Source organism: Bos indicus x Bos taurus, chromosome 7, assembly GCF_003369695.1.
Source record: "Bos indicus x Bos taurus breed Angus x Brahman F1 hybrid chromosome 7, Bos_hybrid_MaternalHap_v2.0, whole genome shotgun sequence".
NCBI classification, from domain to species: Eukaryota; Metazoa; Chordata; class Mammalia; order Artiodactyla; family Bovidae; genus Bos; species Bos indicus x Bos taurus.
This window is the reverse complement of record NC_040082.1, coordinates 101,249,032-101,321,120: the sequence shown is the minus strand read 5'-3', so window position 1 is coordinate 101,321,120 and position 72,089 is coordinate 101,249,032. Positions and strand designations below refer to the sequence as shown.

The 72,089-nt window shown below is 38.3% G+C and overlaps 1 protein-coding gene and 3 pseudogenes across 1 annotated transcript; all 4 read right to left on the bottom strand.

Annotated features, from left to right (window-relative positions):
* LOC113896440 overlaps positions 1 to 11,637 on the bottom strand; it is a 16,365-nt pseudogene extending 4,728 nt beyond the window's left edge.
* A 5,369-nt stretch (positions 11,638 to 17,006) lies between these two features.
* Positions 17,007 to 38,409, bottom strand: LOC113896439 (annotated as a pseudogene).
* Positions 38,410 to 59,036: 20,627 nt separating this feature from the next.
* Positions 59,037 to 59,665, bottom strand: LOC113896438 (annotated as a pseudogene).
* Positions 59,666 to 68,882: 9,217 nt separating this feature from the next.
* Positions 68,883 to 69,839, bottom strand: LOC113896437 (olfactory receptor 7A17-like). The gene has a single exon (XM_027548625.1). It carries the CDS (start codon positions 69,837 to 69,839, stop codon positions 68,883 to 68,885), a length of 957 nt encoding a protein of 318 aa, XP_027404426.1.
* Between the last annotated feature and the right edge of the window lie 2,250 nt (positions 69,840 to 72,089).

Below are 72,089 nucleotides of genomic sequence, written 5' to 3'. Positions count from 1 at the left end.
CAATGAACATTGAGGTACACATGTCTCTTTCACTAGTACAGCCACTATGGAGAACAGTGTGGAGATTCCTTACCATTAGAAATTGAAAACAGATATTTTTTTCCCAGTAAAATTTTGTTCAGGAAATGGAGATTATACTTCTCAGTTCATTTATTGAGCCTCCCCTGGGGAAAGATATTTTGTGTTATAATCCCGTCTTAATTGGGAAGAGGAAATTTAAATTCAATTTGGGGATATTCAATCTCTTTATCTGATAGAGATTTTCTCATGGCATACATGTAAACTTGCTTCAGATTGTGATGTCCATGAGGCATTAAGATAGGAAAAGTAATTATTTAATTTGTTGTCTACCATTTATACTATATTCAGTCAAGCATTCATTATTTTTACATGTATCCTCTCCATCTTTCTCACACATTTCCTTGTAATATAAAACATGAGGCTGTGTACAAATCAATGTGCATATGTTTATTTGAAATAAAAATTTGTATAAATGAATACATATACACATGGCTGTCTTCTTTGAAGGTTTTATTTGGACCCATCAAAATATATCCACACATCTCATTTCTTACAACATTTGTCTGAAGTTATGTTTACTATCTCACATTTTCTTCAGAAACAAGGACAGTAAGACCCAGGAGATTAAATTTTTGACAGTTTCCTAAAAATGATATTAGAGTTATTGTGAACTTTCTTGAACTATACATAAACAGAACTGTGCAGTGTATCCTGTTATTTCTGTAAGACTTCTATATTTTGTTAAAAAGTGCATTTTAACTATGTGCAGATTATAGGATGTGAATAATGCCAGTGAGTCTATCATTGTTGTTCAGTCACTAAGTCTTGTCCCACTCTCTGTGACCTCGTGGACTATAGCACGCCAGGCTCATCTGTCCTTCACTATCTCATGGGGTTTCTCAAACTCATGTCCATTGAGTCAATGATGCCATCCAACCATTTTATCCTCTGTTGCCCCTTCACCTCCTGCCCTTAATCTTTCTCATCAAGTGTCTTTTCCACTTTTCCAATGAGTCAGCTCTTTGCATCAGGTGGCCAAAGTATTGGAGCTTCAGCATCAGTCCTTCCAATGAATTATTCAGGGTTGATTTCCTTTAGGATTTGGTTTGATCTCCTTGCAGTTCAAGGAACTCTCAAGAGTTTTCTCCAGCACCACAGTTCAAAAGTGTCAATTCTTTGGCACTCAGCCTTTTTTATGGACCAACTCTCACATCCATACATGACTAAATAAGTCTGCTGCTGCTGCCAAGTCACTTCAGTCGTGTCTGACTCTGTGCAACCCCACAGACGGCAGCCCACCAGGATCCACAGTCCCTGGGATTCTCCAGGCAAGAACACTGGAGTGGGTTGCCATTTCCTTCTCCAATGCATGAAAGTGAAAAGTGAAAGTGAAGTCGCTCAGTCATGTCTGACTCTTAGCGACCCCAAGGACTGCAGCCCACCAGGCTCCTCCGTCCATGGGATTTTCCAGGCAAGAGTACTGGAGTGGGGTGCCATTGCCTTCAGGAAATAAAATACAGTGGGGCATGGATCAAAGAGGAACCTGAACCCCGGGTACCTGATTCACACTGAGCAGTGGTAGTGGATGTCTGCTCTGCCTGTGAAAAAGGAAAATGTAGATATAGGAACTCTAGTACTAAATTAAGGCAATTCATACTTGTTGCACTTTTTTTTCCAATAAAATAAAAGGTAAAATAGGTGAATACCAGAAACTGATAATATATTTGTTCAAGAGAGAAGAGCATCATGACCACATCCTACATCATTAATGAGATGTACAAGCACAGGGTAGAGACCCAAATAGACTCAAGAGGAGAACAGCAGAGGTCATGACAACATTTCACCATAGAATCTGATCAATGGATTTTTGGATATCTGGCACAACTTTAGCTAACTTATATCTAATCAAAGTGAACAGAAGTGAGGGCAGTGATAATAATCTGCTGCTGCTTACTTTTGCCTTGCTATTATATATGAAGAAAACATTCATGGCTTCTTTTCAGACAGCTGTATTAAAAAGATTATCTTATTGGGATTCCTTTCCAGGTAACCAAGAACGATTGAAAGGATATGCATTTTTTTAATTTAAATTTATTTATTTTAATTAGAGGCTAGTTACTTTACAATACTGTATTGGGTTTGCCATACATCAACATGAATCTGCCACAGGTGTACACGTGTTCCCAATCCTGAACCCCCTTCCCACCTCCCTCCCCATACCATCCCTCTGGGTCATCCCAGATATGCATTTTTTTGTGTAGGAAAACTGGTGAACCTGATTTATATGCTTTGACAGGAATTCAAGCTCTTGCTTGAGGTATTCTTTGACCAGAAAGATGAAGAAATTTCTGATCGTAAAGGGGATATATAATGAAAGATACTGATAATGATTAATCATGATACCTTTAGTGGTTATGGCAACACTTTAAATCAGGGAGTTATTTCATTTAAAGCAATGCAAGGAAGAGCCATATTATCAGCAATATCAATAGAAGGAACATGACAGGCTTCAGTCCTTGGGTCAAAAAAAAAGAGTCAAAGCAAAAGAGACACAGATGTATAGAACAGTAATTTGGACTCTGTGGGAGAGGGAGAGGGTGGAATGATTTGGGAGAATGGCATTGAAACATGTATAATATCATATATGAAATGAATCCCCAGCCCAGGTTCGATGCATGATACAGGATGCTTGGGGCTGGTGCACTGGGATGACCCAGAGGGATGGTATGGGGAGGGAGGTCAGAGGGGGGTTCAGGTTGGGGAACACGTGTACACCCATGGCGGATTCATGTTGATGTATGGCAAAACCAATACAATATTGTAAAGTAAAAAAATAGAAGAAGAAGAAGAAGAATCTATACAATGTGATGATGGTTAAAATGTAAAGAATGGATACAAAAGACATGAAGAATTAAAAGACTTTGGGTTAAAGGTGGCAAAAAAAATAGTCAAAAACAACTTAGTGACTAAACAACAACAACAGTTCAAGGTAGTATCAATTCACCTTTTTATTCTAATTTCTGTTTCTGTGCAGAAATCACTAACAGACATGTATTTGATAATCGATTTTAATCAAGAGCTAGTGTTGGAGCTGTGTATACAGATGTGAGTTAGAGAAGAGGAGTACCCTAGTCAGGAGAATAAAAACAAATAGCCTGCTATAAGACACTTTATGTTAATTTATATTATTATGAAGTACAACTAAGTTAGTAATATACTATGATTAGTGGAAATACAGTGAAAAACTGTGGTCTCAGATTTTCCTGTCATATAAACTTATCAACTGATTCTTTGGTAAGGATCCTGATACTGGGAAAGATTGAAGGCAGGAGGAGAGGGGAACAACAAAGGACGAGATGGTTGTATGGCATCACCAACTCGATGGACATGAGTTTGAGCAAGCTCTGGGAGTTGGTGATAGACAAGGAAGCCTGGCATGCTGCAGTCCATGGGGTCACAAAGAGTCAGACACGAGGGAGAAACTGAACTGAACTTTTAAACTCATCAACGCTCGGTTGCCAAGTGTGTTTTTTCATAGAGTTTGTACAACCTAGTACTCTTAGGAAACCTAAGGAAATATTGCATAGGATTACATTTTCATTTGAGAAAAAGTATTAAGAATTGCATATAGTCCAATGAGATAAATGGGAATGTCCAAATATTTCTTTTCCAAGATGGAAAATAAATTAGAATTAATAGGAAGACAACAAAGGGGAAAACTCTCAATATCACAGAGAGAAGAAAGCTTAATAAAGTGAGTTAACTTGTATAGATAAACAGAAACCAAATACATAAAAATTCCATAAATAAATAGAAAGAGCAAGTTCTACCTTCAAAATGAAATTTAAAAAATTCACCATTTATGCTCTGAGTTTTAAGCCCTGCAATCAGTGGCAGTTCTTCAGCCCCAGGACACTTAACTCTTTATTAGTTTCCTTCCCAAATATTTTCAGAGCTTTTTTAATATCTTTATTCCTGAGACTGTACATGAAGGGATTCAGCATGGGTGTGACCACACTGTACATCACCGAGGCGATCACACTTGAGTGTGAGCTGTGAGTATCAGCAGAGGTAAGGTACACTCCCAGGACTGAACAAGAAAATAAGGAGACAACTGAGAGATGAGATGCACAGGTGGAAAATGCTTTATACTTCCCCTGAGCTGATGAGATTCCATTTATGCAGGCAATTATCTTAGAGTAAGAGTAAAGAATAGCACCAAGGGAACCACCACCCAGCACCACTGATACAAAATATACCACCATGTCACAGATGAAGGTGTCAGAACAGGCAAGTTTGATCATCAAGTTGGCTTCACAGAAAATGTGGGGGATTACCCGCTTTGTACAGAAGGACAACTGCACCACCATTAAGCTTTGCATCAGGGAATATAGGAAACTCATAATAAAAGATGACAGAACCAGGATACCACAGAGCTGGGGTTTCATGATGACCATGTAGTGCAGAGGGTGACAGATGGCCACATACCGATCATAGGCCATCATGGTCAGGAGGAAGACATCAAATGCCCCAAAGAGTAACAAAAAATACATCTGGATGATGCAGCCTTCATAGGTTATGACTTTGCTGTGAGTCTGGATGTTCCACAGCATCTTTGGGATGATGGTGGAGGTGAAACAGATATCTGCAAAGGACAGGTTGGAGAGGAAGAAGTACATGGGGGTGTGGAGGTGGGAGTCTGAGCTGACAGCCAGGATGATGAGCAGGTTTCCAAAAACAGTGATCAGGTACATGAAGAGGAAAAGTCCAAATATGAGGGGTTGCAGTTCTGGTTCATTTGATAATCCCAGAAGTAGAAATTCTGAAATCTGTGTATTATTACTAGGTCCATAAGGTTGATGTGAAAACTAGGAAAGAAAAAAAAATATATATATATATATATATGACTAATTTTCATACAAATGGGCATTACTAAAATAGGTGGAATTTTGCAATTAATATTTTGAAGGTAAGCTATATATATGTGTGTGTGTGTGCATGTGGCTCAGCTGTGTTCCACTCTTGCGACTCCCATGAACTGGAGCCCACAAGGCTCCTCTGTCCAGGGAGCTTTTCAGGCAAGAACACTGGAGTGGGTTGCCAATATATATATTTGCCAGGAATTCACCCTATTAAATGGGTCTCTATGACTTCTTTGTCTATGAATTTTTGTCTTGGACTTTGCCTTTCAAAAATTTCCCCTAAAGTCAGGAACAAGACAAGGGTGCCCACTTTCACCATTACTATTCAACATAGTTTTGGAAGTTTTGGCCACAGCAATCAGAGCAGAATAAGAAATAAAGGAAATCCAAACTGGAAAAGAAGAAGTAAAACTCTCACTGTTTGCAGATGACATGATCCTCTACATAGAAAACCCTAAAGACTCCACCAGAAAATTACTAGAACTAATCAATGAATACGGTAAAGTTGCAGGATATAAAATCAACACACAGAAATCCCTTGCATTCCTATACACTAATAATGAGAAAATAGAAAGAGAAATTAAGGAAACAATTCCATTTACCCTTGCAACGAAAAGAATAAAATACTTAGGTATATATCTACCTAAAGAAACTAAAGACCTATATATAGAAAACTATAAAACACTGGTGATAGAAATCAAAGAGGACACTAATAGATGGAGATATATACCATGCTCATGGATTGGAAGAATCAATATAGTGAAAATGAGTATACTACCCAAAGCAATCTATAGATTCAATGCAATCCCTATCAAGCTACCAATGGTATTCTTCACAGAGCTAGAACAAATAATTTCACAATTTGTATGGAAATACAAAAACCTCAAATAGCCAAAGCAATCTTGAGAAAGAAGAATAGAACTGGAGGAATCAACCTGCCTGACTTCAGGCTCTACTACAAAGCCACAGTCATCAAGACAGTATGGTACTGGCACAAAGACAGAAATATTGATCAATGTAACAAAATAGAAAGCCCAGAGATAAGTCCACGCACGTATGGACACCTTATTTTTGACAAAGGAGGCAAGAATATACAATGGATTAAATACAATCTCTTTAACAAGTGGTGCTGGGAAAACTGGTCAACCATTTGTAAAAGAATGAAACTAGAACACTTTCTAACACCATACACAAAAATAAACTCAAAATGGATTAAAGATCTCAATGTAAGACCAGAAACTACAAAACTCCTAGAGGAGAACATAGGCAAAACACTCTCCAACATACATCACAGCAGGATCCTCTATGACCCACCTCCCAGAATATTGGAAATTAAAGCAAAAATAAACAAATAGGACTTAATTAAAATTAAAAGCTTCTGCACAACAAAGGAAACTCTAAGCAAGGAGAAAAGACAGCCTTCAGAATGGGAGAAAAATAATAACAAAGGAAGCAACTGACAAACAACTAATCTCAAAAATATACAAGTAACTCCTACAGCTCAATTCCAGAAAAATAAATGACCTAATCAAAAAATGGGCTGAAGAATTAAATAGACATATCTCCAAAGAGGACATACAGATGGCTAACAAACACATGAAAAGATGCTCAACATCACTCATTATCAGAGAAATGCAAATCAAAACCACTATGAGGTACCATTTCATGCCAGTCAGAATGGCTGTGATCCAAAAGTCTACAAGCAATAAATGCTGGAGAGGGTCTGGAGAAAAAGAACCCTCTTACACTGTTGGTGGGAATGCAAACTAGTACAGCCACTATGGAGAACAGTGTGGAGATTCCTTTAAAAACTGGAAATAGAACTGCCTTATGACCCAGCAATGCCACTGCTGGGCATACACACTGAGGAAACCAGAAAGGAAAGAGACACGTGTACCCCAATGTTCCTCACAGAACTGTTTATAATAGCCAGGACATGGAAGCAACCTAGATGTCCATCAGCATATGAATGGATAAGAAAGCAGTGGTACATATACACAATGGAGTATTACTCAGCCATTAAAAAGAATACATTTGAATCAGTTTTAATGAGGTGGATGAAACTGGAGCCTATTATACAGAGTGAAGTAAGCCAGAAAGAAAAACACCAATACAGTATACTAATGCATATATATGGAATTTAGAAAGATGGTAACAATAACCCTGTATATGAGACAGCAAAAGAGACACAGATGTATAGAACAGTCTTTTGGACTCTGTGGGAGAGGGAGAGGGTGGGGTGATTTGAGAGAATGGCATTGATACATGTATAATATCGTATATGAAATGAGTCACCAGTCCAGGTTCAATGCATGATACCGGATGCTTGGGGCTGGTGCACTGTGACGACCCAGAGGGATAGTACGGGGAGGGAGGAGGGAAGAGGGTTCACGATGGGGAACACGTGTATACCTGTGGCAGATTCATATTGATATATGGCAAAACCAATACAATATTGTAAAGTTAAAAATTAAAAAAATAATAATAAAATAAATTAAAAAAAAACATATTTTGAAAAGAAAAAATAAATAAAATCCCTATAGTCCAATCACAGAGAAAGACTATAAGCAAATATGTACCACACTGGGTGGTTTTAGATGCTACGAATAAAGAAAATATGCAGGTATAAAAGTGAGTGGCTGGCACTTATTTTTCATTGAGAGCTATATTTATTAATCAGTTAATCTGCTAACTAGATGATGTTTGAAAACAGAATTTAAGGAAGACGCAAGAGGTGACAATAGTTTATCAGGTCATGTACATGTCTTGTTGGTAAAAGAATCTGCAATGATACTGAAGATCTTTTTTTAGATATTTAAGCTCAAAAGTAAGCCAGTGTTCAGGGAAATGTAAGAGGGAGGGTGATGAAGGGTTGTGTCAGAGGATGCTGAAAAATAAAGTGACTTCTGTGCTATTGCTAAAACTTCAAGACACGGGGAATCCATCATCCAGTGTATTGTTCCTTGCGCTCTGTAAATCTGCTTTATGCTCAGAATAACTAATAAAGCAAATATGTGTGTATAGTATATATACACATATATTCATATATACTTACACATTACATTTACACTTACACTTACACAGTCTCTCAGTAACCTTTGTGACCTTATGGACTGCAGCCTGCCAGGCTCCTTTGTCCATGGAAGTCTCCAGGCAAAAATACTGGAAAGAGTAGCCATTCCCTTCTCCAGGGGAGGATCTTCCAGACCCAAAGGATCAAACCCAGGTCTCCTGCATTGAGGGTAGATTCTTTGCTGTCTGAGCCACCAGGGAATATATGTATATACATCTCCAGATTGAAAAAAAGTTATATCTTTATGATAGCAAGTCATCCTATCAATTCAACATCCCACTAGAAAGATCAGCGAAGAGAAAAAACCCAGAACTTGCTAATGGGAATGTACAATATACAAAAAATAGTGAAAGGATTTTATAGGGAAATGGTAAAAGACACTTCTAAATTGTATTAAACACATCCTTTTAAAATTAGGAAACCTTTCATCAAATCTTGGATCTATCACAAGTATCTATTTAAACTATAAGAGGCAATTTAATCATTCTATATTTTTACATGTTTACCCAAGTAATGGGAAGCATGGTATTTATCTTCCTGAGGTGATTGAAAATATATACAAAAAGATTAGCCTCACCTTCCTATTTGCAAAAGAATGGTTGTCAGTGGTGATGAGTCACCACGTTCAGTCCTGTGGATGACAGGACAAAGATAAAGCTGCTTGATGTAATGTTTAAGCAATAAATAGGAAGCTGACACTGCAAGATGAATGTGCAAAGGGGAAAATGATGAAAGAAAGTGTGAAAGAGTGTCCAGGAGTGAAGCATCCAGTTTCTCAAAATGTGAGTAACACAGCCATAGCATCGAATATTAGGCAGACTTTGAAATAGTGAATGAACAAAACACTAGTGAACTGGAGGCAAGTCCATGAGGTACTAATGAATAAGAAGGAACAGCGGACACAAAGAAGAAACAAGACTGCACTAAAATATAAAGAGTGTGTATGATATGCACATAATTCTATTTATTTGAATAAAATTATATGAATATATATGCAAATATATATTATATATAGATTATACATCTATAGGAAAAGAAGTTTAAAAAGAACAAAGAATTTATAATATAGAAAGTGTCAGTAAGAATTCAATTAGACTAGAATTAGTGGTTTCTATGCAGGTCAGGAAGCAACAGTTAGAACTGGACATGGAACAACAGACTGGTTCCAAATAGGAAAAGGAGAACATCAAGGCTGTATATCGTCACCTTGCTTATTTAACTTATATGCAAAGTACATCATGAGAAACACTGGAATGGAGGAAGCACAAGCTGGAATCAAGATTGCCAGGAGAAATATCAATAACCTCAGATATGCAGATGACACCACCCTTATGGCAGAAAGTTAAGAAGAACTAAAGAGCCTCTTGATGAAAGTGAAAGAAGAGGGTGAAAAAGTTGGCTTAAAGCTCAACATCCAAAAAACTAAGATCATGGCATCTGGCCCCATCACTTCATGGCAAATAGATGGGGAAACAGTGGAAACAGTGGCTGACTTTATTTTTCTGGGCTCCAAAATCACTGCAGATCGTGATTGAAGCCATGAAATTAAGAGACACTTACCCCTTGGAAGGAAAGTTATGACCAACCTAGACAGCATATTGAAAAGCAGAGACTACTTTGTCAACAAAGATCTGTCTAGTCAAGGCTATGGTTTTTCCAGTGGTCATGTATGGATGTGAGAGTTAGACTATAAAGAAAGCTGAGCACCGAAGAATCAATGCTTTTGAACTGTGGTATTGGAGATTTTTGAGAGTCCCTTGGACTGCAAGGAGATCCAACCAGTCCATCCTAAAGGAAATAAGTCCTGAATATTAATTGGAAGGACTGATGCTGAAGCTGAAACTCCAATACTGTGGCCACCTGATGTGAAGAGCTGACTCATTTGAAAAGACACTGATTCTGGGAAAGATTGAAGGCAGGACGAGAAGCGGGTAAGAGAGGATGAGATGGTCGGATGGCATCACTGACTCAATGGACATAGGTTTGGGTGGACTCCAGAAGTTGGTGATGGACAGGGAAGCCTGGCATGCTGCAGTTCATGGGGTCACAAAGAGTTGGACATGACTGAGTGACTGAACTGAACTGAATCAACCATATGAAGCAAAATTGAATAAGAATCCAAAACTAACTTATACAGCAAAATAATATAATAAAAATTTGACAGTAACATTATGGGTCTCTGGCTATAGATTAAATTTCCAAAGACTTGGAAATGTAAGGATATAAGGGAAGGTCTTTTAAACTCATGGAAGAAGCAGTACAGTGCCTAGTTTTATTTTCATCCTATATAAGAATATACTGTCATATAAGTTTATGCAATGCAACAGACATGAAAGATGAGGATTTGATCCCTTGTTTGGGAAGATTCCCTGTAGGAGGGCATAGCAACCCACCCCAATATTCTTGTCAGGGTAATCCATAGACAGAGGAGCCTGGAGGGCTACAGTTCATAGGGTCATAAAGAGTCAGAGATGACCTAGTGACTGAGCACGCTTGCACACATACAGAAAAATATTCACTTTCACTTTTGTTTCTATCAAAGATCTTCAAGAATACTAAAGTGACAGCTCAATTTTTCAGTAAGGAAAAATATGGAGAAAACCGGATAGACTGAGTGATATATTCGACCACACACTCACAACCCCTTACATATACACCTGTACATTCATAAAAGAACTCAGTCTTAAACAGAGATTTGGTAGAAAAACTCCAGTTCCTTGTTTGGAACAATGTAATCAAAAACAAGAATAAAAATTCTCCGACCCTTCCTACACAAATGTAAAGATTTTGTATAGACTATAATAGAGAATACAAATGAAAAAGTAATCCACAGATAGTATTCAGCTTCACAGAAAAATAATTGCAAAATAAAGCTATTCAGCATACTGCTTTTTAATTCTCAAAGACATTTTTTAATCTGAATCCCCAGAGTGAAAAAGAGATAATGTAACATTAATGTAATGTTACATTACATTAATGTAATTAATGTAACATTAATTATTACAAAGTAATATTTGCAAGCAATACATTGGTCTGGATCTTTCTTACTAATATAGAAATGTTTCAAAAATAGCCCATCTTAAAAATTAAAAAAAAAAGAAATACCCACAATTCGTCAGACTACCTCCACACCAAACGATTTTTATTTACTTCCTTTTTCTCCAAAACCCCTTAGATAAGTCCTGCTTTTACTAGAAGCACGGTATGCCAGCCATTCTTGACTCTAATGGGTTACCTTCACTTCATAGTCAACAGTCACCCCTGTGAAGGTTCATGCTCATGTCCCTTTTCAGCATGATAAACAAATATATTAATTAGTTAATCAGAAAAGCAAATAACTAGCAATCTCTTAGCGTTGGGCCCAGCAAGTGGCTATCAGGTGACCTCAAGGATATGTTCTTGGATTTGATTTTCTCTGATCCTTTTCCACAGTATCTCCTGGACTCGCCAACTCACCTGGATGGGTACTCTGAGAGGAAGGTCACTGAGGGGAACTCCAAACTCCTCCTGGATGGTTAATGATGGAGACTGAATCTCTGGCTCCTCAAAAGACAGCAGGGAGGAGGGTGGTGAGAGTCTCCCAGCCAGACTTAGGACTCCAAGAGCAACTACACGCCCCATGCAGTCAAAGGTTGTACAGGCTGAGGGATGCAGCAGAGGAGATATTTATAGTTCCCCTTGTCCGCTCATCAGCACATTTCTGTCTTGTTACTCCAAACTCTAAGCACATGATTTCCCGGTGGGACACTAGTCTGAAGACGGAAGGGAATATCCTGGAGATTCTGGGTTTCCAAGAGACCAGGTTAGAGTCAAGAAAATCCAGAGCTTATTATCATAGTTCTTCCTCGTGTACATTCTGAATTATTCAGTCTAATCTTCCAGCACCTCATCCCAAACCTGACCTAAGATTTTCTCCAAATTTAAGACTACATTACATACTTGGCATAGATTAGATTCCTTGAGTCTATAAAGTATTTTGTAGTAGAGACACAGCCCCTGATGTCTAGAGAAAATTTCTCTTCTCTTTAACAAGGTCAAGGAGGAGAACTTTATTCCTTTGATATAAACCTTGAGCTCTGCACACCTCAGTTTCATGCCACATTGTTCAAAATCATTTGAAATTTCATAATTATATCACAAGTTAAGAATTGTCATTTAGTCCCTCACATTGAAATGTTTGTTAATTGTAAGGTGTATATTTGGATTTTTTTCCCTCTATAATATTTACTCAGAATAGGAAAGTAGATATGTTCTTCCTTATAGCTTCCAGAAGAATTCCAGCACCACAATCATTTTGACTTTACCCAGTGAGACTCATTTCAGTCTTTTGACCTCCAGAATTGTAGGAGCATAAATGTAAATGTGTTTGTTTAAATCATTAGTGTGGTAATTTTACATTTGCCTTGGGAATTGGCTATAGATATTTATTCAACTTCCCTGGTGGTTCAGTCGGTAATCTACCTACAATGTAGAAGATACCAGTTCAGTCCCTGGTCCAGGAAGATCAAATGGAGAAGGAAATGGCAACCCATTCCAGTAGTCTTGTCTGGAGAATCCAATCAACAGAAAAGCCTACAATACGTAGGGTCACGAAGAGTAGACATGACTTATCAACTAAACCACCACCAACACCATAGACATTTAGCCAATAAAATTTTGTTCAAGAAACTGAGATTACATTTCTGAATTTATACATTTAACTTCCCCTGGGGAAAGACATACTGTGTTGTAATCTCATCTTAAGTAGAAGAGGAAATTTAAATTCAATTTGGGAAATATTCACTTTTTAGATGATAGAGATTTTCTCATTGCATAAATGTAAATGTGCTTTAGATTGTGATGTCCCTGAGACACTAATATAGGAAAAGTAATTATTTAATTTGTTGTCTACTATTTATACATATTAATTCTTCTGATCCAAGAACATATGATATTGCTCCACTTATTTGTGCCTACTTCCACTTCTTTCATGAAAGTCTTAAAAACGGTTTAGTGTATAGGAATTCGACCTCTTGGTTCTGAATACTTTTACATCCTTTTTGATGCTATTGTAATTGAGAGTTTTCTTTTCTAGATTGTTCATTGTTAGTGTATATAGACATAATTGATTTTTACATATTGATTTTCTATCCCGCAAATTTACTGAATTTGTTTATGTGTTCTAATATTGTTTGATGGAGCCTTTAGGTTTTCATGTAGATAGATAGATAGATAGATAGATATAGAGAATTATCTTCTTCAAACAGACAAATTAATGCTTTTCTTTTCAATTAAGATGCCTTTATTTTCTTTCCTAGGTACTCTAACTAGAACTTTCAGGACTATGTTGAATAGAAGTGTAAGAGTGGACCCTCTTGTCTTGTGTCTGAGCTTAAAGAATATGTTTTCAATTTTCTACCAGTCAGTATAATGTCATCTGTGGGCTTTTCATATATGGTCATTTTACTGCTGAGGTTCATTCCTTCTATATTCACTTTGGTAGAATTTTTATCATGAAAGAATGTTGAATTTTGTCAAATGATTTCTCTGCATCTATGGTTATTTAATTCCATTCATATGGTGTATTACATTGATTGATTTGCTTTTGTTGAACCACATTTGTGTCCCAGAGATTAACCCCATGTGATCCTCGGTTATGATCCATTTAATGCTCCATAGAACTTGGTTTGCAAGGATCTTGTTTAGAAATTTTTCATGTATATTCATCCAATATATTGGACTATAGCTTCCTTTTTTCCTTCTTTAAAGATTTTTTAACTTTTAAAAATAGCTTTATTGAGATATGATTCACATGCCATACAATTTTAAATGTACAATTCAATTTTTTTTAGCAATTCTTAGATATCTACAACCATCAATAGTTTTAGAACATTTCCTGATAGAATTCATGATGCATTTGTTAGAATCTGCTTATCTATGATTCCCTTCAAGGGTCCTGGCTGCTGTTATTCCAATCTCTCCCCACCCCCTTCTCATGAAGTTTATGTCAGTTTTCTGGATGGACATTTAGTCACTGGTTCCCCTGCACAGCTGGGGAAGCTTGACTCTCACTCATATGCTTTCACTTTTTTTTTGTGGGAGAGACCACAGGACCAAATGTTGCACATGACATTGACCTGTTCCACCTCAGGGGAGGCATGATGCTAGAGAAACTAGCTAACTTGAAACATAAAGAAAGACAGACACCCTCAATGAGAGTCATGAATGAGAATGTGAGAAACAACTTGCCTGGAAAAGACTAACAGAAGCAGCAAAAAATGTAATATTTTATGTTTTTGCATAAAATATTAATCAATTTCTAGAGGTCAGGTATGGACTTGCTGTATGAGAAGAAGTACATTGCACAGGGTATTATTTCACTGCAACTACTAGATAGTCATGCAAGTTGGCAGACCAGGCAAAGTTGACTGTCAAATAAAGCTCTTGGGCAAAGAACTCCAGAAACTGGCAGTTTGTAATTGGGCTGAGAAATCTCATATATGAAAATAATCAAGATGATAAATGTGGGACACACCAGCATCTAATACAGATATAAATAGCATGGTTCATCCCTTGGGGATTTGTTGAAAATCTACTATTCTTGAATTTATTGATGTGAGGTGAGCACACAGGTATGGAGTGAGCACATTGGGATGATAGGATCATACACAATGTACACAATGTTGTACTCAGCTATATGGACTTATGAGCATCTGAATAGTGATCAGAGCACCTCCAGCTATATAATTTCACTTGATAAGAAAGGCAGTGTAATAAACTATATGATTTAGGATAACTTGTTATGCAGCAATAGCTAACTGAAACAACCAAGCAAACAGTAATGAGAGCATGCATAAAAATCCACTGCTTTTTATTTTTGGCATACATCTTGATTTGGGGACAATATTCATGATTATTATTTAAACTTGTTTCAGATAACTAGATTATCAGTTGGTTCATTGGTTTCTCCTTAATGAGGAACTTGTTCTAAGAAACTTGGAATGGTTGGAAGGATATGCACATTGTGCCAAAGTAAATGGTGATCTGGAATCACATGACTAGGTAGAAATTTCAGCTTGCTTGTGAGTCATCCTTTGATCATGAAGAATGAAGGTTCCTGAGGAGGAAGGACAAATGAAATCATTCAGCTTGATATTGTTCATTCACTGCTCATGATTCTTTAGTGGTTATGATGAAATTTAGAAAAGTGAAGATCCTTCGTTCAGAGCAACAGAGGAGTCATAACTGTAATCAGGACAGGAAATTTTAAAGTCAAAATTGAGTGATCCAGGAAAACAATTATAAAACACACCAAATAATCACTAACTCCAGTGTATAGACTCCCTCTCTCTTGGACACCAATTTTCCACTTTTCAATGAGTAGATATATAGACAGAAATTTTTTACATGTAAGGTTGAAAATTTGCTATGACATATTTAAGGTTATCTGTGACAATAGGACCATACTGTTACTGTTGTTCAGTTGATGTTAGGTCTGACTCTGTGACCCCATGGACTGTGGCAGGCCAGGCTTCCCGGTCCTTCACCATATACCAACATTTGCTCAAGCTCATGTCCGTTGAGTTGGTGATGCCATCCAACCATCTCATCCTGTCATCCCCTTCTCCTGCCTTCAATCTTTCCCAGAATCAGGATCTTTTCCAATGACTCTGCTCTTCACATCAGGTAACCAAAGTATTAGAGCTTCAGCTTCAGCATCAGTCTTTCCAGTGAATATTCAGGGTTGGTTTTCTTTAGCATTGACTGGCTAGATCTCCTTGCAGTTAGGGGACTCTCAAGAGTCCTATCCAACACCACAGTTTGAAAGCACCAGTTCTTTAGTGCTTGGCTTTCTTTATGGTTCAACTCTCACATCCATACAAAACTACTGAAAAAACCATAGCTTTGACTATATGGACCTTTGTTGGCAAAGTAATGTTTCTGTTTTGTAATATGCTGTCTAGATTTTTCATAGCTTTTCTTCCAAGGAGCAAGAGTCTTTTAATATCATTGCTGCAGTTACCATCAGAAATGATGTTGGAGCACAAAGACCATATTAGGTCGGTCTATTTATTCACATTTGCATTTCAATATAGATTTTACTGGGAGATACACATTTGATGATGATTTTTAATAGGTGACTATGATAGATACTCGGAGAAGGCAATGGCACCCCACTCCAGTACTCTTGCCTGGAAAATCCCATGGACGGAGGAGCCTGGTAGACTGCAGTCCATGGGGTCGCTAGGAGTCAGACACGACTGTGTAACTTTCAAGTAGACAACCTGAGCGACTTCACTTTCACTTTTCATTTTCATGCATTGGAGAAGGAAATGGCAAGCCACTCCAGTGTTCTTGCCTGGAGAATCCCAGGGATGGGGGAGCCTGGTGGGCTGCTGTCTATGAGGTCGCACAGAGTTGGACACGACTGAAGCGACTTAGCAGCAACAGCATGGTAGATACTAGGGACACAGGTTGAACAAGCAGCATATAACCCCAGAAGAGCAGTTATAAAACTCAACAGTATGAATAAAGTTGATATTACCAAGATATCATGGAAATAAAGTTATAATATAGACAAAAAATGAGAGACTCAAAATAACAAACTGGTTTGGATTTCACTCTGCAGTGGAATTATATAGGTTACTCTAGCTGCTAAGTGTGGTCTTTCTATGTGAGTGATACAGCTCAAGACAATTCTTTATGGAAAATTAAAAAAAAAAAATACTTGGGAAGATAGCTCTCACTTAAAGGGAAAAAATGAGGAACAAAAATTTTCCCATGAAGTAAATGGAAATTTTCAAATATTCCTTATCCAATTTCAGAAAAAAATAAGAAACTTAGAGAAGTAAGGAAAGGTATCCATATACCAGACAGAATAGAAAGCTTAATCAAGTGACTTACTTAAATTATATGGAGAAGTTGAAATCAAAGAAATAGAAAGACCAGGAAATAAATGTAAGGAATAAGAGCTCTTTCTGCAATCTGATCAAGAATCACAATTTCTGCCTCTAATGATTTGAGTGCTGTAATAACTGACACTTCTTCAGCCCCAGGACAATTGGCCCTTTTACAGCTGCCATCCCAAAGAATCTTCTTAGAAATCTCTTTATGTCTTTATTTCTCAGACTGCAGATGAAGGGGTTCAGCATGGGTGTGACCACTGTGTACATCACACAGGCTGTTTCACTTGAGTGTGAGCCATGGGTAGCAGCAGAGCTAAGGTACACTCCTAAGCCTGTACAATAAAACAAGGAGATGACTGAGAGGTGAGATGCACAGGTGGAAAAGGCTTTATACTTCCCCTGAGCTGATGAGATTCCACGTATGGAGAAAATTATCTTAGAGTAAGAGTAACATATCCCAGTGAATGGACCACCACCAAACAGCCCAATTGCAAAATACATCATCACATTATTGAGAAAGGTGTTAGAACAGGCAAGTTGGATCACATCTTTGAATTCACAGAAAAAGTGGGGGATTTCCAAGATGGTACAGAAAGACAGTCATAATGCCAGTAAGCTTTGTAACAAGGAATTCAAGGCATCTATTAGCCATGATATCAGCACCAGCAGTCCACAGAGAACAGGGTTCATGATGACCGTGTAGTGCAGGGGGTGGCAGATGGCTATGAAGCGGTCATAGGACCTCACAGTCAGAAGAAAGTTGTCCAACTGTACAAACAGTAAGAAAAATACATCTGGGTAAGGCAGTCTTCGTAGGTAATGACTTTGGTTTGAGTTATTATATTCAGCAGCATCTTTGGAATAGTGGTGGAGGTGAAGCAGATGTCTACAAAGGACAGGTTGGAGAGGAAGAAGTACATGGAGATGTGGAGGTGGGAATCTGAGATGATAGCCAGGATGATGAGCAGGTTTCCAAACACAGTGATCAGGTACATGGATAGGAAAAGGCCAAATATGAGGAGCTGAAATTCTGGTTCCTTTGAGAATCCCAGAAGAATAAATTCTGAAATTTGTGTATTGTTGCCTGGTACCCTGTGGTAGTGATCACTACTAGGACAGAAGGAAAAATGACTAATTTTTATACATATAGACCTTAGCATAGTGAAATGCTGTAAATTGTATTCAGTCATTTTAAATGGCCTTCCGTAACATCATAAGTGTCATCAATTCATTTCAGTTCATTTCAGTTGCTCAGTCATGTCTGACTCTTTGCGACCCCATGGACTGAAGCCCACCAGTCTCCTCTGTCCATGGGATCCTTCAGGCAAGGATACTGGAGTGGGTTGCCATTCCCTTCTCCAAGGGATCTTCCTGACTCAGGGACTGAACCCAGGTCTCCTGCATTGCAGACAGACTCTTTATGGTCTGAGCCACCAGGGAAGCTGTGACAACAATGAATAGAAATTCCCATAGGCAAGTTTTCCACCAACAGGTAATCTTATGACACAGTTTAAATGCAAAATTATTTTATGTTGAATAGTATGCCTTCTCAGGTGGCTCAGTGCTAAATAATCCACCTGCCAGTGCAGTAGATGAGAGTTCAATACCTGGGTCAGGAAGATCCCCTGGAGAAGGAATGGCAACCCACTCCAGTATTCTTGTCTGGGAAATCCCATGGATAGAGGAGCCTGGCAGGCTATAGTCCATGAGACTGCAAAAGAGTCAGACATAAATTAACTATTAAACAACAATTGACTGTATTCTGGGCTAAAAGTATAGGATGCTGACAATGAGACTCCCAATGATAAATAATAAAGAAAGAATATAAATTAGCAAACAAAAAGCATATACCTAGTGATAGGTTTTAGGGGAAAAAATAAGTACAAATAGAGTGAATGGAGGTGTTACATTTGAATGCAAGTTGAAGAAGATCTGCAAACTAGGAGAAATTTGAACAGAAGCCTGAAGAAAGATAAGCAGAGACACAAAATTACCTGGTGAAAGAATGTGCCCTGTTGCAGAAAGAGTCAGTGAAAAGGTCCTAAGTATGTCACTTGCTTCAAATTCTAGACTTAAAAGAAAGCCGAAGTGTCTAGGGGAATAAGCAAGAGGGAGAGTTAGGAGAGATGGTGTCAGAGGCTGCTGAGGAACACGGGGACCTCCCTGCTACAGGTGAGACCTTAATTCACATGTTGTTCCTCTCACATTTTTTGGTTTGTTTTGATTCATTCCTCTGAGTAGAAGTGGATTCACTCCTTATGGCCTTCTGCTGTTAACATTGCAGGATTTGTCCATTTTGGAGTACATAAACTCAGGCATCACTGCCCAGAGAAATGCTCATTGCAAACACACACACAGATACACACACACACACACACACACAAATACAGCATATTATGGTTTGCTGGGTTTGTTACTTCTTGGCTTTTCCTACTTCCAGTAACAATAATGAGGACATTTTGCTATCTATTAATAGCAAATTATCTTTGCCATAAAGAATGTAGAAATAGTACCTAAATTAAAGCTGGAAAGCCTCTTGAGGAAGTGGCATTCCATTTAATATGAGCTCTTTTTTTTGCCTTCTCTGAAAAGAAAATTTATGTTGGGCTGCCCTGGTAGCTCAGATGGTAAAGAATCTACCTGTAGTGCGGGAGACCCAGGTTTGATCCCTGGACAAGCAGTTTAAAAAAAAAAAAAAAAAAAAAACTGAGAGAGAAGAAAGAATAGAACATGTGGAAGAAAATAAACACTGCCTATAGATCCCACCTCTTGCTGGTTGCCTTGCTCTAGGGCACTGTCCTTGGAGTATGTGTATCTCAGTTCTGCAGGTATTTCATCTTCTTGGATAAGTCTGACGGCCTCAGTGATCTACACTATGGTAACCCCCATGCTGAACCCCTTTATTTGCAAAACAAGATCTATTAAGCTCAGGCAGTCTCTGGGAGACAGTGAAAAAGAGAGACTCCTTGGTTTCAGCAGCATCCCAAACCCAGTTATACTCCCTTGATGCCCAGAATACTTAATAAGGTACCCTAAAGGAATTTATCAAGGAAACATGAATCATTATCTTTGTAATGATAACACATTTTACTAACTGAACTCTCCTAGAAAAAGGAGCAAAGGGAATTAGCCCACAATTTACAACAGAAAATATACAATGTTCAACAACAGATGAGGATTTTAAATGTAAGTGGTATAGAGGTTCTAAATTATTTTAAATGAAAAGTTTTTGAGTCAGAAAACCCGTTTGAATCTCAGAACTATCGTCTATCAGCTGTTTGTACTTAGTGAGACTACAGACCCATTCTAACTGTTAATATCTTTACACAAAATGTGAGGGAAGAGGTATCCATTCCTCTAAGTTGGTAGACAAATTTACTCAATGTGTATAGAAAACTTAACATACTTGTTTCATGTCACTAAGTGAATGATTATAACTTGTGATGAGTTTGGCTGATTATTTTCTTCTACCTCACAAATGTCTCCATTGCCTTCTCACCACTTGGTAACAAAGAGTTGCAAACTAAAGCTCCGTAGTATACCATCTTGCATATCAAATACAGCTTTTTCATGTGAATACTCAATGTGAGAGACGATACTGTGAAATGTATGTCTCAAGAGCTCTGTTCCAAGGCAGTACCTAATTCAATCGGTGTGGAAAAAAAATGGAAGATGCCCAATATATCCCATCTTAGAATGCTGAAAAAAGGTGTATGTTTCACCGCTCATGCCTCCAAACCTAGGTTTCTTTTTCTCTGTAACTGTGAACTTCTAATCTGCTCTACTTTACCAGAACCAGTTTGAGCTCCCAATTCCTCCTTCATTCAGGTCTCCGAATCAGACTTCCATTCCCATCGCTTAATTGTCAGCAAAGACTCTTGTGTTGCTGAGTCTATCAGACACTTCTCCTTTGAACATTAAATAAGCAAATTATAATTAGTCAACCTAGCAATGCAGCATGACTAATATCTCTGCTCTGGTATAAGATGATTAGGTACTCGGGTGACCTCAGGTAAAAATTTTCTACTTCCATTCTCTCTGAACCTTTCTTGAAGTACCTATAGAACTCTCACACTCACCTAGATGGGGACTATGAGAAGAAAGTTCCTGTGTGGATATTCAAATTCCTCCCTGGATGGTGAATGATGGACTGGAGCTCTGTTCCCAGGCAGGTCAGAAGGAAAGAGGGAAGCATTGGTCCTTATTCAGATGTAGGACTTCAAAACCAACAACCCGTGTCCTGTGCAGCTCTAGGTTGTTTAGATTGAGGGACTGCAGCAGAGGAGATACTTACTGCTCCCCGTGTCTGCTTATTAGGCACTGTTTCCATTGTTACTCCCACCTCTGAGCACAACACTTCCCTGTGGGCACTGGTCTAGTTAGACAAGAAATTATTCTTATGATGCTCTGTTCCCAGGAGACCAGGTTAGATGCCAGGAGAATCTAGTTCATATTGTTGTTGTTGTTGTTCAGTTGCTAACTTATGTCTGACTCTTTGTGACCCCATGGACTGTAGCTCTCCAGGCTTCCCTGTCCTTCACTATCTCCCAGAGTTTGCTCAAACTCATGCCCCTTGAGTCAGTGATGCCATCCAACCATCTCATCCTCTGTCATCCCCTTCTCCTCCTGCATTCAGTCTTTCCCAGCATCAGGGTCTTTTCTAATGAGTTGGCTCTTCGCATAAGGTGGCAAAATGTTGGAGCTTCAACTTCAGCATCAGTCCTTCCAATGAATATTCAGGGTTGATTTCCTTTAAGATTGACTGGTTTGATCTTGCAGTCCAAGGGACTCTCAGGGGTCTTCTCCAGCTCTACAGTTCTAAAGCATCAATTCTTGAGTACCCAGCCTTCTTTCTGGTTCAACTCTCACATCTGTACATGACTACTGGAAAACCATAGCTTTGACTATAGGAACCTTTGTCAGCAAAGTGATGTCTCTGCTTTTTAATACACTGTCTAGGTTTGTCATAGCTTTTTTCCCAAGGAGGAAGTATCTTTTAATTTCATAGTTGCAATCACCATCCACAGTGATTTTGGAGCCCAAGAAAATAAATGAAAATGTAGAATTCCTCTCCTGAGGGTGCAATTATTATACCACTGTCACTGTCAGATAACCATGCAAGTAGGCAGAGAGATTTTGTTGGTCAGGTAAAGCCCCCAGGTAAAGAGATTTAGGAGCTAACTGTTGGCAGTTGTACTGAAAACCTCAGAAATGTAAAGGATCAAGGTGATATAGGTGGGACTCACAGGGCCTCTGCTTTCCTTGTGGCTCAGTGGTAAATAATCCATCTGGAATGCAGGAGATTTGGGTTTAATCCCTGGGTTGGGAGATCATCTGGAGAAGGAAATGGCAACCCACTCCAGTATTCTTGCCTGGAAAATTCCATGGACATAGGAACCTGGAGGCTGTAGTCCATGGAATTGCAAAGAGTCATAAACAACTGAGTGTGCACACACACACCACACACACACACACACACACAAATATAAACAATACTATGTGTTATATATTATGATATATATTATATATTATAATATATAATACATTATTCAGTATATATTGTATATGGTATATATACTATATAATATGTATTTTGCAATATGTAGTGTATATTATATAGTATATATTATATATTTATTATATGTAATAATGAATGACATTTATATTGTTAATCACTGAACATTTAATGATCATAAAAATTTTAATTTTGTTTAGAGCAATGGAAATAGTAGCATCTACAGGCATCATTGAAATATTTCAAGATGAAATCAGGAAGAAAATTCAATAAAAAACAACTTAAGCATAACAAACCATCACCCCAGTGAAACACATCCTTTCACAGGGACATCGATCTTCCATACTTCAATGTGTGGATGTATAGCATGATAAATATTTCACTTAGTAATACAAAGCAAATTTAAAAATTTTCTTTGTATTCATGTTTTCCCTAACTCAAAAGCCATATTAAGTATAATAAGTAGCATTAAATAAATAAATTTTATTTATTCAAATTTGTTTCAGTGTAGACTCCACCTGCTGATGTATATTTGGTGACCATTTCAACAGTCACTCGAGCAGGCACTGTGGACATGGAGCTGAATAAGAGAATAGGATCATTTTGAGGAGAATAAAACTCAATGCCCACATATACACACACTATTATTTAAGTCTACAAATGACTGCCGACTCTAGTTCTCTTGCCTGGAAATTTCCATGGACAGAGGAGCCTGGCAGGCTATAGTTCATGGGGTCACAAAAGTTGGACACGACTGAGAGACTAACACTTTTACTTTATCAGAACAAACAGTTAAAATATGACATGCAAAGGAATGATTTACACAAAGGTGAAAAAAAATCATGGTCTCAGATTTTCCTCTAGTAAAAAATTCTACAAATTATTTTGGTTTTTAATTGTATCTTTTTAAATGAGTAATATAACAACAACTACTCTTTCAGGAAAACAAGAAAAAATTACTTGGGATTCAAAATGCATCACCATGTTATTAAGAAAAATGTTAGAACAGAAATTATCATTGAGAAATTGATGTCTCACCCTATAAAGAATTGAAAATTTCCATGTATTTCTATGCAAAGATGGGCAAAGTTTGTAAATTTAAAAATATACAAATAAAAAAAAACCTGCTTTATATTAGACTGAGGAGAAAGCTTAATAAAATGAGTTACTGACACTGCATAAAGAATTTTAATTAAAAAAAAAAAATCCCAGGAAGTAAATGGACAGGGCAAAGCTGATTCTACAATGATCAAAGTACCACAATTTTTAGTTCCAAGGCTTTGAACTGTGCAGTCGAGAGTACTTCATCACACCCAGGATATATGTCCATTTTATTTTTGTCATTACACAGGGACTCTTCTTAACTTCATTTATGTTTTTATTCCTCAAACTCTAGAGAAATGGTCCCATCATGAGTGTGACACCTATGTACATCACTGAGGCTTTTGCACTTAAGTTTGAGCTGTGGGTAGCCGCAGAACTAAGGTATATTCCTAAGCTCCTACAATAAAATAAAGAGACATCTGAGAGCTGAGATGCACAGGTGGAAAATGCTTTATTCTTTCACTGAGGTGAAGAGATTGCATATACGGAGGATACTAATTTAACAAGGGGATCACCAGCCAGCAGCACGGATGCAAAATACATCACTGAGTTATTAAGAAAGGTGTCAAAACAGAACATGAATAATTTTCACACCAATGGGCATTATCCATATTACTTAACCTGGACAATTTTTATTTTGCAGTCAATATTGATTTTAATTGATTATAGATAAGTTCTTCTTGAGATTATGCCCCACTCATTTCATTTCTGCATAGGAAATTTTGCCCCATTGTCAGCATATTCTCAAAAATAGCATACATGTTGCAACTGTAAGAAGAAATTCTTGCATGTATTTGAGGAACATATTTCAAGTGCCAACCACGTTTCAAGAACACATAGGCAATAAGCATAGGGTGCTTAAAAATAAATACCTGTGGCGGATTCATTTTGATATTTGGCAAAACTAATACAATTATGTACAGTTTAAAAATAAAATAAAATTAAAAAAAATACCCCACCATCCAATGAAGGTGAAAATGATATGCAAATAAGTATGTCAGGTGGTGACAAATGCTATGAAGGAAACAAATCCATGTATTAAAAAAAAAATCTTGGTAGGAGATATTATCTTGTGCTGAGTGTTCAAATAAGGCTGGCAAACAGGTGATAATTCAGCAGGTACCTCAAGAAGGAAAGAGAATGGTGTAGTATGATGTCAGGAGGAGCGTGTGTCTGGCAGAGGGAATGGCCACTGCCATGGACCTGAGGAAGATATTTGTTCCACATGTTCAAATGCAAACAAGGAAGCCACTGGGGCAGAGGGATAAGCAAGATGGGGAGTGATTAGAGATGGTGTCAGGGATGCTGAGGAACAAGCTGGCTTCCCTGCTACATATTGCACTTCAGTCCACAGAGAATCCCTTTTTGTATGTACTTTCTTGCATTTGATTAATTTATTGCCAAGGCTTCCTGTGAATTCAAACAAATTTCTTAATACTATCTGTTGACTGAATTCTGATCTCTGTGTTATGTCACTTTAATATATAAGCCCAGGTGCCTCTGCTTTAGGAACTGCTATCAAGCCACAGGGCACAGACACATACCAAATCCTCCTGGGCTGCGTTACTACCATGCACTTCTCACCTAGAACTACCTGCCTGTGTCATTACAATTGAGGCTGGTCAAATCAGATTATCTTTCTCCTAAAGAATGTATAAATGGTACCCAGAAATTCCACTTCCTAAGCTTTCCATGGATCAATAAACTAGGGGTTCCTTTTACGTATGAGTCTTTCTGCCATGTATTTTTAAAAATAAAAAGTAAGAGAGAGCGCTTCCCTGATGGTCCAGTGGTTACGAATCTGTCTGCCAACCTGAGGGACACAGGTTTGAGCACTGCTCCCAGAAGATCGCATATGCCACTTGGCAACTAGGTCCATTCATCACAACTACTGAAACCTGTGCACCTAGAACCCATGCTCAGCAACAGGAGAAGCCACCAAGATGAGGAGCCAGTGCACCGCAACGAAGAGTAGCGGTGCCACCACGAAGAGTAGTAGTGCCTCTGCACTAGCGGTGCCATAAAGTATATATATATATATATGTATGTATATATATATATATATATATATATATATACACACACACACACACACACACACATACAAGAGAGGCTAAAAGAAATGAAATGGATATTGTGGGAAAATGATCTACTAAGCTCAAATGTTCTCTAAGACAATGTGATGAAGAATAACTTCTTCGGTTTGGTAAAATTCCAGCCTCTGTAAGATTTCCTTGATGTCAAGAGGAAAAAGTACTTTTATCCCAACAATATAGACAGTGATATGTATATAATGTGAAACACCATACAGATTGAATATCCAAGAAAAAATAAGCAAAAGGAATAAATCAACAGTTCACAAAAGGGCATATACAGACACATTAAGAGTTTAGTATGTCTCATATTAAGCAGTATAAGATTTGTCCTGAGACTTTCCATATTTTTAGACTTTTTCTTTTTTGTGGTCTTGAAGTAGGAGATAGATGAGCCCAGCCCCTGGACTGGATGGCTGGTGTTGGTCAAGTGGAGTAAAACTGAAATTTTATTCTCATCCAGATACTCCAAGGACAAAGCTAGAGGCAGAAACTGATTTCTGATGAAGTAAAGAGATAAAGTGCCCACTCCTGAGGTCAAGGAAGACTTCTGTGTCTCCACATGTGCAGGGAGGCTCCTTGGGAGTCAAGAAGGGAGGGGGTGCCATCCCAAAATAAGTGTGGACACGCACCCACAGGTCTGTGATGGGATCCATCTTAGCAAAAAGTTGTGTATGTGTCTTGGTCAGGGTCCTAGGACCAATCAGGTGTGATAAAAGAAAAAAGTTAACTGGGCGAGTGTAAGCAAAGACCCAGAAGGACTGTCCTATGTATATGATTTAAATCACCTTTTTATTGTGCTCCTCATTCAGGACACCAGCACTCCTCTCTGGGGGTGTATTTCTGTGCTGATTTAAATAAATAAACTGCTTCTCTGGGTATCCTTCCATTTATTATGCTGTGTCTCTTAATAATAAACTTTGTGCCTGTTTTTCAGTCTTTGCCTCCTTGAAACAGTTTTGCTTTCAAACGGGGTAAGAATCAGGGAACTTTGCTTCTAGCCTTGGTGGTCTAGGGCTTCCCTGATAGCTCAGTTGGTAAAGAATCCACCTGCAATGCAGGAGACTCCCGTTCGATCCCTGGATCAGAAAGATCTGCTGGAAAAGGGATAGGCTAATCACTCCAGTATTCTTGAGCGTCCCTTATGGCTCAGCTGGTGAAGAATCTGCCTGCATTGCGTGAGACCTGGGTTCGATTTCTGGGTTGGGAAGATCCCCGGGAGAAGGGAAACACTACCTACTCCAGTATTCTGGCCTGGAGAATTCCATAGAGTCGGTCATGACTGAATCACTTTCACTTTCACTTCTTGGTGGACTAACAGCTAAATTCAATACAAGGACAGGGAAATAAGATCCTGCTTCAAGACTACTGTCTCTCTGAAAACAGTCTGATATGGAGTGAAGCAAGCCCTGTCTCAGTTTTCTTATAGGGCACTGCTTTTTTTGTTTGTTTTTGTAAGCATGTTTTTAATTAACATTTTTAGTAAATATTTTTCATATTAAATATCTTCAAATAGCATTGATCTAATACAGATAAACCTGAAACATGAATTTAATATCTCACTGTTCATTTATTTAATAAATATCTATTGAGCATGACGTTATAAAAGATATTAATGTCTAACATTTAGGTCTTCCCTGGAGGCTCAGTGGTAAAGAACCTGCCTGCCAATGCAGGAAACTCGGGTTCAATATCTGGGTCAGGAATATCTTCTGGAGGAAGAAATGACAACCTACTCCAATATTCTTGCCAGGGAAATCCCCTGGACAGAGGGGCTTGGCAGGCTACAGTCCATGGGGTGGCAAAACAGTTGGACATGACTTATGGCTAACAACAACAAATGGCTAACACTTAACTGAATATTTAACATGAATCAATGCATTAAATGGATTGTTTCACTTAATCTTCACAATAACTTTATGAAGCAGTTTCATTATTATCTGAGTTTTTCATGATATGAAACTGAAGCACAGAGCAGTGAAATGACTTTCCCAGGGTCTCAAAACTAGACAGTTGGTATTTTAACCCAAAGAGTTTGAGTCCAGAGGCCAGGTGTTTAATCATTGTTATGAAACTTGATGTTATTTATAAAGAATAATAAAGCCCTTTTTTGTTATGCATTTAATGAATTTATAGACTATAGGTGATTGCTTGTCTGTTATCCTTGGGTTTAATATTTTGTCTGATTTTCCTTTTATAAATACATGGGTACACTTTAATCCTGGTTCCTGTCTTTGTCCAAAATGCAAAGACTTTTCCAGACTCTGCTCTGTAAATCTTGAGCACATCCTGAATATCCATTCTCTTATTGTGGATAACTTTCTTCAAATGATTTAAGCCCAAGAACACTATGTCACACACATGCTTATTTCACTGTACTATGATGTTGCCATCTAAAAATAAAGTGACGCTAGTGGTAAAGAACCTGCCTGCCAATGTAGGAGACATAAGAGATGCGGGTTCCATCCCTGGGTCAAGAAGATCCCCTGGAAGAGGAAATGACAACAAACTCCAGTATTCTTGCCTGGAGAATCCCATCGACAGAGGACCCTGGTGGGCTACCATCCACAGGATCACAGAGTCAGACATGAATAAAGCAATTTAGCATGCCTAATGTTGCCACTATAATGTAAGATCTTAATCATTAGAGACTTCACCTACTTTTTCATTTCTTATTTTCAGAAAGATGTGTGACTATATCTGTACTTACACAGAAAACATTTAAGTAAATGTGAAATTATGAAATAAAAAGAAGGGCAGATAGAATGAAGCCAGGTTAAATAGATTAGTTTCAGAGCAACTATATTAAACAAGATTTAATGGAGCATCAAAACCTAACCAAGAAAGTAGTTCATTCTCTACATCTGTGAGTCTGTTGGGTATATTCTTTTTTTTCTTTTTTTAGATTCTACATATAAGCATTAACATTTGCTTTGTCTGTCACCACTGAGGAAAAGGAACAGGGAAGTGTCAAGATAGAAGCATGGAATTGAGAAGCACAAACTACTATGTATAAAATAAATAAGTTGCAAGGATACTTTGTACAGCATAGGGAATATAGCCAGCATTTTATAAAAACTTTATATGGTGTATAATCTATAATAATGCTGTCATCATGTCATACATCTAAAATGAATATAATTTTGTAAATCAAATACATTTCAATAAAAAAAACTAAAGGTGGCAAAAATTTATAAAAAAAAAAGGTGACAAAAATTGTAATGACTTAATGATGTCACATGGATTAGTAATTAAATTGGCAAAGCTATAGGCATAAGTGAATATAGTAGACAATGTTCCTAGAAATAGTGGCATATAGTAGATGCTCAGCTATTATTTGTTGACTGAATCAGGAATTAGGTCTCAGTATAGATGTACACTGAATATATGGTAAGGTTATATTTCAGTTTATTTGGCAAGGCTAGATTATTGAATACAAGCTGGTAAAAGTGGATATGTACCTGGAAGAAAGTGAAGTTTTCCCCCTCCCTCATTCATATTACCAAAAAAATCACAGGGATTATCTATTCACTGTAAGAGTAATAATTTTGGGTGAACATCTAGAAAACTACATATTACAATCTACGGGTGGAGCAAGGAATTTTAATTAAGGCAAGAAACTGACAAGTAAAAAGATAACCATATTTAACTAAATAAAAGGTGAAATATTTGTACAGCCAGAACATCCTCCAAATGCCAACTGAAAAACACTAGCTTTTAAAAACTGATTTGAAAGGCTGATAATGGTAGAGTAATAAACATATAATGTATATGTATACATAAACATAAATATTTGGCCATAAAAATATTTCACATCCCCTGGAGTAGGAAATGGCAAATAACCCCAGGATTTTTGCCTGGAGAATTCCATGGACAGAGGAGCCTGGTGGGCTACAGTCCAGGGGGTTGCAAGAGTTGGACACAACAGTGACTAAGCACACACACAAGCAATATACATATAATATATCACCATATGATAATAACAGGCAAACTAGAATGGTGATCAAACATGTGAATCTGATCAAATTCAGTACTAGTTTAGAAAACAACAATGTTTTCCACACCCCACAGCCTTGGAAAACACTTAAAGAGCCATCAAGCTGTTTGCAGTGGTACCTTGAAACAAGGAGCAAACAGGTACTATCTATTCCTGCTGACAGAAATTTATAGTGTTACAATGTTGGGAAAACATTCTGAAGAATGGTATAGATATTACAAGTATAGAAGTTCTTTAACTCAAAGTTTCTCAGTCTCAGCATTATTGACATTCTCAAGCAGGTGTTCTCTGTGGTGGGGTCTGTCCTGTGACTTATAGGATGTCTAGAGCATCCCTGGCCTCCAGCCATCCCTCCTCAGTGTGACAGACAGACATTTGTACGAGCATTCCTCAGTGTTCTCTGGAAACATAGCTTCTCCCAGTCAGAACAACAGTTAGAACTTAACAATCTCAAATATTTTTGCAGCGATGATACAACAGCACTTTAAAGGCAAAGATTATGGAAGATCATTCATAGTGTAAATAGCACATCCCCTACCATGAATTATTAAACAGCTATTGAAAATAATAAACTAGTACTGTACAGGAAGAAAGTCCCTGGTGCATACTGATAAATAAGGAAAATGGGAAACAGGTAGAAAAAAGACTGTACTGAAATATAAAGAGCATTTATGCATTTGTAGAAAAGTGCATGAATAGATATGCATACATAACACAGAAAGAGAAATTTTAAAAGAAACCAAGAACCTATGTGAAAATGTCAATGAGAATGAAATTAAGTATGAAGATTTCAAAACAATTGAATATAACAAAACTGAATGAAAGTCTACAGTTCATTTATATAAAGATATAAAATGGGAATAATTTAATGACATTAACATGGGCCACAGTTCAATATTAAATTGTCAAAGACTTGGAAATAAAAGATTATAGCAGAACAGATTTTAAAATGTGAGGAGAGAGGAATAGTCTAGTTATAATTTATTCTCATATAAAGATATGTGGATTCAAATACATTTACTGAAGATTGAAGTGTTAATTGTTCAGTCTTGTCTGACTCTGTGCAACCCCATGGACTGTAGCCTGCCAGGCTCCTCTGTCCATGGGATTTCCCAGGCAAGAATACTGGAGTGGGTTGCCATTTCCTCCTCCAGGGGATCTTCCCAACTCAGGGATTGAGCTTGGATCTCCTGCATTGTGAGCAGATTCTTTACCTCCTGAACCACCAGGAAATCCCTATGGAAGATTAAGGTGACCTTTTTTATTCCAAAGATAAAGAAGAATGTTCTCTACATGATGCCCAAAGGTAATATAACTTTTAGAAATGCATTTAATCACAAACGCTGAATGGAACAATACAGAAAAATAAATAAAGTTAGAGATATGTGTACAAATTTATTTATTCAGAGTATGCATGAGAACATTTATTATTATTCTTGTTTAAAACAAGGTTTTGCACATGAAGAATATAAAGTGATAGATCAGTTATTTCAGTCAGAAAAAAATTTTTTTAAATTATAAGCAATGGGAAGAACACCATATGGTTGATAATTTAACCATACATAGTTTAGAATCTCAAATATCCCCATAAATATATCTATAGATACATAAAATAACTGAACTGCAGACAATAATTTTGTGAAAAAGTAAAACCTCAAATTATTTTTTATGCTTATAATCCAGCAATACTATACAAAAGCTAAGGGTTCCCACAGACAACTTTTTGTGGAGAAAGAAAATGGTTAACAAATGGAAATATATATACAACCTCACAGATAACAAAATAACTGCAAAGTAAATCTCTTTAGTTTGCCCATGTTCACATGTTTTTTATGTGAGTATCCAGAAAGAGAGAGAAGAGATACTACGATACATAAGTTACAAAAAATGCTGTTGTAGGGATATATTTGCATAAATCCCCTGGTTAGGATCTTTCTAATTAATATGGAAACTGTCAAAATGTCCATCTTAAAATAAAATGAAATGCCCTCATTTCACTGTATGTCACTCAACCACTAATAAAGTTATTTTTCTACTCTTGTTATTTAGTAATATCATAAAACTTATGTTCCACTTTTACTAGGAGCATTTTATGCCTCCCATTCCCTCTTCTTGATGGACATGTTTTTATCATTGAATTGTCAACACTGAGCCTGCCTTACTGAGGCCAATATTTGCTTCTCTGGCCAATAACCTTTGATATCTGAACTAGACTGGATTGGCTCACAGGTGACCTTTGATAGAGGTTCAGGGATTTCTTTTTCTCTAGTCCTCTCCCATGGGCTTCCCTGGTGGTGCAGTGGTAAAACATCTCAGGAGACACAAAAAACATGGGTTTGATACCTGGATTGGGAAGGTCACCTGGAGTAGGAGATGGCAACAAGTATTCTTGCCTGGAGAATCCCATGGGTAGAAAAGCCTGGTGGGCTACAGTACATAGGGTCACAAAGAGTCAGACATGACTGCAGCGACTTAGCACCAACACCAATCCTCTCTGGCAATAGCTACTGAGCTCTCAGACACCTGGATGGGAACTGAGAGAAAGGTCTCCGTGTGGAAGTTCGAATGCCTCCTGGAGGGTTGATATTGGAGACTGAAGCTGTGTCTCACAAAACAGCAGGAAGGACTTGAAGACCAGCCAGACTTAGGTCTCCAAAGGAACCACATCCTATGAAGTCCAAGATTTCTCAGACTGAGGGAATTGCAGCAGAGGAGTTTTATAGCTCACTTCGTAATCTCATTAGGTATCTTTTCTGTTGTAACCCACATGTATGTCATGATTTCCCTGTGGAACACAGGTCTGGACAGAAGGAAATATTTCCAGCTGACTCTCTGCTCCTAGGAGACCAGGTTACAAGGAAGCTGAATTTAGATTTTATTCCTCCTTCTTCATGAACTCTCCTGCATCTGGAGGTATAAACCTCTCAGCACATTTTCCCAGTCTGAGTTAAAATTTCCTCAAAGTTTAAGACTGTGAATTCTCTCTTGGTTAGGTCCCTCGAATATACCAATCATTGACTAGACAGCTCTTGATAGCTCTAGAAAATTGTTATTCCCCTTTTTACAAGTGGAATAACATTGTCCTTTCATATAAAACTTTGGGCACTACACTGCTTGCCTTCCTGAATCTTTTCCCAAAGCTATTAGGAATTTCATACTTGGTTTCAGAAGTTAGAGCGATCATTTAGCCTCTCATTACAAAATGTTTGTTATTATGAGATATATTTAGATATTTTTATATACCATTACCTTCCTTGGAAATTACAGTTTGCTTTAAATTTATAGAATTTAAATTTAATGATGTTGTCCTCTTATGCACCTCATTCTCTGTTGTACAAAAGAGATTCAGACAGGTTTAATGTTCTGGTCAAAGTTTTAAACAAGTAAGAGAATGCATCTTGACTGGACTCTCTCAGGATGCTTCCAGTTCTCAAACTCTGAGACAGTGATTGTCAACCAAAGGCCATTTTACAAGTAGTGATATTTGGCTTGTCTGTAGGGCTGTCACTGAAAATCTGTGCAGGACAGCATTCAACACATATGATTATACTGCCCCAAATGTCAACAGTGAGATGGTGAGAAAATTTATTCTAGACCAGCATGTCTCTAATTCACTATTTCCACAAATTGCTAAAGGTTGTAGTTCAAATTCAAGTCATGATTCAACAAGTCTGATTCATGTAGCCCAGGATCTCTGCATTTCTATCAAGATGCTAAATGTTATTGATGCTGAAGATCCTGGTCTGGGGACCACAATTTGAACAGCAAGACAGTGGTCCTGAATTTGACTCATGTGTTGGTAGTCTTAGGTCTTTACCAAAAATATTTTGTGTATGTAATTTTGAAAGAAAATAGTTTCACTTACTTTCTAGTGGTAAATTTATTTGATTTTTTATTTATGTAAAATAAATGAGTAACATCAAATAATTTCTGTCTGAAAAATACTTTGCAGTAGGCAGAATAAAGGAGCTTCCCAGGTGGTGCTAGTGGTAAAGGATCTGCCTCCCAATGCAGAAGCAAGAAAGGCAATTTCAGTCCCTGGGTTGGGTTGATCCCCTAGAGCAGGAAATGGCAAGCTACTCCAACATTCTTTCCTGGACAGTTCCATGGACAGAAGAACCTGTTGGGTTACAGTTCACTGGGTTGTAAAGAGTCAAAGTAACAAAACACAGGCAGAATAAAATCCTCAAAAACTATGTCCTCATCATATTCCCAAGAACTTTTAAATATCCTAGCTTGCACTGCAAGAAAAATTACAATAGCAGATGTAATGAGATTGTTAATTAATCTTGATATAAGAAGATTAGCACAGATTATCCAAGTTGGACTAATGTAATCACAATAACCCTTTAAAAGTGGGAAAGAAGAAGTGAAGTGAGATAGGCAGTTAAAAATGCTATGCACTGGGTTTGAAGATAGAGGAAGGACCATGAGCCCAGGAATGCTGGTGGCCAATGTAAATAAAACGAGAAAGGGAATACTTGTCCTCTGGAGTGTCCATGAGGATCAAAGACCTGCCAACATTTCAATTCTACCCAAAGAGACCCATTTCAGGTTCCTGACCTTATAGAATTTCAAGATAGACACTCATTCTAAACTACTGGTGTGTTAACTTATTACAGGAGCAAAATGAATCTAATACAGATATTTGTTCAATCAGATATTGTCCCTCTGAGCTGAGTTTAAGCTTTTCAATACAGTCTTTCAGCTTCCCTTAAAAGGCATTCTGTGTTGAATTCCTATTTTAAATATAAGGAAATTAGAGTCAGTTTGGAGAAATTTTCCCCTATTAGCTGATACAGGGAATTTCACAATCCCCAATATAAATATTGGAGAAGGAAATGGCAACTGTCTCCATTATTCTTGCCTGGAAAATCGCATGGACAGAGGAGCCTATAGGGCTACAGTCCACGGTGTCACAAGAGTCAGTCACAATTTAGGGACTAAACAATAACAACAAATGTAAATATGGCTCTGACTTTAAGGTCTTGAAGAATTAAAAATTAAAAAAAAGTAAATCATTATCAAAATTAAGATCACACATTCTATTTTACATCTTCCTGTCAAACTTTTTATATTCTATTTATGTTAATTCAAGCATTTATTCTTTCATGACTATCCTTCCAACTTTCTCTCAAGTTTTCTTCTAAAACACATGTATACCTGTGGCGGATTCATTTTGATATTTGGCAAAACTAATACAATATTGTAAAGTTTAAAAATAAAATAAAATTTTAAAAAAAGGCAAAAAAAAAAAAAAAAAAAGGATGGGATTACAAATGAGACTGTGTCCATGTATATGTATGGATGAGTTTGGCTGTTTGAGAGAAAGATGTATACAAATACATACATATACTTCTAAACTTGAAAATTGTGGACTCAGCGAAGTATTTCTATAGATTTCATTCATTTTTCACAACTTTCAAGTGAGTTAGAATTAATCATCTCACAATTTCTTCTGAAATAAGCAAAACTGAGGCTAAGAGCAAATTGTATTGTTAACAATAACATTAAAAATTAATTAAAACATCTTGTGCACCTTCTGAAATCATACACAAATTAAATAATGTCTTTATTTTTTGAAATCCAGAAAATTGTATATTTTAAAAATGTGCAGTTTATTATATGTAACTACACTTTAATGAGCTAGTTAAGAATTAGGGATGGTATGGGGAGGGAGGAGGGAGGGAGGTTCGGGATGGGGAACACATGTATACCTGTGGCGGATTCATGTTGATGTATGGCAAAACCAATACAATATTGTAAAGTAATTAACCTCCAATTAAAATAAACAAATTAAAGAAAAAAGAATTAAACATTTCATTGGTACATTGTTTAGCATAGTATGACAAGCACATGTAGTTGAGTCAAACGTAAAACTGGTGAGAGATAGCTCCTCTAAGTGCTCTAGTGGTAGTCAGCTCCATTGGCTCAGCCAGTGAAGAGTGTGCAGGGAACCTGGGTTTGATCCGTGGGTCAGGAAGACCCCTTGGGGGAAGAAATGACAACCCACTGCAGTATCCTTGCTTGATAAATCCCATGGACTGTGGAGCCTAGTGGGCTACAGTCCATGCGGTCACAAAACACAACTTACTGACTAAACCCCACCAGATCCTCTAACCAGGAAGAAACAAAATATCACTTATGGATATAGTAATGGTGAAATTTAGATAAAACAGTTAACATTTGAGAAACCCATTTTTTTTTGTTAAACTAACCTACATATATAAAAGGAAGAATTTGACATAAAGTGTTTTAAAACAAAGAAGCATTACAACTGCACACATCATGGATGAGCCTTTGTAACACAACATAGAGCCTGACAGCTGACAGTAGACCCATGAGGAGACAAATCAGAACTCAGATAAAATCCCCATCATAGAAATCCATTTGATCATAAATCCATTATATTAGACCATTTGCTTTTAGGATGATTTTCTATGTAGCAAGAGCTAACTGATACAATAAGCAATGTGAACAAAACTGAGGGAAGTTATAATAACATACTGCTTTTTTCCTAGGCAATTGTGATCTTTGAATAGCATTCATGATTTCCCTGTTATTCAAGTTTGTTTCATACAGTTGTGTTAAAAAGGGATTCCACTGAGGTTTCCTTTTAGGTAAGCAAGAAAGTTTAAAAGGATATACCTGTTTGTACAGAACTTGTGACTGAACCACAGGACTGGATAGGAGTTTAAGTTGTCTAGTGAGCCACACTTTGGATATATATATATGATATTTATATTATTAGGACTTACCTGATAGCTAAGTTGGTTAAGAATCTGCCTGTAATACAGGAGATCCTGGTTTGATTCCTGGGTCAGAAAGATCTGCTGGAGAAGAGAAAGGCTACCCACTCCAGTATTCTGGCCTGGAGAATTCCATGGACTACACAGTCACAAAGAGTCAGACACAACTGAGTGACTTATATTGTTCATTGACTACTCTTTTTGTGGAAATGACAGAACTTGGAATGGGGGAAATACTTCATTTAGAGCAGAGGAAGGAATCATATTTGTAAGCAATAACGGAAAATTTCAAGCAGAAACAGAAAGATATAATTAAACCAAACACTACTTCACCCCAACAATAAACCCCTTCATGAATGAACACCATGAAAAACTATTTGGCATGGTAATAATCTGACATAAAGTTTTGCTACATCATGCTTAAAATCCTCTTTGAATCAAGACCTTATAATGTCAAAGTCTTTATTGAAATTTTCTTCAGATAGACAATTGGAGACATACATCTCATGCTCCGTTTGGCCAGTATCTCCTGTAGGCAACATGGACACTGAGCTAAATGGAGAACAGTACACTGTGAGGGAGTAAAATCAGATGACCAGTTATGAAACACACTCCCTGCTAATGTCTATGAATACATTTTCAGATAGAGTAATTATTGTAGTGATGTTCCAAGTTATACTGAACTAAAAAATGATAAATTGGTTTCATATTTGTCTCTTCTATGGAATTATGTAATTGTTTTTGTTGTCAATATTTTTTTCTTTTTTCCATATAAGTAGCACAATTCATGATTATACTTTTAGTAAAGTGAAAAAAAATGACTCAGTGTAAAGTATTTTATATCAGAAGAATTTATTCTTAAGAAATTGGCAATTTACATATATTTCACATTTTTGAGTCAATATTGGAGAGTCAAAAAATGACAAAATAAAAACTATTCATGACAGAGAACAGAAGTATAGAGAAGTTGAAATCAAAGAAAAGTAAATACCAAGCAGTCAATTGAAGAAACAATTGCTAGAATCACAAAACAATCAAAGAGTCAAAATACTTGGCTCTGAGGCTTTCAGCCCAGGTATCATGGACATTTCTTCAGCCCAAGAGAAAATGGACCTTTTATAAAACTTTCCATCCCAAAGAATCTTTTCAGAGCCCTCTTTATGTCTTTATTTCTCAAACTGTAGATAAAGGGGTTCAGCATGGGTGTGACCACAGTGTACATCACCGAGCCTGTTGCACTTGAGTGGGAGCTGTGGGTAGCAGCAGAGCTAAGGTACACTCCTAAGCCAGAAAAATAAAATAAGGAGACAATGGAGAGATGAGACACACAGGTTGAAAATGCTTTATACTTTCCATGGGCTGATGAGATTCCACAGATAGAGGACACTATCTTTGAGTAAGAGTAAAGAATACCAGTCAGGGGACCACCACCCATAATCACAGCTCCAAAACACAGCGTTGTGTCATTGAGGAAAGTGTTATAACAGGCAAGTTGGACAAGCTGTTTGGTTTCACAGAAAAAGTGGTGTATTTCCAAGTCTGAGCAGAAGGACAAATGCAACACCATTAAGCTGTGTAACAATGAGTACACTGCACTTATTATCCAGGACGCCAGAACCAGACATCCACAGAGCCATGGGTTCATGATGACTGTGTAGTGCAAAGGGTGGCAGATGGCCACGTAACGATCATAGGCCATCACAGCCAGGAGGAAGTCATCTAATGCTCCAAAGAGAATGTAAAAATACATCTGAGTGATGCAGCCTTCATAGGTTATGACTTGGCTCTGCATCTGGATGTTCCATAGCATCTTTGGGATGGTGGTGGAGATGAAGCAGATGTCTACAAAGGACAGGTTGGAGAGGAAGAAGTACATGGGGGTGTGGAGGTGGGAGTCTGAGCTGACAGCCAGGATGATAAGTAGGTTTCCAAACACAGTGATCAGGTACATGAAGAGGAAAAGTCCAAATATGAGGGGTTGTAGTTCTGTTTCTTCTGCAAGTCCCAGAAGAAAAAAATTTGAAATTTTTGTATTGTTCCTTGGTTCCATGTGGTGGAAGTGACTATTGGGAAAAAGAAAATACCAAGAATAATTTTCACTTGAACAGGCATAATTTACATAACTGAACTACTATAATTTCTATTTTGCTGGCAAGAAGTTGATGTTAAGATGATATATATAGATAAATTGTCCTTGAGGGTATACCCAATTTCACCTGTTATTAAAATTTTTTGTCCTATTTACAGTATATTTTTAAAGAGTTCATGTATTGGGTGGGCCAAAAGATTTGCTCATTGTTTTTTTTTTTTCTGTAAGATGGATCTAGTAGCACTCATTTGTCTTTAACGTCATTTGAAACAATTGTGTTCGATTATATTGTGACAGATATCATATCAGCATGCATTAGAAAAACATAAAAACTGGTGAATTTTTGTGTAGCTATTTTAATATTGAAGATGGAAGAGAAATGCAACATTCTCAGAATTCTATTCTTTATTATTTCAAGAACGGTAAAAACGCAACGACAAAAGGTTAAAAAAAAACGACAAAAAAGATTTGTGAAATGTATGGAAAAGATGATGTGACTGATCAAGCATGTCAAAAGAGGTCTACAAAGTTTCATGCTGGAGATTTCTCAGTGTACAATGCACCTTGGACAAGAATACCAGTTGAACTTGATAACAGTAAAATCAAGATGTTCACTGAGAACAGCCAACATTACACCAAGAAGGAGAGAGTTAATAAACTCAAAATATCCAAATCAAGTGTTGACAATCATTAGCTTGGTTTTGTTAATCACTTTGATGTTTGTTAATCACATAAGTGAAAGTTGTTCAGTCGTGTCCAGCTCTGTGCAACCCCATGGGCTATACAGTCCATGGAATTCTCCAGGCCAGAATACTAGAGTGGGCAGCCTTTCCTGTCTCCCGTGGGTCTTCTCAACCCAGGGATCAAACCCAGGTCTCCCACATAGAAGGCAGATTCTTTACCAGCTGTGAAACAAGGGAAGCCCTTATCACATAAGTTAAGCAAAAAAAAAAAAAAAAATCATTTTTGATCACATTTCCACATGTGACTCTACTTAAATGTAATGAAAACATTCTATTTTTGAAACAAAATGTGATGGGCAATGGAAAGAGTACTGCACAATAATGTGGAATGGAAGAGCTCATGGGCCAAGCAAAATTAACCCACCACCAGCCATCAAAGAAGGTGATGCTGTGTATATGGTGGGATTGGCAGGGAGTCCTCTGTTGTGAGGTCCTTCTAAAAAATCAAAAGATTAATTCCAGCAAGTACTGCTCCCAATTAGGCCAGCTGAAGGCAGCACTTGATGAATAACATCCAGAGTGGGTGAACAGAAAATGCATAATCTTCCATCAGGAAACCACAAGACTGCTTATTTCTTTGATGAACAGGAAAAAATTGTTACTGCTTGGCTAGGAATTTCTGAGTCATCTGCCATATTCACCATCATTGTACCTTCAAATTTCCATTTATTTCAGTCTTTACAAAATTCTCCTGATGTAGAAAAAAAAATTCACTTTCTTGGAAGACTGCAAAAAGCACCTGGAACAATTCTCTGTTCAAAAATATTTAATGTTTTAGGAAGTTGCCTGGAAAATGGCAGAAAGTAGTGGAACAAAACAATGAATATGTTGTCCAATAAAATTCTTGGTGAAAATGAAAAACATGTCTTTTATTTTATTCAAAAAAATGAATGAACTTATTTTTCGTCAGCACAATATGTATAGTTTTAATGAGAAGCTACATATTTCAAACACATACTGGGAGTAAACAAGAGATACAGAAAAACAAATCCCCCACATTCCAAGAAAGATGAAAGATGATATTCAAATAAATATTTTATAGACTATATCTGGTGATGGCAGATTCTATGAACAAAATAAAACCAAGTATAAAGGAAGGAGAGGCAAGAGGTGCTATTCTGTACTGAGTGTTCAGGCATGGCCCACAAACAAGATGTTAATTGAACAGATAGCTCAAGAAAGGAGCTTCCCTGGTGGCTCAGACAGTAAAGCATCTGTCTACAATGCAGGAGACCAGGGTTTGATCCCTGGGTGAGGAAGATCCCCTGGAGAAGGAAATGGCAATCCACTCCAGTACTCTTGCCTGGAAAATCCCATGGACTGAGGAGCCTGGTAGGCTATAGTTCATGGGGTCGCAAAGAGTCAGACATGACTGAGAGACTTTACTTTCACTTTCAGCTCAAGAAAGAGAGAGAAGGATCTAGAAGGATCAGAAAAAGTGTGTGCCTGGCAGAGGGAATGGGCTTTCCTGGTGGCTCAGATGGTAAAGAATCTGCCTGCTAATGTAGGAGACACTGGTTCCGTCTCTGGATTGGCAAGCTCCTCTGGAGAAGGAAATGGCAACCAGTTCCAGTATTCTTGCTTGGGAAACCCCATGGACAGAGGAGCCTGATAGGCTACAGTGCATGGGGTTGCAAAAGAGTCAGACATGATTTAGCGAAAAGCAAAAACAAATACATGAGTACAAGTGCCTCTGTTTTAGGAACTTCTCTCACTCCATAAGGCACAGGTTTGCAGACACACCATGGTCTCCAGGGCTGTGTTTCTATCATGAATTTCACTCCCAGAACCACCCTCCTTAAGCCATGGGGTGGGGGGTGGGGGGTGACAACTCAAGCTGGTCAGATAAGATTAGCTTTCTCCTAAAGAATGTGGAAAACCCAGAAATTCCAGTTTATAAGCTTCCAAGAGAAGAATGGATTTGGGGTTCCTTTTTGCTATGGCCACTTTCTGCCCTGTTTTCAAAGAAATAAAAAAGTTATGGAAGAGGGATAGAGGGGGGAAAAAATGAAAGAAAAATACCTAATAAGCTCGAATGGCCCCTCAGACAATGTGATGAAGAAAAGCTTTCTTTGTTGGGCAGACTTCCAACTTCAGCTAAATTCTTTGGTGCCACAAATAAATCATAAACATAAATACCTTTCTGTTTTCCCCAAGGACAAAAACAGTGATATTTGTATGATGTGAGAAACCATAGCATATATAGTCTAATATGTCTCATCTTAAAATAAAAAGAAATATCCTTATTTCACTGGATATCCCTCTCAGGTAATAACATATTTGTCTAGTCCTGTAATTTATTGTATTATGAACATTCATTGTAAGGATTGATAGTGAAGCTAAAGCTCCCATGCTTTGGCCACCTGATTCAAAGAGCTGACTAATTGGAAAAGTCCCTGAAAAATTGTGGAGAAGGGGGAGACAGACGATGAGATGGTTGGATGACATCACTGATTTAGTGGGCATGAATTTGAGGAAACTAAGGGAGATAGCAATGGACAGAGAAGCCAGGCATGCTGAAGTTCATGGGGTGGCAAAGAGCTGGACCCAACTTAGTGACTGAACAACAACAACTACTTTCATTGGAAGCAGTTTATATCTCCCATTCTTTCTTGCACTGGGCTTCCACTAGCACAATTTAATTGTCAACATTGGCAATTGAGTTTCTAAGTGCAATGTTTCTTTGTCAGCATCACAAATAAATGCATTATTAAGAAAGCCAGCAAACAAGCTGAGTGATCTCTGGCCTCTGTGCTATGCTGTATTGGCTCTTGGGTGACCTCTGGGACAAGTTTGTGGATTCCTTGCTCCCTGGTCCTCTCCTGAAGTGCCTATTAAGCTCTCAGACTTACCTGCATGGAGACTCTGGGAGACTTTGGTGTAGAAGTCAAAATTCCTTCATAAATGATTGACAATGCAGACAGGTTTTGTTCCCAAACCAGACAATAAGGAAGAGGATCAAGCATGGATCACCCAGCTAGATTTAGGACTGCAAAGGCAGCAACCACATTCTGTCCAAAGTTGCACAGGCTGAGAGATTACAGCCAAGGAGGTATTTACATCTTTCTGTATCAGCTTATTAGTCATGTTTTCCTGTTGTTACTCCAACCTCCAAGTACATGATTTCCCTTGGGGATGCTGATCTGGACATAATGGATATTTTTTCTTGCTTCTCCATTCCTAGCAGACTGCATTACATTAGGTGAATCCAGTTTTCATCACACCTTCTCCTTTACCTCTCCTTCTTTCAAAGCTCTGACTCCCAGCACTTCCTCATATCCCTGAGTTCAAATATTCTCAAAAGTATAATACTGAAGGTTGGTCTTGACCAGGTACCTTGGTTCTTCAATGCTTTGATTTGTAGTGGAACACAACCTCTGAAATCTCTGAATGTGACTATTCCCACTCATCCTAAAGGGAGATAATTTTGCTCCTTTAATAAAAGTATTGGGTATTATAATCATTGGTTTCATGAAAGATTTGCAGTTCCAATATGGATTTCCTGCTTATATCAGAAGTTAAAAGCTGTCATTTATCCCTCTGTATAAAATATTTGTAACTATGAAAGACCTTTATATATACTCTTATGCACTACTAACCTACATATTATAGAGACTGTTAAATTTAATTTTTAAAACACTTTGTTCTATGAGCTAGAACTTATATAAACTCCATTCTCCATTGTAGAGATAGAACTCAGAGTGATTTAATGTTCTGCTTAAAGGTACATACCAAGTGAGGGATGAGATCTTGACTGCAATTAGTCAAGATACTTCCAGTTTTCAGATTCTGGGCAGTAGTTCTTAACCAGAGATGATTTTTCTCCTGGGAATATCTGGCAATGTTTAAAGGGATGCTCACTCTGGGAAATCTCATGGACAGAGGATCCTAGTGGGCTATAGTCCATGGGGTTGCAAAGATTGAGACATGACTGAGCGACCAAACAGCAGCAAAGGGATGCTGTTAATCTCTTATATACAGCAGGACAGAGTCCAATACAAGTAATTGTACGTCCCAAATGCCAACAGTGAGAAGGTAAGAAAAGTTATTTTGGACCAGACTTTCTACAAGTTCATTTTGTATAAAAATCACCAAGGTCTGTGGTTGAAATGCAAAATCTGTTTCATGAGGTCTCTATTGGGCCCATGGAATGGACTTCAAACAAGTTATTGAAACTGCAAGTCTTGGTCTGTGGATCACAGTTTGGGTATCAAGGCAGAGGTCTTATGTTAGTGTCAAGTGTATATAGTTTTAGTCTACCCCACAGAGCCTGTTTTATGTATGTAATTTTGAAAAAAAAAATCACTCATTTTATAGGTGGCAGTGAATTATGTGGCAGAGCTTTTAAATATAAGAGCTCTTGAATGACATAAATAAAATATACATATTAAGAAGAGTTTGTGATAGGGAGAATAAAGGACTCCAAAAGACGTCATATCCTAAACCAAATAACTTTCTAATATATTAGTTTACATAGCAGAGTAATTAAGACAGTAGATGGAATATAGCTACTAGTAATGTGTTTTAATGATCTCTGTTCATTTCCAAGGCAAACCATTCAATATCACAGTAATCAAAGTCTATGCCCCAACCAGTAACACTGAAGAAGCTGAAGTTGAAAGGTTCTATGAAGACTTACAAGACCTTTTAGAACTAAGACCCAAAAAAGATGTCTTTTTCATTATGGGGGACTGGAATGCAAAAGTAGAAAGTCAAGAAACACCTGGAGTAACAGGCAAATTTGGCCTTGGAATACAGAATGAAGCAGGGCAGAGACTAATAGAGTATTGCCAAGAAAATGCACTGGTCATAGCAAACAGCCTCTAAACAACACAAGAGAAGACTCTACACATGGACATCACCAGATGGTCAACACTGAAATCAGACTGATTATATTATTTGCAGCCAAAGATGGAGAAGCTCTATACAGTCAACAAAAACCAGACTGGGAGCTGACTGTGGCTCAGATCAGGAACTCCTTATTGCCAAATTCAGACTTAAATTGAAGAAACTAGGGAAAATGACTAGACCATTCAGGTATGACCTAAATCAAATCCCTTATGGTTATACAGTGGAAGTGAGAAATAGATTTAAGGGCCTAGATCTGATAGAGTGCTTGATGAACTATGGAATAAGGTTCGTGACATTGTACAGGAGACAGGGATCAAGACCATCCCAATGGAAAAGAAATGCAAAAAAGGAAAATGGCTGTCTGGGGAGGCCATACAAATAGCTGTGAAAAGAAGAGAAGCAAAAAGCGAAGGACAAAAGGAAAGATATAAGCATCTGAATGCAAAGTTCCAAAGAACAGCAAGCAGAGATAAGAAAGCCTTCCTCAGCGATCAATGCAAAGAAAATGGAGGAAAACAGTAGGAGGGAAAGACTAGAGATCTCTTCAAGAATATTAGAGATACCAAAGGAACATTTCATGCAAAGTTGGGCTCAATAAAGGACAGAAATGGTATGGAGCTAACAGAAGCAGAAGATATTAAGAAGAGGTGGCAAGAATACACAGGAGAACTGTACAAAAAAGATCTTCACGACCCAGATAATCACGATGGTGTGATCACTCACTTAGAGCCAGACATCCTGGAATTAGAAAGCATCACTATGAACAAAGCTAGTGGAGGTGATGGAATTCCAGTTGAGCTATTCCAAATCCTGAAAGACGATGCTGTGAAAGTGCTGCACTCAATATGCCAGCAAATTCGAAAAACTCATCAGTGGCCACAGGACTGGAAAAGATCAGTTTTCATTCCAATCCCAAAGAAAGGCAATGCCAAAGAATGCTCAATCTAGCACACAATTGCACTCATCTCACACGCTAGGAAAGTAATGCTCAAAATTCTGCAAGCCAGGCTTCAGCAATATGTGAACCATGAACTTCCAGATGTTCAAGCTGGTTTTAGAAAAGGCAGAGGAACCAGAGATCAAATTGCCAACATCTGCTGGATTATCGAAAAAGCAAGAGAGTTCCAGAAAAACATCTATTTATGCTTTATTGACTATACCAAAGCCTTTGACTGTGTGGATCACAATAAACTGTGGAAAATTCTTCAAGAGATGGGAATACCAGACCACCTGACCTGCCTCTTGAGAAATCTGTATGCAGGTCAGGAAGCAACAGTTAGAACTGGACATGGAACAACAGACTGGTTCCAAATAGGAAAAGGAGTATGTCAAGGCTGTATATTGTCACCCTGCTTTTTTAACTTATATGCAGAGTACATCATGAGAAATGCTGGACTGGAAGAGTCACAAGCTGGAATCAAGATTGCCAGGAGAAATATCAATAACCTCAGATATGCAGATGACACCACCCTTATGGCAGAAAGTGAAGAGGAACTAAAAAGCCTCTTGATGAAAGTGAAAGTGGAGAGTGAAAAAGTTGGCTTAAAGCTCAACATTCAGAAGTCGAAGATCACGGCATCTGGTCCCACCACTTCATGGGAAATAGATGGGGAAACAATGGAAACAGTGTCAGACTTTATTTTTTGGGCTCCAAAATCACTGCAGATGGTGACTGCAGCCATGGAATTAAAAGACGCTTACTCCTTGGAAGAAAAGTTATGACCAACCTAGATAGCATATTCAAAAGCAGAGACATTACATTGCTGACAAAGGTCCATCTAGTCAAGGGCTATGGTTTTTCCAGTGGTCATGTATGGATGTGAGAGTTGGACTGTGAAGAAGGCTGAGTGCGGAAGAATTGATGCTTTTGAACTGTGGTGTCGGAGAAGACTCTTGAGAGTCCCTTGGACTGAAAGGAGATCCAACCAGTCCATTCTGTAGGAGATCAGCCCTGGGATTTCTTTGGAAGGAATGATGCTAAAGCTGAAACTCCAGTACTTTGGCCACCTCATGCGAAGAGTTGACTCATTAGAAAAGACTCTGATGCTGGGAGGGACTGGGGTCAGGAGGAGAAGGGGACGACAGAGGATGAGGTGGCTGGATGACATCACTGACTCGATGGACGTAAGTCTGAGTGAACTCCAGGAGTTGGTGATGGACAGGGAGGCCTGGCGTGCTGTGATTCATGGGTGTCGCAAAGAGTCGGACACGACTTAGTGACTGAACTGAACTGAATGTGTTTTAAGACACCAAAATGAGCCTGAATTTTCACTTTGGACTAGTGTAAGCACAATAACCCTCTAAGTGTGAAAGAGAGGAAGAATTAAAGTCAGAGAAGCATGTGGCTTCAAAGCTGCTGGCTTTGAAGATGGAGGAAGGATATAAGAATATATATATCATTCTAAGATATAAGGAATGCAAATCGCCCCTGGAAATTGGAATAGGAGAGAGAATTAATCCTCACCTGGAACATCCTGAAAGATCCAAGCCCTCCAGATGTCTTGATTTAAACCCAATGAGGCTCATTTCAAGACACAGTGTCAGGGGAAGCATACTGACTGAAACAGCCCACCATGGCCAGGCTCTCTAGTAACCATTTGCATGAGTTGTTTTACAACAGGAGTTCCTCATAAGGAATACAGAACTAATAAGCCACCACCAACTGGAAGATTTCAGGAAAACTCATAAAGAGACACCACATGTCTGTCCACCTCCCAGAATCCCTCTCACTATCATCCATCCTGGCTAAGTGATGTGTGCGCCAGCAGGAAGGACTCTGAGTCAGAATTATTGACCAAAGACAATCCAGAAATTAATCCCATCACCATAAAACCTGAGACTGTGAGCCATGTGGCAGAGTAGTCTTCCTAGGTTACCTTAGCTTGCTGCTCTCTGCCCGGGTGCCTTCTTCCAGTAAAGTCTCTTACTTTGTCAGCACGTGTCTCCTTGGACAATTCTTTTCCAAGTGTTAGACAAGAGCCCGCTCTTGGGGAGCTGGAGGGGTGGCCCTGCTTCCTACAACAACAGTATATATGTGAGTCTGTTTAGTTGAAAAAAGGATGTTCACAAATGCACATACATGTATATATACACACACTCCTTACTCTTGAAATTTTTCTTTGGACTCAAAATATTTCCAACATTTCGTGTATTTCACAACTTTCATCTGAATTAAGCTGTATTATCCCCTACTGCCTTCAGAAATAAGGGTCTTATTCCCAGGTGGATTGCATTTTAACAATTATTTGAGAAAGCAGTTCAAACTTATTCAGTATCTTCTTCAGTTGCATACAAATGAATCCATATATTATGTATTCTCAGTTTTGTAAGAATCCTTTAATTTGGCAGATTGTACATTTTAAAGATGTGAAGATTACTGAATATGATTGTACTCTTGTAAATTAATTAAAATTAAAATTTTAGTGTTCATGAGTCAGGTCAGATCTAAATATAGCTGATTCACTCCAGACACTGCTAGAAGAGTCACCTTATAACTGTTGTAGAAAGGGGGACCCCTTCCAGTGCCGCTGAAACTGGACTCTTGTCTAACACTCAGAAATGAATTGTCTGAGATTTTATTGGGAAAGGGTGACCAGGTGGAGAGTACTAGGGTAAGGGAACTGAGAAGAACTGCTCTGTCACTGGATTTCTGGTTTTATGGTGATGGGATTAGTTTCTGGGTTGTCTTTAGCCAATCATTCTCACTCAGAGTCCTTCCTGGTGGTGCACGCCTTAATCAGCCAAGATGGATGCTAGCAAGAAGGACTCTGGGAGGTGGTCAGAGATGTGGTGTCTCCTTTTGACCTTTCCCAAACTCTTCAAGTTGGTGGTGGCTTAATAGTTCCATGTTCCTTACCAGGACCTCCTGTCTTAAAACAACTCATGCCAGTGGTTACTGTGGTGCCTGGCCAGGGTGGGAGGTTTCAGTCAGTGTGCTTCCCCTAACATAACTAGGAAGAAAGAAAAGTGTTATATATTGATAGAGAAATAGTGAAATTAAGCCAATTTAAATTTGTAAACTATTTCTCTCATAAAGTAAAGGGTTAACATGCATATATAAATCGAGTAAGCATCATATATTGTTGAAGAAAGGAGAATAGTACAGATGCAACATCATGGATAAGCTTCAGAAACAAATCACAGCTGAATTAGATCGATGGGCAGCCCAGAAGAGAATGGAAAAATCTCACCGAACAATCACTGGATTAGTAATGGAACTATAATAATATAAGTGCTTTTAAGTTAGCTTCTTATGCAGTAAGAGCCAACCAATAGAACATAAAAGCTAACAGAACTGAGGGAATGTTAGAGAAATTAAATAGACTTGTTTAGGCTTCAGGGACAAAACAGAGCAGTCCTCTGACCTTGCTTCTAACCTGCTTTGACACTGACCTGAGTGTGAGTGACTGTGAATGACTGCTTTCTATGAGTGCAAGACTTGTAGCACCTTAGGTGAGATGGAGGAATCTTGAGATTGTTGAGCCCCTGGAGATGGTCTGGCCAACAGGCCCCAGGCTTAATGACTTTCCAAGTTTCACATGACAAAACCAACAGCATTAACATGAAATCAGAGGTGCAATTTGCTCACAGACTGATGATGATATCAGTTTGAGTCCTGGGATTATATCTGGGAACCCCAAACTGCAATCTTTGAAGTCTCACCTATAGATAGGACACACTGCCTGGAAACCTTTTCCAATGGGGACTCCAGATGAGCTGTGTCACGGGACTTCTCAGTGCTGTTTGAGTCTGGATGCATCCACTGCTGTTTCTATTTTTCTTTTAATGTTAATATATTAAAAGTAAGCTAGATAATTATCTAATAAATATTGGTAATATTTACTTGAGTATAATGAGTGGCTTATTTTGTTAATAAATCCTTTGAACCTGAGACGAAAGTGAAAACTTCTGGAAAAACAGGGAAATTATAATAATTTGTTTTATATCATTCTAAGTATTTTTATTGATATTTGAAGATAGCATTCATGGTTAAATACAGAAAATTGTATTTATGAGAGACTCTGTGGAAGTTCCCTCCAGGAAATCAGAAGGAGTCAAAAGGACATGTGCCTTTCTGTACAAAATGCTGACCTGAATCACATGTATGGACAGAAATTGAAGCTCTCTAATGAATCATTCTTTGATCGTGAGGATAAATATGGATATTACATATGCATATGTAGATGCTCAGTCATGTCTGACTCTTCATGACCCCATGGACTGTAGCCCACCAGGCTCTTCTGTTCACGGAATTCTCCAGGCAAGAATACAGGAGTGGGTTTTCATTTCCTCCTCCAGGTGATCTTCCCAAACCAGGGATCAACCCAGATCTCCCACATTACAGGCAGATTCTTTACTTTCTGAGCCACTAGGGAAGCCCACTTTCTATTCATGGTTATTAAAAATTTGAAAATAGGATATATTTTGTTTAAAGTAGTAGAAAGAGTAATTTCTATGCAGCACTGGAAGTTTGCAAACAGATATAAGTAGATACTTCAATTTAAAAAGTGTAAACAGTTTTTGTAAAGTGTAAACCAGCCAATCCTTCACCCTAATGAAATAAGATTCATTCCCATAGATACCAAAATCCATACTTCAATGAACAGATATAGAAAATGAAAATGATATATTTTTCTCAGAAATATAAAATGTAAATTAAAATTTTCTTTATCATTTTAACATTTCCCCTGACTCAAAGGTGATACTAAGTGAATCTATTTGAATTTGTGTTTCTATGTAGACTGCACTTGGAGTCACATAGTTGATAATCATTGTCTCACTAACTAGGGTAGGCACTGTGAACACAACTGAATGAGAGAACATACTAAAGTGAAGAATAAAACTGAATAACCACCTATATAAAAAAATTATAACTTAAGTACTCCATTTTTAAGAAGGGCAGTTAAGACAGTGATTAACATAGGGACGATGTACACAGAGGTGAAAACAGTGGTATCAGCTTTCCTCTATCACAAAACTTTATGTCTTTCCCCAGCTATTAAGTCCAGTGTTTTTCCATATGAATAATGTAACTTGTGACTATTCTTTCAGTAATACAAAATAAAAATTACTTGGAATAATGTCTGTCACTTGAGAAGAAATTATTCTTTAGAAATTTGTGTTCAGTTCAGTTCAGTCGCTCAGTCGTGTCTGACTCTTTGCGACCCCATGAATCGCAGCACGCCAGGCCTCCCTGTCCATCACCAACTGCCGGAGTTCACTCAGACTCACGTCCATCAAGTCAGTGATGTCATCCAACCATCTCATCCTCTGTTGTCCCCTTCTCCTCCTGACCCCAATCCCTCCCAGCATCAGACTCTTTTCTAATGAGTCAACACTTCACATGAGGTGGCCAAAGTACTGGAGTTTCAGCATTAGCATCATTCCTTCAAAAGAACACCCAGGGCTGATCTCCGTCAGAATGGACTGGTTAGATCTCCTTGCAGTCCAAGGGACTCTCAAGAATCTTCTCTAACACCACAGTTCAAAAGCATCAATTCTTCGGCACTCAGCTTTCTTCACAGTCCAACTCTCACATCCGTACATGACCACTGGGAAAAAAATAGCCTTGACTAGATGGACCTTTGTTGGCAAAGTAATGGCTCTGCTTTTCAATATGCTATCTAGTTTGGTCATAACTTCTCTTCCAAGGAGTAAGTGCCTTTAATTTCATGGCTGCAGTCACCATCTGCAGTGATTTTGGAGCCCAAGAAAATAATGTCTGACACTGTTTCCCCATCTATTTCCCATGACGTGATGGGACCGGATGCCATGATCTTCGTCTTCTGAATGTTGAGCTTTAAGCCAACTTTTTCACTCTCCACTTTCACTTTCATCAAGAGGCTTTTTAGTTCCTCTTCACTTTCTGCCATAAGGGTGGTGTCATCTGCATATCTGAGGTTATTGAAATTTCTCCCGGCAATCTTGATTCCAGCTTGTGCTTCTTCCAGCCCAGCGTTTCTCATGATGTACTCTGCATAGAAGTTAAATAAGCAGGGTGACAGTATACAGCCTTGACGTACTCCTTTTCCTATTTGGAACCAGTCTGTTGTTCCATGTCCAATTATAACTGTTGCTTCCTGACCTGCATATAGGTTTCTCAAGAGCCCCTAAAATAAATGGGAATTTTAAATATTGTGCATCAAGTCTGAGAAAAAAAAATGAGAAATTAGGAAATGACAAAGGGGAAATCTGCCTATAAATCAGACAGAGAAGGAGACAATAATGTGATTTACTTCTACAGTATATTATATCTATATAATATGTCGATATAGTACCCAAATTCTATCCCTTATCATTTCCTGAGGTTTCCCAGATGGCACAGTGGTGAAAAAAAAAATCTGCCTGCTAGTGCAGGAGACACAAGAGACACAGGTTTCATCCCTGTGTCCAAAAGATCCCCAGGAGAAGGAAATGGCAACCCACTTCAGTATTCTTGCCTGGAAATTTCCTTGGAAAGAGGAGCCTGGTGGGCTACAGTCCTTGAGGTCACAAAGAGTTGGACATGACTGAGAACTGAGCATAATAATGGCACACATGCACACACACACAAATATCATTTCATGCATGTGTAAATATGTCTCCTTTTTAATATGACAATTTTGTGTTTTGTAATTTAAGACACTTTAAAATTTGGTTAAAGAAACAGTGATAGAGAAAAATGGCCATAAGAGGCAAAAAAAGTATCTAGTGAGCTCAAGTAGACCCTGAGAGACCTAAAAAGGAAAAAGATTAATCAATTCTGGCAGCAGTCCAACTGCTAAATCCCCATAATGCCCAGAATTACAATTAAAGTGAAAAAAGTCAATGCATTCAAAAGAGAAAGGAATGGTATCTCAGATTTAATGAGCTAAGGGAATAAGCCCCCAATTTGCAACAGTAAATACCATATACAATAGTAGGATATTTTTAAAAGATAAAATGGTAAACATCTTTGTAAATTTTTTTAAATCATTAACAATTATTAATTTATTTTTTATTGAAGTATAGTTGAATTACACTACCATGTTTGTTTTATACAGTAATTCATACACACACACACACACGTGTGTGTGTGTGTGTGTGTGTGTGTGTGTGTATATATATTTGTTTTCCTTCAAATTCTCTTCCCTTATAGGTTATTACAGAACCCAGAGATGCGGGTTTGATCCCTGGGTTGAGAAGATCCCCTGGAGAAGAAAATGGCAACCCACTCCAGTATTCTTGCCTGGAGAGGAGTTTGGGGGACTAAAGTCCAAAGGGTCGTAGAGAGTCAAACAAGACTGAAGTGACAGCACAGCACACAATAGTGATTTTGAGTATCTTTTCATATGCCTTTTAGACATCTGTGTCTTTGGAGAAATATGTTTAGATCTTCTGCTCATTTTTAATTGGGATTTTTCTTTGTGTATACATTGAGCTGCATGAGATGTTTGATATATTCAGGAGATTAACTCTTATTGGTTACATCTCTAGGAAAAGTTTTTTGTTTGCTTTGTTTATGGTTTCCTTCACTGTGCAAAAGCATTTAAGCTTAATTAAGTACCATTTTTTTTTAAATTTTTATTTTCATTTCTATTACTCTAGGATAGAGATCCAGAAAGATACTGCTGTGATTAAGTGAAAGTCCTGCCTATGTTTTCTTCTAAGAGCTTATAGTATCTGGTCTTATATTTAGGTTTTTAATCCACTTTGAGTTTATTTTCTGTATGCTGTTAGAGAGAATGTTCTAATTTCATTCTTGTTCATGAAGCTGTTCAGTTTTCCCAGCACCACTTATTGAAGAGACTATGCTTATGGTTTAGTTTTTCTTCCTTTGTCATAGATTGGTTGATCTTAGGTAAATGGGCTTAATTCTGAGAGCTTTCTATTCTGCTGCATTGATCAACACTTGTATTTTTGTGCCAATACCATGCTGTTTTGGTACTTTAGGTTTTCAGTATAGTCTGAAGTCAGTAAGTCTGATTCCTACAATTCCATTTTTCTTTCGAAAGATTCCTTTATTTGGGGGGTTTTATTTAATTAATTAATTATTTATTTCTGTGCATGTGTTTATAAGAATCTGTCTGCTGATGCAGGAGACTTGAGTTTGATCCATGGGTTGAGAAGATCCCCTGGAGAAGGAAATGGCAGCCAACTCCAGTGTTCTTGCCTGGGAAATTCCATAGAAAGAGGAGCCTGGTGGGCTACAGTCCATGGGGTCACAAAGAGTTGGAGACATGACAGCCATTAAATAACAACATATATGGATATAGCAACAGTGACTTTAAATTAAGAATATTCATATTTGAAAAGCTCGTTTACTTTCTGTAAATGGGTAACTTAGTTATAAACATGGAGTAAGATGAGTATAAATATGTTCGAGGGAAAAGGGCACAAAAGTCACATGCAGATTCATGGATGAGCCTTAGAAACACAATGTAGAGACTCACAGCTGAATATAGATTCATCAGGTGCCAGGCAGGGCTCAGTACCACTCCCCACCTGACTGCCCCATTCAATAATAAAGGCATTATGATAAATCATTTTATTTTAGATTGGCTTGTTATGCTGCAATAACTGAGGAAATTGTTGATTGTATAATCAGAACAAACAGAATTGAGGTCAGTGAAAATACTCTGCTTCTCTTTGTTTTTGTTGTTTTTCAGTCACTAAGTCATGTCTAACTCTTTGTTATCCTATGAACTGCAGCATGCCCAGCTTCCCTATCCTTCACTATCCCCCTGAGTTTGCTCAGACTCATGTCCATTGAGGATTGACCTTTTCCAGTCCTGTGGCCATTGCTTTGTCTTCCAGATTTGCTGACATATTGAATGCAACACCTTGATGGCATCATCCTTTAAGAGGTCAATCCTTATTCCAATTCTCAAGATGGGTAATACTAAATAATACACTAACCATCAAACAACTTCACTCATCTCCCATGCTAGTAAGGTCATGCTTAAAATCTTGCATGCTAGGCTTCAGCATTATGTGAACCAAGAACTTCCAGATGGCCAAGCTAGGTTTAGAAAAGGAAGAAGAACTAGAGATCAAATTCTCAACATTCACTGGATCATAGAGAAAGATAGGGAATTCCAAAAAAAACACCCACCTATGTTTCATTGATTATGCCTTTGACCATGTGGATTGTAATAAAGTGTGGAAACCTCTCAAGGGGATACCTTGAGAATTGGCCGAGAATACCAGGCCATCCTACCTGTCTCCTGAAAAACCTGTATGTGGGTCAAGAAGCAATAGTTAGAACCCTGAATAGAACAACTGTTTGGTTCAAGATTGAAAAAGGAGTACAACAGAGCTGTCTGCTGTCACCTTGTTTGTTTAACCTATACACTGAGTACATCATGAGAAAAGTTGGGCTGGATGAGTTACAAACTGAAATCAAGATAGGTGGGAGAAACATCAACAATCTCAGATATGTGGATGATACTACTCTAATGGCAGAAAGTGAAGAGGAACTAAAGAGCCTCTTGATGAGGGTGAAAGAGCTGGCTTAAAACTAAATATTAAAAAAAAAAAAAAAAAAACTAAGATCATGGCATCTGGCCCTATTACTTCATGGCAAATAGGGGTGTGGGGGAGTGGAAGTCGTGACAGATTTCCTCTTTTTAGGTTCTAAAATCACTGTGGACGGTGACTGAAGCCATGAAATCAGAAGACATTTGCTTCTTGGCAAGAAAACTATGGCAAATCTAGACAGTGTGCTGAAAGCAGAGACATTAATTACTCTGCCAACAAATGTCCATTGATAGTCAAGGCTATGTTCTTCCCAGTGGTCATGTACAGTTGTAAGAGTTAGACTGTAAAGAAGGTGGAGTGCTGAAGAATTGATGCCTTCAAACTGTGGTGCTGGAGAAGACTCCTAAGAGACCCTTGGACAACAAGGATATCAGATCAGTCAATCTTAAGGGAAATCAACCATGAATACTCATTGGAAGGACTGATGCTGAAGTTGAAACTGCAGTATTTTGTTCATCTGATGTGAACAGCCGACTCACTGGAAAAGTCCCTGATGCTGGGAAAGATTGAGGGAAGATGGAAAAGAGGATGTCAGAGGATGAGATGGCTAGATGGCATCACCAATGCAATGGACATGAACTTGGGCAAACTTTGAGAGATGATGAAGGACAGAGAGGCCTCGCGTGCTGCAGTGCATGGGATCACAAAGAGTCAGACGCTATTGGGTGACTGAAAAAGAGTAACAATGTGTGCATTGAATCAGTGATGCAATCCAACCATCACATCCTCTGTTGCCCCCTTCTCTTTTTGCCCTCAACCTTTCCAAGCATCAGATACTTTTCCAATAAGTTGGCTCTTCACATCAGATGGCCAAAATATTGGAGCTTCAGCACCAGTCCTTCCAATGAATATTCAGGGTTTATTTCCTTCAGGATTGACTGGTTTGACCTCCTTGCTGTCCAAGGGACTCTCAAGAGTCTTCTTCAGACCCACAGTTCAAAAGCATCAGTTCTTCAGTGCTCAGCCTTCTTTATGGTCCAAATTTCACATCCATAAATAACTACTGGAAAAACCACAGCTATGACAATATTGATCTTAATTTTGGCATTTATTCTTATATTTGAAGATAACCCTTCTGATTGTAACATTATTTATCTTTTCGTCAGGTAACAGTATTAAAGGATGACTGCACAGATATCCTTTCCAGCTACCCAGGAGAGCTTGGCAGGACTTATATGTTGGTCCAGAAATATTGCTGCACCAAGGTTAGCATGCTAGTGCTGACCTCGAATCCCATGAACAGGTAGATTCAAGTTGTCTTATAAGTAATTTATGATAATGAAGTTGAATAAATGCCTTTGTATTGAATATATAGGGGATATATGAGTTATAGTTTATCTGCTTCTCCCTTAGTGTTTATGATGAAATTTAGAAAATTTTGAGTTATTTTATTTAGAGCAATGGGAAGAGTCATATTTGTAGGAATCATTGGAAGTTTTCAAAAGGAAACAATGAAATAATTCAATGAAAATATTAAAATATGTCATCCACTATGTGTGCATGCTAATTGCTTCCAGTCGTGTTTGATTCTTTGGGACCCCATGGACTCTAGCCCACCAGGCTCCCCTCTCCATGGAATTCTCCAGGCAAGAAAGTAGCCATTTCCTTCTTCAGGGGATTTTCCTGACCCAGGGATCAAACCTGGGTCTCCTGTATTGCAGGCAGTTTCTTACCTCCTGAATCACCAGCAAAGCCCAGGATGCTATGGTATGGGGAAAAAAAAACAAAAAACAAAAAAAAACAACCTTTTGGTCAAAGCAGTGTATATAGACACACAACTTGACCTTTGAAAAAAAGAAGGTTGGGTTCCAACCTACTGCATAGGCAAAAATCCTCCTATAAAGTCATCTTTCTGTATCACTGATTCAACCAAATTTAAAAAAAAAAATAATACAAACTATCTTGGTTCTTAAATGTATTTTTTTAAATGAATAATGCAACTTATCACTTCAGGGAAAGAGGAGAAATTACTTAGGATGGCATATTTAATTTGAGAAGTAATTATTCTTAATAAACTTATGATACCCCATGAAAAAATGGAATTTCCAGACATTTTTGATTCAAAGGTAGGAAAATTAAAGACCTATATACAGAAAATTATAAAACACTGGTGAAAGAAATCAAAGAGGACACTAATAGATTGAGAAATATACCGTGATCATGGATTGGAAGAATCAATATAGTGAAAATGAGTATACTACCCAAAGCAATCTATAGATTCAATGCAATCCCTATCAAGCTACCAACGGTATTCTTCACAGAGCTAGAACAAATAATTTCACAATTTGTGTATAAATACAAAATACCTAGAATAGCCAAAGCAATCTTGAGAAAGAAGAATGAAACTGGAGGAATCAACCTGCCTGACTTCAGGCTCTACTACAAAGCCACAGTCATCAAGACAGTATGGTACTGGCACAAAGACAAAAATATAGATCAATGGAACAAAATAGAAAGCCCAGAGATAAGTCCACGCACCTATGGACACCTTATCTTTGAAAAAGGAGGCAATAATATACAATGGATTAAAGACAAACTCTTTAACAAGTGGTGCTGGGAAAACTGGTCAACCACTTGTAAAAGAGTGAAACTAGAACACTTTCTAACACCACACACAAAAATAAACTCAAAATGGATTAAAGATCTAAACATAAGACCAGAAACTATAAAACTCCTAGAGGAGAACATAGGCAAAACACTCTCTGCCATACATCACAGCAGGATCCTCTATGACCCACCTCCCAGAATATTGGAAATAAAAGCAAAAATAAACAAATGGGACCTAATTAAACTTTAAAGCTTCTGCACAACAAAGGAAACTATTAGCAAGGTGAAAAGACAGCCTTCAGAATGGGAGAAAATACTAGCAAATGAAGCAACTGACAAACAACTAATCTCAAAAATATACAAGCAACTCCTGCAGGTCAATTCCAGAAAAATAAACGACCCAATCAAAAAATGGGCCAAGAACTAAATAGACATTTCTCCAAAGAAGACATACAGATGGCTAACAAACACATGAAAGATGCTCAACATCACTCATTATCAGAGAAATGCAAATCAAAACCACTATGAGGTACCATTTCACACCAGTCAGAATGGCTGTGATCCAAAAGTCTACAAGCAATAAATGCTGGAGAGGATGTGGAGAAAAGGGAACCCTCTTACACTGTTGGTGGGAATGCAAACTAGTACAGCCACTATGGAGAACAGTGTGGAGATTCCTTAAAAAAACTGGAAATAGAACTGCCTTATGACCCAGCATTCCCACTGCTGGGCATACACACCAAGGAAATCAGAATCGAAAGAGACACGTGTACCCCAGTTTTCATTGCTACACTGTTTATAAAATAGCCAGGACATGGAAGCAACCTAGATGTCCATCAGCAGATGAATGGATAAGAAAGCAGTGGTACATACACACAATGGAGTATTACTCAGCCATTAAAAAGAATGCATTTGAATCAGTTCTAATGAGGTGGATGAAACTGGAGCCTCTTTTACAGAGTGAAGTAAGCCAGAAAAAAAAAACACCAATATAGTATACTAACACATATATATGGAATTTAGAAAGATGGTAATGATAATCCTGTATGCAAGACAGCAAAAGAGACACAGATGTATACAACAGTCTTTTGGACTCTGTGGGAGAGAGAGAGGGTGGGATGATTTGAGGGAATGACATGGAAACATGTATAATATCATATAAGAAACGATCCACCAGTCTAGGTTCAATACAGTTTCCTTGGGGCTGGTGCACTGGGATGACCTGAAGGGATGGTACAAGGAAGGAGGTGGGAGGGGTTTTAGGATGGGGAACACGTGTACGCTCGTGGCAGATTCATGTTGATGTGTGGCAGAACCAATACAATATTGTAAAGTAATTAGCCTCCAATTAAAATAAATCTAAAAATCCTTGGGTGATACTTTGGAAATAGCAGAATGAATAAATCCCACCCACAGAGAGGGCAGCAATGGCTTTCTTGCCATGTTTATGGCAAACATTCAATGAGCCTGCTAGAAATAAATGACAAAGTTCATCACACACAGAAAAAAAAATAAAAATAAATAAATAGAAACTGCCTATGTATATAACTGAGACTAAAGTTTAATAAAGAGAGCTACTAAAAGTACACAGTGAGAGTGAAACTGACTCAGTCATGCCCAACTCTTTGCAACCCCATCGACTATAGCTCACCAGGCTCCTCTGTACATGGGATTCTCCAGGCAAGAATACTGGAGTGGGTTGCCATGCCCTTCTCCAGAGGATCTTCTTGACTCAAGGCTTGAACCAGGGCCTCTTGCTTTGCAGGCAGACTGTACCATCTCAGCTACTTGGGGAGCCCTAAAATTACACAAAGAAACTGAATTTAAAAATAGAAATCAGATAAAGGAGTAAATTTCATTCCACAGTGATCAAGAACCACAATTTCAGGTTCTGAGGCTTTGAGTTATGCAATCAAGGGCACTTCATCAGCCTTAGTATAATTGGCCATCTTATACTGGCATGAAATGGAACCTCTTCAGAGCCCTCTTTATGTCTTTATTTCTCAGACTGTAGATGAAGGGGTTCACCATAGGTGTGACCACAGTGTACATCACCGAGGCTATTGCACTTGAGTGTGAAAGATGCATAGCAGCAGACCTAAGGTACACTTCTAAGGTAGTGCAGTAAAATAAAGAGACCACTGAGAGGTGGGACACACAGGTAGAAAATGCTTTATACTTCCCCTGGGCTGATGAGATTTTACATATACATGAAACTATTTTAGAAAAAGAGTAAAGGATACCAGCAAAAGGACCACCACCTAGCAGGGCAGCTGCAACATACATCACAATGTTATTAAGAAAGTTGTCAGGACGGGAAAGTTGTACCAACTGATTGAGTTCATAGAAAAAGTGGGGAATTTGCACAACTGGACAAAAGGGCAGTCACAACACCATTAAGCTATGTAGCAAGGAATACATGGCAACCACTACCTAGGATGTCAGAACCAGGAATCCACAGAGATGAGGGCTCATGATGACCATGTATGCAAAGGGTGGCAAATGGCCACAAAGTGGTCATAGGCCATCACAGTTAGGAGGACATAATCTAGTTCTCCAAAGAGAATGTAAAAATACATCTACGTGAAGCAGCCTTCATAGATAATAACTTTGCTCCGTGTTTGAATATTTACCAGCATCTTTAGGATGGTGGTGGAGGTGAAACAGATGTCTGCAAAGGACAGGTTAGAGAGGAAGAAGTATGTGGGGGTGTGGATGTGGGTGTCCGAGCTGATGGCCAGGATAATGAGCAGGTTTCCAAATGCAGTGATCAGGTACATGGATGGAGAAAAAAAGTCCAAATGTGAGCAGCTGTAGTGTTGGTTCCTCTGAAAGTCCCAGAAGAAGGAATTCTGAAATTTGTGTATTATTCACTGGTTCCATGTGGTGGAGGTGACTAAACAGAAAAAAGAAAAAATAATATGACTAATTTTTACAACAACTGACATAATTCACATAGTTAAAACTACTTAGCTCTTTAGAAAGCAATGTTAATATTTTGTTTACAGGTAAATTCTCTTTGAGGGTATACTCCATTTCATCTCTGACTAGGAATATTTGTCCCATTCTCAAAATATTTCCAGAAGTCATATATTCTAGAGATTTAATGAGAAATTGTTTCATATATTTGATAAATATATTGAGTGCCAACTATGTTTCAAGTACATGCAGGCAATAAGTAGAGAGTGATGGAAAACAAATCTCCCACAATCCAAGGATGATGAGAGATGATGTGCAAATAAAACATTATATGTCAGCTGGTGTCAAATGTTATGAAGGAAACAAAACCAGATATAAAGAAGAGAGTTGTAGGAGGTGTTATTTTGTACTGAGGGTTCAGGCAGGGTCAGAAATCAAGGTGATAATTGAACAGATAGCTAAGAAAGAGAAAGAAGGATCTAGTTTGACATCAGGAGAAGTGTGTGCCTGGCCACTGCAAAGTAACTGAGGAAGATGCTCATTACACATGTTCAGATCCAAACAAGGAAGCCAGTGGGGCAGAGGAATAAGTTAGAACAGGAGTGATTAGAGATGGTGTCAGGGATGCTGTGGAACAATGGGCCTCCCCACTACAGGTGAACCTTCAGTCCACAGAGAATCACTCCTTCTGTGTTGTTCCCAGCACTTTATGAATTTAATCATAAAGGCTTCCTGTGATTGATTTCATCAGATCCACTTCTTCGTGCCATCTGTTGATTGAATTCTGGCTTCTGTGTTGTAAGTCATCTTAATGTGTGAGTCCAGGTGCCTCAAAGAACTTCTCTCACTTCCCAAGGGTCAGGCACACACACACACACACACACACACATAACGTTGTCCTCCTAGGTTGTGTTACTGCCATGCATTCCTCACCCAGATCCACCCTCCTTAGGCCACAATTAGTCACAACTCAAGCTAGTCAGATCAGATTTTCTTTCTCATGAAGGATTTGTAAATGGTACCTAGAAATTCCAGTTTATAAGTTTTCCTTGGAAATAAACCTGGAAATAAACTTTGAGTTCCATTTCAGTATGGCTAATTTCTGCTTTTTATTTAAAGAAATATAAAAAATATGAGAGAGAGGAATGGAATGGACATATGAATATCAGGGGAAAATATCCAGTAAACTCAAACAGCTCTTAATGCAATGCAATGAATAAAATCTCCCTTGGTTTGTCAACATTACAAGTCCGAGACATCTCCCTGATGTCCAGAAAAAAAACAATAAATAAAAACATATTTTTGTTAAGGACACAAACAGTGATATCTTTATGATGTGAAACACTTTACAGTTTGAATATCCCAAGAGGAAAACATGCAAATGGGATAAGCTATCAGTTCAAAACCAGAAATACATAGAACACAACAAAAGCCGAAGACTTCTTTTTCCTGAGGCTTTTCCATTTTTGTCCACTCCTGTTAATAAATAAAATCTTTGGACTTACTGTCTACATCTACTGGAAGCATTTTATGACTTCCATTTCTTTTAATTTGGCTTCCACTATTACTGTTTAATTGTCAACCCTGAGACTTGCAATTCCCAGCACAATGTTCACTTTACTTTCAGATCATAAACAAATACATTGATGTTAGGGAAGCCAGCAGACAGCTGATCTCTGGCCTCTGTCAGGCACATGTTTCTGGCTTCCCTCCTCTCTGCTTCTCTCCCTGAAGTGTCTGTGGAGCTCTGAGACTCACCTGAAAGCAGATTCAGAGAGAAGCCTTCCCCGATGGAGGTCAAAACTCCTCCCTAAAGACTGATGAGGCAGACCAAATTTTTGTTCCCAAACACAACAACAGGAATAGATCAAGCAGTGACCTCTCAGCCAGTGCTTGCTGTTGTATGAGTGCAAAAGCAAGGACCACATCCTGTCCAACCAAAGTGGCATAGGCTGAGGGACTGCAACAGAAGAGATATTTAGAGCTTCCAGGTTAGCTCATTAGACATGTTTTCCTCTCATTACTCTAACCTCTATGTACATGATTGCCCTTGGAGACACTGGTCTGGACAGAATGAATTTTTTTCCTGCTAATTCTCTGTTCCTAAGAGATTGCTTTATAAGATAAATTAAATTTTTATTACTGCTTCTCTTTTAACTCTCCTTCTTCCAAAGCTCTAATTTTTGCAGAATCTCATCACATCCCTGTATTCAAATTTTCTCAAACATATGATATTAAGAGTTTGTCTTGACTAGGTCACATGGGTCTTCAAAGCTTTGAATTATGGCAAGGACACAATCACTGAACTCTCTAGAAACGACTCTTCCCCTCTTCAAAAAGAGGGATATGTTATTATTTTTTTTTTAATGCAAAACCTTAGGTATTATAATCCCTAGGTTCATGATAGCTTTCCCAAGACAATTAAGAATGTACTACCTATATTAGAAATTGAGAACTGACATTTTTTACATATTATAAAACACTTGTATTTAATTATAAAAGGGATATTTAGACACTGTTATGTCAAATAAGCTCACTTGATCCTTGACCCAAGGATTGAGCTCATGTCTCTTAAGTCCCCTGCATTGACAGGCAGGTTTTTTTAGCACTAGTGCCACCTGGGAAGCCCCAGCATATTATAGAAATTGTGAAATGTAATTTTAAAAACAGTGAATTGTAATTTGGGCTAGCAAACCAGACTGTGAGATATCTACCACGCAAAAAGCCAGCCCTAACCTAAGACACCGCCAGGCCCACGCACAGAACAAAGGACTGAACAGAGATAGCCGGCTGCAGACTATCCCCCTCCGGTGACAGGCAGCCAGAGCCAGAAGGGGGCAATCACAGCCCCAGAGAGACATTATTTACAAAACTGTAAGTGGGCTCCTTTGCTAACTAAGACTTCTTGGGGTTCTGGACGGTCAACATCCACCTGAGAAGGTGCGCCGGTTGTATATCCAGAAAACTGAGCAGCGGGGAGGCGATAAGTCGCAGCAACCTCGCTCGCCAAACACCTCATCACCTGAGCTGCTCGGACCTGGGAAGGGCACAAAACGCAGGCCCAACCGAGTCTGTGCCTCTGAGGACTACCCGAGTCCCTGAACCTAAGCAGCTTAGACCTGGGAGGTGCAAGCAGCCCAGGGCTTGCCGCGGATGGTTTCTGGCGGAGCAACCTAGAGCCTGAGCAGTGTGGGCAGGGAGGCTACACGCACAGTGAGAGGGGTCAGGCCCAGTGTGGCTAAGGCACTGCGAGCACACGCCAGTGTTATTTGTTTGCAGCGGCCCTCCCTCCCCACAGTGCAACTGAACAAGTGAGCCTAAAAAAAAAAAAAAAAAGTCCACCACCGCCCCCTTGGTATCAGGGCAGAAATCAAACACTGAAGAGACCAGCAAACAGAAGAAGCTATAACAGAGGGAACCGCCTTGGAAGCGACAGGCAATAGATTAAAACCCTGTCCTTAGTACCGACTACACAGGAAGGGGCCTATAGATCTTTAGAAATGTAAGCCGGAACAGGGAACTAGCCGAAAATGAACTGACCCTACAATACCCACAACAACACCAAATAAAGTCCTAGATATATTTTTACTATTTTTACGATCATTCTTTCTTTCTTTCTTTTTTTAATTTTTTAAAAAAAATTTAAGTCCTTTATTACTCCTTTGCAGCTGCTAAGTCACTTCAGTCGTGTCTGAATCTGTGTGACCACATAGACGTCAGCCCACTGGCTCTCCTGTCCCTGGGATTCTCCAGGCAAGAACACTGGAGTGGGTTGCCATTTCCGTCTCCAATGCATGAAAGTGAAAAAGTGAAAGTGAAGTCACTCAGTTGTGTCCAGCTCTTAGCGACCCCATGGACTGCAGCCCACCAGGCTCCTCCATCCATGGGAATTTCCAGGCAAGAGTGATGGAGTGGGGTGCCATTGCCTTCTCCAATTACTCCTTTAATTTTCATTTTTATATCCTACTATTACTTTGCAAAAAAAAAAAAAAGACCCTATTTTTTTTAAAAAAAGCAAACTTCATATATATATATTTTTTATAATTTTTGTGACTTTTTTTTTTCTTTTCTCTTTCTTTTTTTTTTTTTTTTTTTCTTTAACATTGTATTTTTGAAATTCCAAACTGTACTCTAGATTTTTGATTTTAGCTTTTTGGTATTTGTTATCAATTTTGTACCTGTATTATTTTTTATAATTTTTGTGACTTTTTTTTCTCTCTTTCTTTCTCTTCTTCTTTTCTTTAACATTGTATTTTTGAAATTCCAAACTCTACTTTAGATTTTTAACTTTTGCTTTTTGGTATTTGTTATCAATTTTGTACCTATGTTTTCTTTATAATTTTTGTGACTTTTTTTTTCTTTCTTTTTCTCTCTTTCTTTTCCTTCTTCTTTTCTTTAACAAGTACAAATTCTGATTCATCGGGTCTCTAGTGAGTCCAAGTACTGCATTTCTAATGAGCTCCCAGGAGTAGTTGATGCTGCAGTGCCTAGTCTGGGGATCACATTCAATAGCAAAGCTATGGTCCTGTGTTAGAGTCAGGTATACACAGGTTTAGTCTTCTCACCAAGAATCTTTTATGTATATAAGTTTGAAAACAAGTTCTTCACTCACTTATAGAATAAAAGTGAACGTGTTAGTTGTTCAGTCATGTCCAATCATGTCCTATAGCCTTCCAGACTCCTCCATCCATGGGATTTCCCAGGCAACAATACTGGAGTGGGTAGCCATTTCCTTCTCCAGGGGATCCTCCCAACCCAGGGATTGAACCCAGGTCTCCTGCATTTCAGGCAGATTCTTTACCACTGAACCACTAGAGTGGGAGTCACTTATAGGTGGTTACACATAATTTGTCATCATAAACACATCAACAACTGCTTGACCTTAATTAAAACAAGACTTTCATATGGACACCAAAACTGATACTTTATTGAAAAGATATAGAGCATAAAAATAAAATATTTGCCTAGTAGTAAAAATGTATTTTGCATTTTCATCCTTTTGACATTTTTTCCCTGACTCAAAGGCCATATTAAGTGAATGTACTCAAACGTGTGCTATTGTGTAGACTTCACTTGAAAACCTTTAGTGGATTATCATTTGTCAGTAACTAAGGTAGGCACTATGGACAATGCTGAATAAGAGAACAGGATCCGAAAGGAGAATAAGACTAGATAATCACCTATAAAACACACTGTAGGTTCAAGTCTCCATTTTCAAGGACAGTTATGGCAGTGATTTTCAGAAGAATGTGGTACACATAATGAAAAGCTGTAGTCTTGGATATCCTCTATTATAAGATCATACCAAATACCTTGGCTAATAATAAAAGTAGTTTTCCCACAGTAGTCCTATTGTTTACTACAATCATTCAGTAGCACAAGAGAAAATATATCTGTGATGATATATGTCATCTGAGCAGAAATTATTCTTAAGAAATCCATGCTGCCCTATGAAATAAATAGGCATTAGAGATATTTTAAATCAAGTTTGGGAAAGCTTTGAGAAAGTAGAAAATTAACAAAGGGGAAAATTGTTTATAAGTCAAACAGAGAAGGAAACAGAAATCTGAGTTACTTCAATGGTATAAAGAAGTTGAATCAAAGAAATGAAAATTCAGGAAATAGAGACACAGAACAATTCTATGTTTGCATTCTGATCAAATAATATTAAATTCTGGCTCAAATGCTTTGCAGTTTGCTAAAAATGAGGATTTCTTTAACCCTATGACAATTAGTCCTTCTATTACTGCCATCCCAAAGAATCTTTTCAAGGCTTTCTTTATATCTTCATACCTTAGACTAAGAGGAAATGGTTCAGCACAGGTGTAACCACAGTGAACATCACTGAGACTGTTGCACTTGACTGTGAACTATGGATCCCAGCAGAGCAAAGGTACAGTGTAGACTGTTATAGTAAATAAGGGAAAACTGAGAGGTGAGACACACAGATGGGTGCATACTTGTGCAATAAGTCACTTCAGTCATGTCTGGTTTTTTGCAACCCTATGGACTGTAGCCTACCAGGCTTCTCTGTTCATGGGATTCTCTAGGCAATAATACTAGAGTAGGTTGCCATTTCTGTCTCCAGGGGATTTTTCTGACTGAGGGATATCATAAGTCTCCAGCATTGGCAAGCAGGTTCTTTACCACTAGCACCATCTGGGGGAATTATCTTAGAGTATGAGCAAAGGATCATAAGTGATCACCACCCATGAATACAGCTTCAAAATATATCCCTATGTCATTAAGAAAGGCTTTATAATTGATAAGTTGGACCACCTGTTATATTCCACCTGTTATTTATTCCCTATTCTGGGAAAGATCTCAGCTATTATTTCTTTAAATAGCATCTTTTCTTTCTCTCACACTGTCTTTTCCTTCTAAGATACTCAATATACTTGTTACCTCTTCTAATGGAGTCCTTTAATACTTGTAGATTCTCTTCATTAAAAAAAAAAAAAAGAAAAGAAAAGCAGTTCTCTTATTCCTAAATCATTCTACCTTTGAGGTCACTATTTCTCTTCACCATATGATCTGCTCAACTTTTAGTGCTTTCTAATACATCTTTCAACTCATTTATAGATTTCTTCAACCCCAGTATGTCTGTTTGGTTATGTTTGAGTTTTAATCTCTTTGAAAATTGTTTCTTATTTTCATTTTTTTTTTAAATTTATGAGTTTAAGTGCTTCTGTGAGTGTTCCTATAGCTTCCTGAGTTTCTCCATGACACTATTTGAGTTTTCCACTGGCTTGATCACAATCTTCTATGGTGTTAAGATTGTTTTCTGGAAAATTGTCATTTTCTTTTTGTGATTCTGTGTTATTGTGACCAGTGGGTAGCTCCTCTGGCAGTGCATTTGAAATAACAAATGCCTTTTTCACTTAGGTAAAGGTCTGTTCATTCTGATTTTAACAATTCAACAAACTGGTAACAAGAGGCCTTTCTGTGTTTTTCAGTTAGGTGACACAGTAACACAAGTCTTTTGTTTTTTTTTTACCTGAGTTGCATCTGAGTTGCATTTATTGAAGTAGGAAATGCAACCCACTCCAGTATTCTTGCCTGGAAAATTCCATGGACAGAAGAGCCTGGAGCTCTGCAGTCCAGGGGGAGGCAAAGAGTTGGACATGACTGAGTGAGCATGCATGCACTCACTCATCTAGCTATTTTTAAAAAACTTTTTTTTTTTGGTCGTTCACTCTCCCTAGCAGAGGCATTGCTTGGTGCATTGTCATCACAGCTGGTGCCTCCAGGGTCACTGGCGTCTTGGTGCTGCTAATGTCCCTGATATGGCTGGCATCTCTGCTCAGGGAACCATGATAGTGGGCAATTTTGCATCATCCAGGGTCACCTGGTTCAAGGTCCCCACCAGCACTGCTGCCTGTTTCCCTTTGGTTGTAGATAATCCTGCATCTGGAAGGCCAGGTTCACGTGTGCCACCTCCACTGGTGCTTCCAGGTGCTATGGGTCTATGGACTCAGCTACCTCATGGACTCAGCCAATGGTTACATTGGGCTGGGACTGGGGGCACTGCCTTTTGCTGTTTTCCCCTAGATGCACCTCATCTATGTGTTCTAATCAACCCAATTTAACAAGTAAAATTGTATGAATCTCTGGAATCTTGGTTATTGGACAGGTGAATATTTGCTGATTTATGGAAGTCTGATTAATCAGAGATAGAAGGGGAGAGACAAAGAGAGTGTCTTGTGCTACCATGATGCTGATGTCATCAAAGATAGATTTATTTTTTTGGAGACTGTGACATTGATATATATATATATATATATATATATATATATAAAGAGAGAGAGAGAGTTAACTATCATTTATTGATGAACAAAGACATCCAGTATAACAGTATACAACATCATGGTTGAGACTTTAGCATTACAACATAGAAAATAACAGGTGAGCATAGATTCATGAGGAGCCAAACAGAGATCAGGATAACCACACACTATACAAACTCATTTGTTAATAAGCATTATATTAAAGCATCTACTACAAAAATGAGTTATTATGCAGCAATAGCTAACTGGTCAAAAATAAAAGTGAACAGAACTGAAGACAATTATATTAATTGGCTTCTTCTCAACTATGTACTTATTCTAATATTTAAAGGTAGCATTCATGATTACTCTGTCTTTAAATTTTATTTAAGATAACTGTATTAAAAATTGGTACATTAAGTTTCCTCTCCAAATAAGCAGGAAAAGATGAAAAGTGTGCTTGTTGGTACTAAACATGTAACCTGGAATCACATGACTGAATAGGCATTTCAGTCCTCCAGTGAGCCATCCTTTGGTCATGTATATATTTTGATATACAAAGTTCAGTCTGAACAACACAGTGGTGAAGGGCACTGACCTTCTGTGCAGTAAAAAATCTAAATATAATTTTGCAGTCAGCTCCCTGTATCCACAGTTCCATATCTGAATGTTCAATGTAATCTATTAAAAGTTATTTTAAATACCTTAGTTGTCAACTTTACTTTAAACAAATATGAGTAATTAAACTAATAACTATCATTTAGAATAATAAGAGAAAAATTACTTGTAATGACGTATGTCATTCAAGAATACCTGTGGTGGATTCATTTTGATATAAGAATAAATTATTCTTAAGAAACTCAGTCCTCTCATGAAGTACATGAGTATTTCCAAATATTGCTGATTCAAATGTAGGAAAATTTTGAAGTAGGGATAAGTACAAATAAAAAGCCTATATATCAGGTTGAGGAGAAAGCTTAATAAATCAATACATGGAATTATTTTAATGAAAATTCCAGGGAACAATGAAAAGAAGCAAATTTGATTCTGCAATGATCAAAGAATCATAATTTCTGATTCTGAGGCTTTGAGTCATGCCATCAAGGTCACTTCATTTCCCCCAGCAGAGTTGGCCTTTTCTACCTAATATTTCATAGAATCTCTTCAGAGCCCCTTTTATGTCTTTATTTCTTAGACTGTAGATAAAGGGGTTCAGCATGGGTGTGACCACTGTGTACATCACTGAAGCTGCTGCACCTGATCTTGAACTGTGGGGAGCAGCAGGGTTAAGGTGCACTCCTAGGACAGAACAATAAAATAAAAAGACAACTGAGAGGTGAGATGCACAGGTGGAAAATGCTTTATACTTTCCCTCAGCTGATGAGATTCCATGTATGCAAGAAACTATTTTAGAGTAAGAGTAAAGTATCCCAGCAAAAGGACCACCACCCAACAAGGTAGCTGCAAAATATAATACCATGTCATTAAAAAAGGTGTCAGAACAGGCAAGTTGTAAGACTTGATTGAGTTCACAGAAAAAGTGGGGTATTTTGAAGTCTGCACAGAAGGACAACTGCAACACCATTAACTTCTGTAACAAGGAGTACATGACACCCACGATCCAAGATATCAGAACCAGGAGACCGCAGAGTCGGGGGTTCATGATGACCGTGTAGTGCAACGGGTGACAGATGGCCACAAACCGGTCATAGGCCATCACAGCCAGGAGAAAGTCATCTAAACTTGCGAAGAGTATGTAAAAGTACATCTGGATGATGCAGCCTTCAAAGGTGATCAATTTGTTCTGTGTCTGGATGTTCCACAGCATCTTTGGGACAGTGGTAGAAGTGAAGCTGATGTCTACAAAGGACAGGTTGGAGAGGAAGAAGTACATGGGGGTGTGGAGATGGGAGTCTGAGATGGTGGCCAGGATGATAAGCAGGTTTCCAAACATAGTGATCAGGTACATGGACAGAAAAAGTCCAAATACGAGGGGCTGCAGCTCAGGTGCCTCTGAAAATTCCATGAGAAGAAATTCTGAAACTTCTGAAATGTTTTGTGGTTCCATGCCTTGTAGGTAACTACCAAGATATAGAATAATAACTTATTAACTTTTACACGAGCAAGCATTAGCAACCTAGCATGCATGCATGTTCAGTCACTTCCATCATGTCCAACCCTGCGATTCCATGAACTGTGGCTTGCAAGACTCCCCTGTCCATGGGATTCTCCAGGCAAGAATATTGGAGTGGATTGTCATTTCCTTCTCCAGGGGATATTCCCAATGCAGGGATTGAACCTGTGTCTTTTACTTCTTCTTCATTGGCAGGCAAGTTGTTTCCCATTAGTGCCAACCCAACATAAATGCTATTACTTACATTTCACAGTCAAGACATTAACTTCAATAGGTATCAGTAGGGGGTGAGGCAAAGTCCTTTCTCATTTTTCTTGTATGGCATCTTTTCTTTGTTATTTATGTTCTTTGAGCTTTAATCTCTCCTTTGTAGGTTCAGTGGGCACACTACTTCCGGTTTTGTTCTTTTACCAGCATTCAAAGCCCTCCCTAGCCCATACTCTATAAATCATGTATGTGCCATGATTATTCATCCTTTTACACTGAATAACTTTCTTCATATGATTTTCTCATTTGTAATACATATATTTATTTAACTATACTCAGTTCAGTTCAGTCGCTCAGTCATGTCCGACTCTTTGCCACCCCATGGACTGCAGCATGCCAGGCCTCCCTGTCCATCACCATCTCCCAGAATATACTCAAACTCATGTCCATTGAGTCAGTGATGCCATCCAACCATCTCATCCTCTGCTGTCCCCTTCTCCTCCTGCCTTCAATCTTTCTGGCATCAGGGTCTTTTCAAATGAGTCAGTTCTTCACATCAGATGACCAAAGTATTGGAGTTTCAGCTTCAGCATCAGTCCTTCCAATGAATATTAAGGACTGATTTTCTTTAGGATGGACAGGTTGGATCTCTTTGCAGTCCAAGGGACTCTCAAGGGTCTTCTCCTATACTACGGTTCAAAAGCATCAATTCTTTGATGCTCAGCTTTCTTTATAGTCTAACTCTCACATCCATACATGACTGGAAAAACAATAGCTTTGACTAGACAGACCTTTGTTGTCAAAATAATGTCTCTGCTTTTTAATATGCTGTCTAGGTTGGTCATAACTTTTCTTCCAAGCAGCTAGCATCTTTTAATTTCATGGCAGCAGTCACCATCTGCAGTGATTTTGGAGCCCCCCAAAATAAAGTCTGTCACAGTTTGCATTGTTTCCCCATCTATTTGCCATGAAGTGACCCTTATGGCAGGAAGTGAAGAGGAACTAAAAAGCCTCTTAATGAAAGTGAAAGTGGAGAGTGAAAAAGTTGGCTTAAAGCTCAACATTCAGAAAACGAAGATCATGGCATCTGGTCCCATCACTTCATGGGAAATAGACGGGGGAACAGTGGAAACAGTGTCAGACTTTATTTTTCTGGGCTCCAAAATCACTGCAGATGGTGACTGCAGCCATGAAATTAAAAGAGGCTTACTCCTTGAAAGGAAAGTTATGACCAACCTAGATAGCATATTCAAAAGCAGAGACATTACTTTGCCAACAAAAGTCCGTCTAGTCAAGGCTATGGTTTTTCCTGTGGTCATGTATGGATGTGAGAGTTGGACTGTGAAGAAAGCTGAGCGCCGAAGAATTGATGCTTTTGAACTGTGGTGTTGGAGAAGACTCTTGAGAGTCCCTTGGACTGCAAGGAGATCCAACCAGTCCAATCTGAAGGAGTACAGCCCTGGGATTTCTTTGGAAGGAATGATGCTAAAGCTGAAACTCCAGTACTTTGGCCACCTCAGGGGAAGAGTTGACTCATTGGAAAAGACTCTGATGCTGGGAAGGATTGGGGGCAGGAGGAGAAGGGGACAACAGAGGATGAGATGGCTGGATGGCATCACTGACTCGATGGATGTGAGTCTGAGTGAACTCCGGGAGTTGGCGGTGGACAGGGAAGCCTGGCGTGCTGTGATTCATGGGGTCGCAAAGAGTCGGACACAACTGAGCGACTGAACTGATCTGAACTGATGGGACCAGATGCCATGATTTTAGTTCTCTTAGGCTGAATTTTAAGCCAACTTTTTCACTCTCCTCTTTCACTTTCATCAAGAGGCTCTTCAGTTCTTCTTCACTTTCTGCCATAAAGATGGTCATCTGCATACTGTACTCAGGCTTCAACAGTATATGCCACCATCATATGAGCAAGGGATGCACCTGCATAGCTCACTTTGTTTTTCTCAAATGTATGTGAATATTTGT

What these genes read in the sequence shown, in the direction of transcription:
- LOC113896437 (XM_027548625.1), bottom strand. Translation starts at nt 69,839, where the DNA reads ATGGAACCACAAAACATTTCAGAAGTTTCAGAATTTCTTCTCATGGAA.